At 35.7% G+C, this 72,089-nt stretch overlaps 4 protein-coding genes across 4 annotated transcripts; 2 read left to right on the top strand and 2 right to left on the bottom strand.

Annotated features, from left to right (window-relative positions):
- Window positions 1-7,456: 7,456 nt before the first annotated feature.
- Window positions 7,457-8,259, top strand: LOC108458852 (uncharacterized). The gene is made up of 2 exons (XM_017758249.1): window positions 7,457-7,513; window positions 7,615-8,259. The coding sequence occupies exons 1-2, from the start codon at window positions 7,457-7,459 to the stop codon at window positions 8,257-8,259; spliced, it is 702 nt and encodes a 233-aa protein (XP_017613738.1).
- A 528-nt stretch (window positions 8,260-8,787) lies between these two features.
- Window positions 8,788-13,258, bottom strand: LOC108458851 (probable peroxygenase 3). The gene is made up of 6 exons (XM_017758248.2): window positions 13,016-13,258; window positions 12,799-12,948; window positions 10,854-10,939; window positions 9,852-9,946; window positions 9,644-9,769; window positions 8,788-9,537 (listed from the first exon to the last, which is right to left on the bottom strand). The coding sequence occupies exons 1-6, from the start codon at window positions 13,113-13,115 to the stop codon at window positions 9,384-9,386; spliced, it is 711 nt and encodes a 236-aa protein (XP_017613737.2). The 5' UTR covers window positions 13,116-13,258; the 3' UTR covers window positions 8,788-9,383.
- Window positions 13,259-15,413: 2,155 nt separating this feature from the next.
- Window positions 15,414-18,581, top strand: LOC108458850 (probable peroxygenase 3). Its single transcript, XM_053020215.1, has 4 exons — window positions 15,414-15,743; window positions 15,819-15,968; window positions 17,493-17,578; window positions 18,257-18,581. Exons 1-4 carry the CDS (start codon window positions 15,644-15,646, stop codon window positions 18,401-18,403), a joined length of 483 nt encoding a protein of 160 aa, XP_052876175.1. The 5' UTR covers window positions 15,414-15,643; the 3' UTR covers window positions 18,404-18,581.
- Window positions 18,582-19,103: 522 nt separating this feature from the next.
- Window positions 19,104-20,907, bottom strand: LOC108460995 (60S ribosomal protein L23). Its single transcript, XM_017760739.2, has 4 exons — window positions 20,760-20,907; window positions 20,242-20,526; window positions 19,487-19,528; window positions 19,104-19,378 (listed from the first exon to the last, which is right to left on the bottom strand). The coding sequence occupies exons 1-4, from the start codon at window positions 20,770-20,772 to the stop codon at window positions 19,296-19,298; spliced, it is 423 nt and encodes a 140-aa protein (XP_017616228.1). The 5' UTR covers window positions 20,773-20,907; the 3' UTR covers window positions 19,104-19,295.
- Window positions 20,908-72,089: the final 51,182 nt, after the last annotated feature.

Raw genomic sequence — 72,089 nt, forward strand, 5'->3', positions numbered from 1 at the left:
TCATTCGTAGTGACTTAAACTAATATTCAACTCTTTCTAATAAATATACACTTCTCGTTCAAACTATTTACTCTTTTATACGTACAAAATGAAATTCTATTATCGACTTGGGAAAATAATCCGACATAATTGTCACATGAAATCTTTCAAATAAATAATTTACCATACCGACTAAAACTCGCGCTTTTATCACCTATGCCTTTACTGATGTCAAATCCTTAGACATAAATTAGAAAAAATCCCAATACTAAAATCACCACATTACCAAGATCAAATTAGAAGTATAGTCATATTTGACATGATTATCACGAGCTGAAGAACGTACTTCGAACATGAGTCGTAATTGACAAATTATGGAACAAAGATAACAAGAAAACCGAATAAAGAAATCCAAGATAGAGAAACCCAGAATAAAGAAATCCAGAATAAAGAGATCCAGGATAAAGAAACCCAAGATACGATACGATGCCGAGAATCGAAAACCAAATTCATAGAGAAAATACAGAATACCTCGATAATTCTTCAAAGAAAGAAAGTCCAAAAGAAAACATTATTTAATCCCATGAAATCAAATATAACAAGATCAATATATCTTCCCATACATATATATCGATGAAGCATCAAGTAGAAGAAAGAATCATAATATCATATGAATTCTCTCATCAATTCTTATCGATTTAAATGAAATAAAATACCCGATGAAATAGAGCAATATAAATTATAAACCAATCAGACTACCAATGCTTTCATCCAACACCAAATTAGAAGACATTCCCATATAACAAGAATTTCTTCGAAGATCAATAGCCATAGAAATATTTCGAGAACAGTGAACACATAGAACATCTCAAAAGAGATCGCTAAATCTATCCGGTCATAACTGTCACACTCAGATAATTCACATTTGAAATATCATTTCCCAACTAGTTCTCGCCACAAATTTCATATTAAATCATTCACTAAAGAATGTCGTTCGAATAAATTTCGATTTACCAAAGAGAATTCCTTCTCTAATCGGACAAGGTATAATTCCAATAATCTCTATATCAATCAGATACTTTCTGGCTTTGACTTTACTTATCAGCTCATTTTCAATCTCGGATCATACTTATAATTACTCTATCACTGAACTCTTTGGGTTTTCAACAGGAAACTTATTCAATACAAATCTCATGAAATTCCATTATAAGTACCACTTTGGTAAGGGGGAGGGGTTGTAGGACCTCTGACTCGACTTTCTTATACATACACATATGACACAACTTCCATCATCATAGTAACATCATCATAATCATGTCATTCATTCATGTTGGCTTACACCAATTTTCCTATTGTCCCATTTAGACAATATACTTATGCATACATTCTATGTTTTCTAGATGCTTTACTTATCCATTCAATTAATTAAATTAATTCATGCTCATGACATTATATAAGGCCAAACAAACATAGATATTTGCATCACAATCACAACTTTCATTTCGTGCATCATCATGTACATATCATTACAATCATATAATTCAGTCCAACAATTTAACATAGATAAGTTCATTTCATTATAATCCTTGATCTCATAAAAAAATTGTATATCATTAACATTCATCAACATTCGACATCCAATCAAGACAAGGACATTTTTCATTCGTATCATAATATTATGACCTTTATTCATACCTCTACTACTTTTTATTTATTCCGTTCATCTTATCAAGTAAGCTACATACACTACATCGTATGAGCATTAAGCAAATATAGATATTTATCACAACATGAACTTTCATCTCACATATTATCACATATGTATCATAAACCTTTATTCATACTTTTCTGAACCGAGACTTATCATAATCATAATTTTACTCAAATACCTTTACTTAACATTGAACATGGTTGGCAGCTCGGTTGGAGAGCACCCTATCTAAATAAGACGGTACTTATACGGCGTGGAAGACATCACACTATCACGGATCGCTGGCATGTATAGCTAAACTTTTACACATGCTAGGTTAGTCCGAGAACCGACTAAACCTGCTCGATACCACTAAATGTAACACCCTTGCACCGAGACCGTTGCGGAGACGAACACGAGGTGTTAACGGACTTAATTCATTAATTAAACATTTCATACAATTCATTTTAAAATTTCGGACATAAGTGGCTAATCGCATCACAGCCGCTTTAAAAATCATATCTCGAGTTACTGAAACTCAAAATCCAATTCGTAAATTTTTCCTGAAACTAACTCATATATATATCTACTAATTTTTTCTAGAATTTTGGTTGGGCCAATTAGTACAGCTTTATTAGTTAAAGTCTCCCTGTTTTAGGGTTCAACTACTCTGACCTCTGTGTATTACGAATCAGATATCTCCTGTACAGAGCTTCAATGACTATGACGTTTATCTCTAATAAAACTAGACTCAATAAGGAATCTGTACATATAAAGTGTGATTTCTAATTATCTTTGTAAAATTTATGGTGAATTTCCAAAGTCAGAACAGGGATCCAGAAATCGCTCTGGCCCTATTTCACAAAAATTTAAACATCTCATAAAATATAGCTCATATACCTGTTTCGCTTATTCCATATGAAAATAGACTCATCAAACTTCGATTCCATAACTTATTCATTATTTAATTCCATTTCTACTATTTTTAGTGATTTTTAAACTCACGTCACTGCTACTGTCTGAATCTATTTTATGGTAAATTTTACCTATTTCATGGTTTCCATGGATTAGCTAGCAATTTGACATACATAATACCAAATATGATCATGATTAGCCATTCCAATGGCTAATCATTACCAAGCATTTCTATTTCCATACCACTCAATAACCATATCATAAGACCATACATATAAAATGATTATAATGCTATACATGCCATACTCAAAATATACAAGCCATTATGCCAAGATGGTATACGGATAGTGTGAGCGTGCCTCCGACCGCTTCCGATTTCGAGTTGGCTTGTCAACACTACAAGGAATGAAAAGGAGGGAGTAAGCATAAATGCTTAGTAAGCTCACATGCAAATAGCAAGTAACATAACCATATAAGCAAACATAAAACATCATTTGCATAATCATCACCAAGACATTCATATCACCTTTTCATTTATCATCTTACCATATTGTTGTTATATTGAGTTTTCAACCCGAGGGTTAAGTACATACCTGTTCAAAGTATCCATTTCACAACACTTACCAATACGTCCCTTTCATCTTGAGTATTCCTCCATTTGAGTAGAACTTTACCCGTTGAACACATCGGAATATAATTGGATACATGGAAAGTTTGCACATAAGTGCCACATATGTAGCCAAGCTACCATGTAACCCGCCCATAAGTGAACTCGGACTCAACTCAACGAGCTCAGCGTTCGCATCCATAAGTGAACTCGGACTCAACTCAACAAGTTCGGATGCCTAGTTACATCTCACGAACTCGGACTCAACTCAACGAGTTGGACGCTCGCATCCATAAGTGAACTCGGACTCAACTCAATGAGTTCGGATGCCCAAATATCCCAGTGACATGTCACTTGTATCCTAATCCATTCCTGAGGTTCAACGGACCTTTTCCCAATCATGTGTCTCAACCATCTTCTACGGAATGCCGATACCGATACTCGGTAGTATTTCACATTTTCCAAGTATATCACATAATTTGACATATTATCAAACAATTATCACAAGTATAATATTTCATAATAATTATCATATCATTTAAAAAACATTAAAACATTTAAAATAATAACTATGTTACCAACATTTACATATGAACTTACCTCGTATGAAAATGGCTATTTTTACCATTTCGTCCACAACTTGGTATTTTCCCATTTTAGCCCGAATTTCAATTTTCCTTGCTCTATCATTTAAAATATAGTCTAATTAGGACTCAAATTATTCAAATTGACCCAAAATCATATTTTGGAAAAATTACAATTTTGCCCCTAAACTTTTGCATATTTACACTTTTGCCCCAAAGCTCGTAAATTAAAATTCAGCCTATTTTCTTATGTTTTATGACATGCTGATCATTTTTCCTTCTATGGCAACATCAAATTCTCACTCTAACATGTACTTATGACTATTAGGTATTTTTACCGATTAAGCCCTTTTGCTCGTTTTCACTTAAAACCGAGTAGCACAAGTTGTCTAACATAATTTAAAACCTCATATTCTATCATAAAACACCAAAATACACAAATTTCACCTATGGGTATTTTTCCAAATATAAACCCTAGGTTAAATTATTGCTAGCATAAGCTAAATCGAGCTAGGGACTCCAAAAACGTAAAAATCATTAAAAACGAGGCTAGAACGGACTTACAATCGAGCTTGGAAGCTTGAAAAACCCTAGCCATGGTTTCTCCTTGCTATATTCGCCCATGGGGTTGAAGATGAGCAAAATTGGCTTTTAATTTTGTATTTTAATTCATTTTACCCATAAATGACCAAAATGCCCTTACTACTAAACTTTCCAAAAATTCCATCCATGTCCAATTTTGTCCATAGACTTAGAAATTGGTAAAATTACTCTTTAAGGACCTCTAATTAATAATCTAATTCAATTTTATGCAAAATACTTCTAGAACACAAGTTTTGCAATTTATTCAATTTAGTCCCAAATTTCAAATTAAGCACTTTATGCATAAAATTTCTTCACGAAATTTTCACACAATCATGCAATCATATCATAGACCTTAAAATAATCATAAAATAATTATTTATATCTCGGATTTTGTGGTCACGAAACCACTATTCCGACTAGGCCCAAAATCAGGATATTACAACTTCTTCGTGTAGTCCTTACATCGTCCCTCCTGGTGCAGTCCCACATCAACTTACCTATAACATAACATACACAGATAAGTTCATAAGAACTTAGTAAGGAAAACATCATTTACCTGAGTCATATTTGCACATTGCAATTGATTTATATAAATGATTTAATCGTTCTTAACATTCAACTTTCACTTTGGCAAATGCTTCCTCAAGTGCTATCTCTTTATACGTGTCAATTATTATACCTTACTTTGAAACTATTTCCTTATCATTCAATGTCTTCGATACATCACTTACATCCTTCAAACTCTGAGCTAACACCTCATCATGATTCAAGAAGTAACACATATATTTCCTTCGAACATACTAAGTTCACATCCTTATTCAGTATACATTTTCAATACTAACCCATTACTTCTCTATATCCCTTCAATTTGTTATTTTTAATTGTGTTTTAGTCTTATGAAATACTTTACCATATAGTTCGTAGATAGATTTTGTCCTTATTGGTTTCACTGATTACGTTTAGGAGCTATACAGAACTCGCTACAAGGGTAATTCATTAAAATATGCCACGATGTCCTTATCATGATACGCCAAAAAGAATATCCTTTAAAGTTTTTCACCGAGAGTCCTATTAAGACACACCACAAGGGCATTCCATTCAAATTATACCATAAAGACTATCCTTGCAGGATTCGCCACAGAGGCTATCCCTTCATAATTCGCCACTAAGGTTATTCTTTCTTGACGTGCTTATGATATAAATTTGCCTAAACTAATGTTATATTAGGTTTGCCAACCATTGTCCTAGGACACGCGGAGAACTTCATTGGGAAATCACCATTCTTCGGTTCCTTCCGAAATGTGCCATTGTCATGGCCTAATATTCATGTAAGGTTACCAGTCAAAGCTAAACTTTTAAAACAACAACAGATTACCAATCCAAGCTAAATCAGTGTCACATGTATCTTCGAGTTCGCAAAATAGAGCTCAGTTTCAAAACATATTTACTTGCAGACACTTCGTACATCAAAACAAACTAAGCCCAATATTCTTAATCCACAATAAGCAACCAATATAACACATACATCTCATAACATATATTTTAAACATTCAGCTACAATCATGCTTCACCTTACATTACTCATGCATCATAAAACACATGCTTGAACTCATCAGACCTTCTACCAGATTTGGATATTATTCTCAACAATATTCACTCAATCATAAATATCCTTTAGAATTGTATCGACCCAAAAGTTAGTGGAGTCCAAAAATTATGGATTTGGAATTCTATTTTTCGATGATGGAGTCAGTGAATATTATTTATTAATAATTACGAGGGTATTATAGTATTATACTGAAGTTTAGTCTAATAATTTTGGTTATTTGGAAAGTCAGACAAGGTACAAGTGTATTAGTTCTAAAGTCAGTAGTTTTGAAAATTGAAGTATCAAGACCTCGTTTTTATAAATCAGACTTCTAAATATTTTTAATAAATATTTTAATAACTTATTTAATCATGAAATTATTCAATTCAACCCAAAAACACACTATGGTAAAAATTACATTTTTACCCCTAAACTTTTGACATTTTACATTTTTGTCCCTAGGCTCGCAAAATTATTTTCATTCGATTTCTTCATTACCAAAGCCTAGCTGAACCTTTTTCATGCTCATGAAAGCCCAAATTTTCCATTTATTCACACTTTACCACACATTTTACAACCTTTTACAAATAGGTCCCTTTTTTACATTTTCATCAAAAATCACTTTGTAAATGTTGTTTAACTAACAACAAACATGCATTTTCTACCATTAAATATCAAAATGCAAGCTTATTCAACATGGATAAAATTTTATACTTTGATTTTCTTTCAAATTAGTCCTTAAAATAGCTAGATCAAGTTACAACATTCACAAAAACATAAAAATCATTAAAAATAGGACAAAGACGGACTTACAATCGAGCTTGGAAGCTTGGCCAAACCTTATCTATGTCTTCTCTTGCAAATTTAGGCTATGGAGGACTAAATTGAAGAAGATGGACACTTTTATTTGTTAATTTTGTCTTTATTTACTAGATTACCAAAATACCCTTCACTTAAACTTTGAAATTTTTCCCTAATCATGTCCATTTTTGTCCATACTAAAGTATAATGGTCTAATTACCATTTAAGGACCTCTAATTTAGAATTTCATAACAATTTACTACCTTTAGCCTATAGAACTCAAAATTTGCACCTATTGCAATTTAGTCATTCTAGTCAAATTGAGTACTCAATCGATAAAATTTCTTAACGAAATTTTCACACGATTATTTTATCATGCTGTAGACATTAAAGAAATAGTAAAAAAATATTTCTACTTCAAATTTGTGGTCCCGAAACCACTGTTCCGATTTGACCCAAAAACGGGCTGTTACATGCAAAGTTGAGCAAGTGCGAATTCTAGCTAAGAGATGTGACATTCTTAGGCCATGTTGTATTGAAAGATGAAATTTGAGTGGATTTAGAAAAGTTTGAGGTAATTTTGGAATTAAAACCACCGAAAAGTGTTACCGAGGTTTAAAGTTCCTTGGTTTTGGCTAGTTATTATCATAGATTCATTGAAGGGTTTTCCATTATTGATGCACCATTAACGAAGCTACTACAGAAAAATGCAGTGTTTGAATGGGCGAATGAAAGATAGAAAACCTTTGAGCAGCTTAAGGCAGGTTGGATCAAAACACCTGTGTTGATTCAATAGGAGTCTGAGAAAGATTTTGTAGTTTATAGTTATGCTTCGTATATAGGACTCAGTTGTGTGTTGATGTAGGAGGGTAAGGTTGTGGCATATGCCTCAAGACAATTGAAGTTACATGAGTGTACTTACTCGACCCATGACTTGGAATTAGTTGTTGTGGTATTTGCACTTAAGATTTGGCATCATTATTTTTATGGTGAGAGATGTGTTATCTACACGAATCACAAGAGCCTTAAGTATCTCCTTACTCAGAAGGAGTTGAATTTAATGCAAAGGCGGTGGATTGAACTGCTAAAAGATTATGATTGTGTGATAAAATATCATTCCAATAAAGCGAATGTAGTCATAGATGCCTTGAGTAGAAAGTCGATGACTGAGTTGCGAGCTATGTTTGCACGTTTGAGAATAATCGGTAATGGTGGGTTATTGGATGAGCTTCAGGTGAAGCCGACTTTGTCACAACAAATTAAAGAGAAACAAATAATATATGAGAGTTCGGTAAAGATGATTCAACTGGTAGAGCAAGGTGTTAGGGGAGATTTTGATCTTAATGCAAATGGTATATTGAGTTTCCGAGGGAGACTTTGTGTGTTGAATGATGGAGATTTAAGGCATACAATTCTTACCGAGGCACATAGTAGCCCTTACACTATGCATCTCAGTAATAATAAGATGTGCAATGACCTCCGAAAGGGATGCATTGGTGGCTTGGTTTGAAACGTGATGTTACGGAATTTGTTTGAAAAACATTTTTTCAAAAACAGAAAATTAAAAATTTTGGTTTTTTTACTTGGATTAAAATCCTAGTTTAAAATTAGGGTTTGGTTTGAAAAGTCGTTTGTTTATAAAATTTCTTAACTTGAGATCAAGGTTTGAGTCGAAGCCTAAATCAGGAATCCACAACCATTTTTAATGACTTAATTTTATATATTCTAGGTTTTTATATTTATATTTTATAAAATTTAAAGTTTACATATGTTTAATAAAATAAATTTATATATTTTTATTAAAATTGCCACGTACTATTTTATTGGCTAAAATAATCGTCAATTTTTTTATGTTGGTTAAAAATTTGAATAAAATAAAAATAATTTAAGTACCTAAAAGATTTTAAATACTAAAATAAAAGAATAGTATATTTTAAAAATTAATTCATAAATTAAGCTTTTCTAAATGTGCTACATCTATAAACATAAAATATAAAAACAAAACAAACAAACATTTACATGGTACTATTTATTGTGTAACCTAATCTGTCATAATGTAAATGATTATGCCTTACATAAAAATACAAATGTTTTATTTTCATTACGAGAGTATAAACATATTTTATTTTAGCAACCGAAATCATTGATATTGGCATAATGACTTAGTTGATCCTCTAATATTATAAAAATTTATTTTAACTTTCCTTTTAATTTTTCATCTTTTTAATTTTTAAATTTGTGTTTTTATTAAATCACCTCAAAATGAATGAAAAATTGACATTTCTTAACATTGCATGAATTGCCATGTGAATGACACATCAACATTTAATTAATTTTTTAATTTAAAAAAATTTTAAAAATTATTTTAAAAATCATAAAAATCATTAAAAACCTGTAAAATTATAATACTTGTAAATTATTAAAATTTAATTAAATGTTGACATGCCACTCACATGGCTATCCATGTGTATACCACGCCAGCAAAGTTAACAAATATTAAATTTTCCATTCATTTTAGGGTAATGTGGCAAAAAAATACAAACTCTAAGGTTAAAAAAGCGAAAAAAAATAAATAAAGAGCTAAAATGATTATTTTATAAAGTTGAGGGGTCAAAAAAGTCATTATGCCTTATTTCATTTATGCTTTTTGTCACCACCCTTGTTCATTTTGGCATACTGCTCAAACAAGCTCCCTTCACAACACGTTCTAGCTGCTTCTTTAGATAGAAACCCCTCGTCATCCCTGGCAAGCGAATACAAAATCAACCATTCTGCCTTGGCCAAAATCCTGCAAATCCATTATCAAACAACAATTACTGAATCCTACGTTAAAAGGCTTAAGGACTCAAACGAAATAAAATCAAGAGTTTGGGGAAAAAAGCAAAAAACCGAACCATCCCAAGAAGTCAAAAGGCACCCGATTTTCCTCAGTCAATCGCAACACCTCGAAGAATGTTAACTTGCCGGGCTCTGTGCGAGCATACTTGGTGAACACGTTCTCCAGGTTCACTGGCATAAACCTGCATTCAACAACTCTGTAATTTTAGAGGGTATAAAAGAATTTTCAGCGGTTGAAATATATAACTGATCTCATATGCAAACCTTCCTTCAGTGTCAAATGTTGCTGAATCACTCCCATGCTTCGCTTTATGTATTCTGTCTATGTATATGGGTAATAAAATATTTGGTATCCACCCCTTCCAAATTTTCCAATCAAACCATATCAGCAATTTGTGGGATATATAAGGTATAATCGTTTATTTGACCTTCCAATTTTACAAATATATATATTTTAGTTTTTCATTTATTATTTCTCCAAGCACCTCAAAATGGATGAAAACGTTAATGTTTATTAACTTTGTTAACATACATCCACATGACACTTCACATGTATACTATATTAGCAATTAATTATTTTTTAAATCTTAAAATATATTTCTTTATAATTTTATACCTTTTAATATTTTTTAAATAATCTTCATAAATTTTTTGAATTTTTAAATATTTAATTAATTGCTTACATTCAGTCAATGTGGAAATTGACGTTTATGTCATGTCAGTAAAGTTGACAGGCATTAATTTTTCTATTCATTTTAAGGTGATTTGACAAACAATGCAAATTTAAAGGCTAAAAAAAATTAATGAATAGCTAAAATGATTTATTTTGTTAAGGTGAAGGGTCAAATAAGTCATTATAACTATATATAATATATGAGAAAGATCTAATTACAACCATTTATATTTTTATAACTTTTATGCGATTAATATTTTAATAATTCAACTATTGAATTTATTAATGTATTTGTATTTGTCACATAAAATTTTGAAAGAATTATTTATCATATCAATCCAGAATATTGCCTTTATCAATATATATTTAATGACATCAAGTATATAGTTTGATGTTTTAATTTACTCAAAACTCAACATGTAGCATTTACATAAATAGAACATGAAATATGATATTGGATTGTTAAAATCTTAATAATAGAAAAAAATATATATATATGTAAAACTACTTTAGTCCCCTTATATGTGTATTCATTCACATAGATTATATAGATTGAGATTTGAGTAAATTAAAAATGTTATAGTAAAACTTACAGGCAGAGTAGGATAACTCATTGCTCCATTGATTAGAACTCCTAAAATAAAAGAGGATATTGGACCGAAACCAATATCTCGCAAACCTAGATTACACAAAGTGAAGATAAATTTAGGTTAAATCATGATTTTAGTCCTTCTATTATGTTCAGATTTGAAATTTAGTTTATATATTTTAATTTGACATAATTTAGTTTGCTACTTTGACAATGCAATTAGTTAATTCAAATAGCTAATACCATTATACTTTTTTTCGTAAACCATTCTTTCTAATTCATCACACAATATTCATTTTAGTCCTTGGAATAAATATTCAAAAATAGGGTAAATTATGTTTGGTCTCCCAAACTTTAGGCTTTCTTTTTTGTTTGGCCTCAAATGTTTTTAATTTGTTTTTAAGTTGATAACATTTTCGGTTTAGAACACATCCATGTTATTAGCTCAATATCTCTATTACCTTTTTAATCAATTATGGTATTGATATTTTTCATTATATATTCATAAAAAAAAGAGTTTAAATCAATATAATATTTGATACAATTTTAGTATTATAAAATAATACTTTGTCTATTTTTATTATTTTATTTTAAAATAAAACTTTAATATTTGTGAAAACATTATACATGCAACTTCTTTGAATTATGATTATAATTTAACCTATAATTTATGTTAATAAATTTTAAAAGGGAGAAAAAGAAGGCTCATATTAATGTGGAAATTGGAGGAATAAATATGAAACAATCTCTTTAATTAATATAGTATTGTCAAAATCGAGCTGAATTGATTGATTAAATTGAGAATTGATGGTCCAATCAATTCGACATGTGTATATAATCAAAACTAGAATAACCAGTGTAAGTCAAAACTCAATAAATTAAATAGTAGCAAAAGTGGAAATTAACATGCGTAGAAAGTGTAATTTTAGATTTGATATAACATTTTAATATTCAAATTTTAACAATAACTATCATGTGTATTTTTCTATTTCATTAAAGATTGCATTTTTAGTTCATGTAATTAGTATTAATTTTATATTATTAAAATATGATATAAAAGTGTAATAATTTAAATAATAGTGAATTTGTAATTTAATACGGATCTTTTAATATTTCAAATTTAATATTAATTATAAAATATTATTTAAATTCTATAAAAGAATAAAATTTAAATTTTTATTTCAAAAGTTTTTCTATATATTCTATATTCTATAGATTATAGATTATGATGTATTTTATTTATTATAATTTAAAATTTGAATGTATCTCAATTTCAAAAAGTAAAAAGAATTTGACTGGACAACTCACTTTTACTGTTTAAATATTATAAAAATTTTATTATTTAATTTGCATTTAATCTGGTGCGAGGTTAAAATAATTTGCAGAAAACTTTTATTCATGGAGAATAAGTGCGCATAGTTAAGTTAAAATTGAAATAATTGTTGGATTAATTAGTTGGTCACTAAAATTAATTTAATCGCAATTGATTAATTTTTTAAAATTTGGATTATCAAACTAAATTAAAACCGAAATGGTATATGATAGTGAGCTGTGGACGAAAGCAAAAAAAAAAAAAAAAAATTAAAATATAAAAAAGAGAAAAATCCGAAAAATTAAAATTAACCCAAATTAGTTTGGTTTAATTAATTAATTTTATAAAAAAGTTTAGTTTAACTAAGGTTAAGCATTTTAAAATACTGGTTAATTTGATTTTTGGTTTGGTTAGTTTGTCAACTAAATCAAATATTTGAATAATTTTATTATTGAGAGATCTGGTATGTGTATATGTGTATGTATATATATCAAATATGGTTTGCTTATTTAAAATGTTAAAACGAATAGATTGAATATTTTTAAGGTGGTGAAAATAAAACTTTAAAAACAAAATATATATATATATATATATATATAAAAGTTTGATTAATTTCAAAAAAAAAAAAGTAAAATACCATTGTAAGTGTCCCAGGGATAAATAATTCCATCGTTATCTCGATCAAAGAAGGCAACATGCTGTTGAAGTACACTCATTCCATTGTTCACACGTCCTTCCGTTCCTTTTGGATGTTCCACGTCAGGTGCTACCAGTGCTCTTGCCAAATCTGTTTCAAATATGGGTTAATTATTTTTGCATGAAAACTGGAAAAATAAATAGAATTAGAAAATTACAGGGCTTTGGTAATTTTTCGTCCAAGTTATCTAGAATCTTTCTTTCACTAGTTACTGGTGCTTTGGGTGCTACAGTTGCCAACGATTCATCTTTCTCCATTTTCGATTTTTTCTTCTTTCGCCCTTCAAGTTGTGACCTTTTGGATCAAGAAGTTATTGTATTTATAAAAAAAAAAAAGAAAAAAGAAAAAAGAAATCCAATAATTGGTTGTGCCAAATAATAATTTGATTTTTTCAATTCTTAGACAACTCCATCTTTTCGTTAATATATATATTTTCATTCATGCATTAATATGTTAGGATTTAGTTAGGTTTTTATGTCATCTTTTTTCTGTGATTAACTGATCCCTTGAATTAAGGGATCATGTCTTCTGCGTTCCATTGACATCATTATCTATAATGTGAATTTTAACTTTTACTATTTATGTTTTTTTAATTTAGTTACTAAAATATAATTTTATGGAAATGTTGATTAAAATATATTTTCAAACCTTATTGATATGACAATTTACATGTACTCTACGCTAATATGGTACTTTTGTATTATACATAATTAATTTAAAAATTATAAAATATTCAAAAAATTCAAAAAACTACAAAAGTTAATAAAATTCATTAAAAATTAGTATGAAGTACATGTAGATTTCATGTTAGAAAATTTAATATTTTAGTCACTATTTCTATTGAAAAAACAACATTTCGACTCTTTTTGAAAGGATGATAGTAAAGTTTGTCACTTCTTAAATGGTTGAGGACCAAATTAATTCAAAAAAAGAATAAGGGTCAAAAAGACAAAAAAAAATTTGTAAACATTGAGGGCTAAATTTGGTATTATGCCTATCATTAATTTTAGGTTGATATACTAAAAAAGCCCTTAAACTACATTTTGTTTAAACAAGCTCTAATACTATTTTTTTAGTTAAATAAGCCCTTAATCTATGATTTTTACCCATGAAAACCCATGATTTTAATATTGAAGGACAATATTTTGAACTTTTGAACTAATTTGTATTGAATGCTTATATTAATTTGATGAGAATAGTTTATTAAATAAAAATAAAATAATATTTTTTAAAATTCAAAGTGCTTATATACATAACACACATAATCACTCTTTTGAAAATTCTAATTACTCTTTTAAATTCTTTTAGTAAATTGCAATAATAGAGTAAAGTCCAAACAATCAACGCGACTTAAACCCAGACCACACCTGGGACAATGAACACTCTTGACTACCCGACCATTACATGGGGTTCACTTTTTTAAATTTGATGTTGATATTAAAGTGCATATAATTTCTATTGCATAAAAATTAAGATATAAAAATTCTGAAATTCAAAAATTTTCACTTTACTTTATTTGAAACAATGCTAAAGAATCTTACCACTTTAAGTACAGAATCAAAACCTTATAACCATAAATTAAACTTTGATTATTAAATAAAAAGTAAAGGACTAAATTTTTAATATTAAAAGTGAAAGGGTACAATCTCAGATATATAAAATGTAGAAAGACTAAAGTATAATTAGACCTTTAAAATTTTAGTTACAATCTTGAGATATTAGCCAACCAGATCACATGATTCTTGTGATCAGTTAATCACACTAAAAACATGACATAAAACCCAAGTAAACTCTTAACGTATAATCAATGTTATCTATAAATTTTGGATTAGAGGATGAATCCATTGGCATTGGATAATCTTCGATTTTAAAAATTAAAAGGAATAAGTTCATAATAACAAAAACTGAATTAAAAACATAATTAAAATATAATGAAAATTTTAAAAATTAAAAATCATAAAATAATTTTTTTAAAATTAAGAATTTTCCACTTTCTAACTTATTTTTAGGTCGAAATGGTTATAGTTATTTCCAATTATAGTTTATATGGCATCGATTCGACATCCAATTCTCAATTCAACTAATTTAATCAATCAATCCTATCGATTAAGACAATATTGATGATAATTATTTATCATTTCAATGCAACAAAGTCTCTTTTAGAACATTAAGAAATTTTAAAAATTATTTAAAACATGATAAAAATAATCAAAATATAATGAAAACTTCAAAATAATTTAAAAATCATAAAATCATTTTTAAAAATTAAGATTTTCCAATTTTATTACTAATTTTTCAGTTTGAAATGGTTATAGTTATTTTCAATTATAATTTATATGGCATCGGTTGAACATTCAATTCTCGATTCAACTAATTCAATTAATCAAGCCGGTCTGGTTTAGACAATATTGATGATAATCATTTATCATTTCAATGCATTGAAGAAAGACTTTTTGTTTTAGAGAAAAACAAAGAAATGGTGAAATTAAAAAGATAGTTAAAAATAGAAAATCTAACCAACAAATGATTGGACATTGCACCCCTATAAGGAGAAGTTAGATTTGAATGTAGGAGATGATATTGTTGTAAAAGACAAGCCATGAACTCCAAACATGGACCATAAAATGGACATGAAGAATAAAAAAAAAATGGAAAAGCTAAAGTATTAATTAGTAGAAGCAAATAATTGTAATTGTGGAAAGTGTGCTTATAAATATGCATTCATTGTTTGTGCATAAGCTCATAACTTGAAAGAAGAAAAGAAAAGAAAAAGAAGAAGAAGAAAATGGAGGACGGTGAATGCATTGCAACAGAAGCACCCAAGGCACCGGTGACTAAGGAAAGAAAGATCGGAACGGACTTGGAAAAATATATAGCAAAGCCATGTAAATGTTTTATTTAGTGATGAAATAATATGTTAGTTTATGGAATTAAAATAGTAAAAATGATTGTGGTATCAGATGTGGCAAGAGCACTGCAAGCTGCAGATGTGGGAAATCCAGATGGGACAAAAGGATATCCGGATAATGGAATGACTGTTCTTCAACAACATGTTGCCTTTTTCGATCAAAACAACGATGGAGTTGTTTATCCTTGGGAGACTTTCAAAGGTATAATTATCCTTCTTTTTTCTTTCTTTCCCTTTTTACGACTTATAATAATAAAAAAAGTTATTTTAATACTCCTTTATTTAATTTTTCATATCTTTTAACTTTTAATTTTGTTATCCTCTAAAAAATAATAGAAGAGTTAACATTAACTTTGCCAACAATTAATTAATTTTAAAAAATTAAATATTTTTAAAAAGTATAAAAATTATAATTTTTAATATTTAAAATATAATTAAATGCTAACATGTTATACACATCAATTACCACATGAATGCCATGTTAGCAAAGTTAACAAATATGAACTTTTAGATTTATTTTAGATGATTTGACAAACAATATAAATTTAAATGCTAAAAGAGGTAAAAATTTAAATAGAAAGTATATATATTTTCTTTTGTAAAATTAGATTGCTAAATAAGTCATTATACTTAAAATAAATAGACGAGAGGTAAGGAGTAGAATGAGCGGTTTGAAAAATGGCCAATTTTTTTGGGGGTAATATTGGAATTTCATGTAATAGAGAATAATGTTTGGTTTAGTTTTAATGGTTTAATCAATTTGTTCATTTATTAAAATTTAAAATCAAATGGATCGAGCCAATTAAATGCACACCATAAGACCGAGGCGCTTCTTATTCCGTGTTTGCCAACCCTAACCTCCTTATTACTTTTCCAATAAGATATGATATCTATAATATATATATTAATATATATATATATATATATATATATATATATATATATATATATATATATATATATAACCACGAGTTTGAAAAACTTTTAAATTGACAATAATATGAAATTACCAATAAGTCATTCATTTTAAAAGCAACAAGCATTAATAAATATTATTTTGAGGGTACTGTCTTTTTATATTTGATAAATCTAAAAATATATACTCATGATGAGATTTGAGCTAAAAACTATTTAGGTATATGAATTTTATTATTGAATTTTACAAGTATTGAATTTTATATTAGAATACTGTTTGGTATATTAATAAAATTAAGTATTGAATTTAATTATGTTTTTTATAAAATTAATGTTTTTAATTATTTATTTCTTAAATTTAATCTTATTAATATTAATATTGTTTTATTTTATATAATTTTTAATAAAATTATATATAATAATTTGGACATCTTGCTTTTAACAAAAAAAAGGAAAGGAGAGAGAATTTATTTTAAAATAAAATTAAGTGATAAGTAATTGTCTATCTACTTATTTTATTCAACATTTTTTTGAAATTAAAAATATTAGTAAGATATTATTAAACACATTTATAACAGAATAAAATGTTAAAATTTTAATTTTCAAAAAATAAAAAATTAAATGATTTATTTTAATTTTACTATTTTAACATTTGATTTACATAGTAAATAATTATAATTTTATTATAAAATTTAATTTAGCGATTGTTTAATATTTAGGCCTAATTTTTCCAAATTTCAATCTTTCCCCTTGAATTTAGTTTCATTAGTATTCATTTGCATAAAATTTATGTTGACTTTGTGAAAATCAGGTATTCGAGATCTTGGGTTCGATCCATTTTCCTCTTTTGTCATAACTTTTGTAATTAATGCAGCATTTAGTTATCGCACTCTCCCGGTAAGTTCTTCTCACATTCATGCAAAGTTTTGATATTTTTTATTATATCAAACCACATTCTTGTATTTAATAATTAAAATTCTTTGTGTCAAACGTTTTCAATATGTTCAAATCTCCACAACTTTGAGATATAATAATCAAATTATTAAACTAAATGCTAAAAGAATTTGGTACTCAATCAATTTCAAATTTGAGAAAATAGTCCTTCTCTGTCCAATTTGAAAGTGAGCAATTAAAGACAATTAATCACAGTGTTAATATCTTTTGTCAATAGTATATAATTTTGATTGGAATAATAACAAATTTAGCCCTCGATGTTTACATATTTTGTTAATTTGGTCCCGTTTCTATAAAATTCAACAATTTTAGCATCTACATTTACACATTTATAAAAATATAACGGGCTAAATTTGTTAAATTATGACCAAATCGATAGAATATATAAATTATGAAAGCTAAAATTGTTATTATACTAGTCAAGTTTATATAAAATTGATGAAAAATATCAACACCGCGATTAATTATCTTTAGTTGCTCACTTTCGAAATTGATAAGAATTCAATTACTCCGTGTTTTTTAGAGAGACAGAATTTGCTAAGACTAGAGAGGTGTTTTTACCAAATTGGTGTATGAAACTAAATTAGTCATACATGGTGATACTGTTAATGCATTTCAAAGGGGTGGGTGCCAAATCCGTTACTTCCGATATACATAGAGAGAATACACAGAGATAAGCATGGGAGTGATTCAGCAACATATGATACTGAAGGAAGGTTTGCATATCAGATTCTTATATATTTCAACCACTGCAAACATATCTATTAAGATTCTTATAGGGAAAATGTTGAATGCAGGTTCATGCCAGTGAACCTGGAGAACATGTTCACCAAGTATGCACTCACAAAGCCCGACAATTTATCACTCAAGGAGTTGTGGCAGATGACTGAGGGAAATCGGGCCGCTTTCGACTATCTTGGATGGTCTCTTCAAACCACCATCCTTTCTCTTCAAACCTCCACCCTTTTTCTTTTCTGAAGCTCTTAACTGTGACTTTCCGGGTTTGCAGGTTGGCATCCAAGTTGGAATGGTTGTTGTTGTATTATGTAGCCAAGGACAAGCAGGGGTTTCTGTCCAAAGAAGCTGTTAGAGGGTGTTTTGATGGGAGCTTGTTCAAGAACATTTCCAAAATGTACAAGGACTCAGATAGAAAGAGTAAATAAAAACACTACCCATCACCTTTCATTTCCTACTTAGATCCCAAAATAAAGGATTTGTATTTCATACCATATTTATGCTTAAGTTCATACATTAAACTTTAACCAATACTGCGTAATTCATTGTTTCTATTTTTATATCCCCCAAATAAAAGTATGTATTTGATACCAACCCAACCCCTTACTCCAGACCGATAACCCAACCTATCCACGATCCAACCACAACCTATTCACGATCCAAACAGTCAACCGGCTGGTCGGGTTCGGAGAGTATGAACTGAGACTTGAGATAAATATAACCGACAGCAGGATTTAAAAAATGAAAACACCAGTAAACATTAAAAAAGCTCTCCACAAACTACAATTTATCTCCAAAATCAAGATCAAATCAAAAGATACCATCCAAATGATGTTCTGAAGGAAAAATAAAAATAAACAAAATCTTGATCCAGCAAACTATATTAGTCCCATGCAGAGAAACACAATGACTAAAATGTGAGTTCCTAAACAATGGCATTAGCCGCACTTGCAATTCTTGGCCATAGATCAGCACACTCTTTTCCAATTGGACCAGTTATAGCAGAACCTAGAAAACCAGAGAACAAAATGTCAATTGTAATATCATTTAATCTATAAAATTTAAAAAGACTGGATCCACTGAATGGTTGAACTGGCTTTGGGTTTGTCATTGTACCTTTCATTTCTCCCTTTGGGTTCACAATGACACCAGCATTATCTGCAATGAAACAAGATTCATTTTGACTTAGGAATTTAAAACAGGAAAACATGGATGTGAAACATTTGAAGATTCGTAAATGGACCACATGCAAGGCTCAATGGATAACAAAGGATTCTAGACTGGTTACCACCTGGTATTGGGGTAAGGCTGGTACGTCAATTTAGCTGGCTATGGAAGGTATAGAGAGACCCTGAACATATAAATTCTCCACACCACATCACCAACATATCAAACAACAACAAAAAAAGAGGCAAGAAATACAAAGGGAGACTCCATGGATGAGGAAACAATGTTTCAAACTGCAAAAAGGGAGATTCCAAACACAAGAAATCTCACTCAATAAAATAATTGAACGCTAAGATAATGTGCACATCACAACACCAGTTAACCAGTAAACAGGCATGACTTGCATACCTATAACATCAAACAATTACATCCACCCTAAACAAAATTATGGAGTATAAACAACCATAAATAGATCACCAAATTCAAGCCCCCTTGCAATGTAATGGAACTACATAAATATAACAACACTGGTTCACTAGTAAACTGCTTAAACATATTTTATGATTTGCAAACCAAGGGTACCTTCTACACACCCTAACTATGAAACATAAACAACTATCAATAGATTACTATATTCAAGTCCTTTTACAACGAAATGGAACTACAAACAATCTATAAATCAAGAAATCCACACGAAAATCTACCTTCAAAGTACATGTAAACACCATCCTTTCTGCGCCAGGGCTTGCGCTGTCTCACAATGACAGCAGGCAAGACCTTCTTCCTAAGATCAGGCTTCCCTTTCTTGACAGTAGCCATTACCATATCTCCAACACAAGCTGATGGCAATCGGTTAAGACGGCCCTTGATTCCCTTCACCGAAATGATGTATAAGTTCTTAGCGCCAGTGTTATCAGCACAGTTCACTGTAGCTGCCACTGGCAGACCCAGTGACATCCTAAACTTGTTACCAGCTGAACCTCCACGCCCTAATAAAAATATCACAACTTTATCAACTATCAAACAGCTTATGAGACATAAACAATACCCCAAACAAAGGGATTTCTGTAGGAAATAAAGAAAACAAAATGAATAAAATCTGGGTTTTGTTTATAGAATTATGAAAGAAAATATAAAAGGTGGATCTTGTCTTCATTTGGCTTGCTCTTTTTTTTTTTTTTTCTCGGGAAACAAACGGAAAGAGAGAAATATACAAACTAACCTCGCTTCGACATTTTCGACGGCTGAAGAGAAACAGAAAGCAAGGACTAGGGAGATTTGAGCTTTATATAGATGGTGTAGTTAGGGTTTCTTTGGGTTTTGCATTTCAGGTGACTGAACTGTTCCCGATGGGCATGAAATTGGGCCTACCCATAACCTTGGGCATCCACCTAATAGATTTGAGAAATTCAATTATATTTGATTAATAAATAGTAAAATCAATTTTAGAATGTCTTTGATAAATTATTAAAAATATATATTTTATTGAGAACATTTAATTTTTTAATGGTGATTAATAATAATAATATTAAAATTTTACTTAATATATAATTTTTAAAAACTGCTAATATGATAAATAAGTAGATAGATAACTATTTACAAATGTAACGTTGAAAATATTATGTTTAATTCTTTTATAATAAATCATGATCCTCATAATATTTATAGATAAAAATAATTAATTTTTAGTGCATTAATTTTAAATAAAAATAATTTTTAATATTTCCCAGTGTTCAAGAAAATACTAAAATATGATTGAATCATTGATCAAATTAATTCGTTTAGAAATATATATATACACAAAAAAATCAACTAAATATTCTAATTTTTAGTTTTGAAATTATAATAAAATTTAATGCCTCAACGGAAACACTACCACATTCCCTCAAATACATTGTCGATACTTTTTTCTTTTGTTTCTAAAAAGCAATTTTAATTTTCTCAGATCTAAATTAAAATTAGATATTAAATAGAGAATTAAAATAGCTAAAAATGGTAAGAATGCACCGAGCTACCCGCGTGTACCATCTAACCCGTTTCCCTGAAATGCAAACAAACAAAAAAAGTTAGAGAAGAAACTTAAAATTACAGGGCCTAAAGTGCGGTTTACCCCCAAAAAGGTTGATGGACTAATGCTGGAATTTCCTCTGTCTTCCCTTTTCTCGTGTAGAAACTGCCAAAAGTTTTTTCTTTAACAATTTTCCCTTTTTCTTTTTCCTTTTATTTTCTCTCTTCTTTTTTCTCCTTTTTCTTCTTCTAGTAGCCCTAGTTGCCGCCTTCACACCGCCTCACTACGGTTCTGTCACTAGCACACCATCGCACCAAAATGCTCCTCTCTATCTCCTCTCCTCAAGTTCCCTCTAATTTTCTAAAAGAACTTCTAAAAAAATCTCAAAATCAACCTAAAAGCTTTTTAATCTTCACGCTTTTCCAGCTCCATCATCCAACGAGCCACAATTTTTGGTATATTCTTCTCAACGACGCCTCCCCCCTTACCGTTCGGATTCACGAATGGAGTCCCCAAGTTATGGCTTCATTATTATTATTATTTTTAACTTTGATGTTGTTTGATAAACTGAAAAAATCAAATACTAAAAAATTTAGTGTTAAAAAATTAAATATAAAAAATATAAATATTAAATTTAAATTATAAAATTCGTTTTAATCAAATGGATGAACTAGTGATGGTAATAATGGAGTTGGGAACCCCAATAAATGATCTAAGAGAATGATGGTGAAAAAGGCCCAAACTTAGTTTTGATTTAAAATCAACTCCCTTTCAAAAGGTCCAAAAACAAGCCCATAATTGATTTTATAAAATGAATTCAGTTAAATCTAAATTTAATCAAACTTAAAAAAGAGTTTATTATTTGTGATCTTTTTCAAGTAAATTCATCAAATGTAATTAAGTCAATAAATTAAGGATTTTGTGGACTTTTAAAATTAACAATTAAACTTGAATTAAATCAGATTTAACGTTTTGGGCTCAAATATCTGTTATGCACACATCCAGAAAATATAAGAAATGTTCTTTATGCTTTTGCAATAGGAAGTCTCATGTATGTTATGTTATGCATACGTCCATATATCTATTTCGTAGTAGGGTTGATGAGTCGATATCAGACGAATCCCGGTCCAAGACACTAGTAAGCAATTAAGCATATACTCAAGTATTTATGGAGAATGAGGGATTATATGCTTGTGTATTTTGGAAGAGATCTTATTCCTATCGGATATACTGATTCTGTGTCTGTCACATGTGAATTTATATCTGCGAAATTTCTGTGATTTAATTTGTCTGTTTTTGTGCTTAATTATGAAAAAGGACTTAATCGAAGTGAATGCAAAAGTAGCTTTCTATTTGATTAAGTGCCTAATTGATTTGTCTTGTTAAATATGAGGTCTTTAAGATGCAATTAGACCATTGTTATATGATATGGACAATTATTGACATTAGTGGATGGAAATTAATGTTTTATTAACAATGTTAAAATGGTAAAAAGCGTATAAATGATATATTAAATAAAAACAAACATTTTTAATATAAACAAGAAATGTGTCCATAATAGGTTGTTCTTGCCAAAAATTAAAGGAAAAAAGAAAGAAATAAGCTTATTTAAGGTTCGGCCCTTGTTCATCTTGATTAAGGTATGAATTTTTGACCGTTTTTAATAATTTCTACATTTCTGTGATCGTTGTTTCGTGTTCTTCAAAGCCGATGTCTGAATTTCTGTTTCTGTTAAAGATTTCATGAAATGCCATTGTTGATATCATGAGTTTTGTGATGTTTTTGAATGAATCATAAAGGCTTGGTAGATGATTTATAAATTTTGTCTTTGAAATTTTGATGAAATAGAGCTATTTGGGTTAATTTGTGAAAATGAGGTTTTGAAATACTAAATTGTGAAGTAAATATGTTATTTGGGATTGTATGGAAGCCATGTATATTCGGCCAAGCTATAGTCTTGGCGAATTTTTGCATATTTGTGATTTTGTGAAAAATGGACTAAATTGTCAAAGTGTGAAAATGTAAGGGATAAAATGAAAAGTGCCCTAAATATGTGTTCATGGATTATTTTGAGTGAAATGAATGATTGAATGGTTGAATTTGAATTGTATTAGATCAAGAACAAAGAAAATCAGACTTAGATCGAGGGAAGTCCAAAATAGTTAAATAGTCGACTGCTCGTCCAAATGCATGCGAGGTAAGTCAAATTAGAATTACGTGTTAAACTGATTAAATTTTGCATATACAAACTTTGATTTATATTGGATGGCCTTGAGAGCTTGATGAATACCTTTTGAGTAAATTCTGTTAATATGTTGGTGTCTGAAAAGCTCTGATACTTCTAAAAGAACATTGACAACTATCTCGAGATATCGTAAGACCGTGTTTGGGACACAGGCCTCGATTGAGATTTACGTATAAGACCATGTTTGGGACATTGGCATCATGTCTAATTTTGTATAAGGCCCTATCTGGGACAGAGGCATCGATATTGAATTACATGTAACACCACGTCCGGGACGTTAGTGTTGTACTTGTTTACGAGTATCTGTATCGTTTCTAAACCGACTGATGAAAGAGTACAAAATATGAGAATGAGTTTATGAAATGTATAACCTATACAGGTACGTATGAATCGTACTAAAATTCTGAATATGAAAGACTCTATCTCTGTGAAATATGTATGGAATTTGGAAATGAAGCATGGCATAAATGCAAACAAAGGAGCACGATTAAGCTTATGAATTATTCTATGAAATGGCTATGAATCTTTATGATTGAATTGTACTTATATGCTTTAGTAGTTAAACCAATTGTATTTGGCTTATTAAGATCTTCGTAGCTTACTTTATGTGATTTTTGCCTGTTTTACAGTTATCGTAGCTACTGAAGGCTCAGGGATAGTCGAGGATCGTCACTGCACTATCGAACTTATTTTAGTACTTTTGAAAGTGTAAATATTTTAAAGTATGGCATGTATAGGCTAGAAGGTTTATGTATTAAGTTTTGAATTGTAAAAATAGGTTATGCAATAAAAGTTGGCTATCAAATGGTATGTTTGTGTTAAGTTTTGGTATGGTTTGAATGAGTTGTTGAATGATGATGAAATAGTTGTAATGAAGCATGTTTTGAGCATGAAATTGGGTGAATATTTTCGTAGGAATGTTGTTTAATTTGGCTTGTAGGAATGGCCCATAAAGGGGTGGCAAATTGGCTTAAACCAAGCTTGCATTGTGACATACGGCCATAGCACACGGGCGTGTTTGTTGGCTGTGGGCTTAAGTTAGTAGCTAGGTAAGTACCACACAGCCATGACATACGGTCGTGTCTGTTGGCCGTGTGAAAAAGTCAGTATAGGACCTCTTTTTAGCACGGTTGAATCATATGGGCGTGTTTAGTGCCCGTGTGTGTCACACGGCTTAGTCACAAGGGTGTGTGACTTTAACAGTTTTGAAAGATTTGGTTAAGTTCTGAAAATTTTGAATGTGTTCGTTTTAGTCCAGACCTTTCTTAAAAGTACATTTTAGGTCTCGTAGACCATCTTAAGAGATGATTGCTTATGAAATGAGGTTATACTATATCTGTGATTCTGAATTGGTGTGAAAGGTTTTGTTTGTCTGGTAATGCCCCTTACCTATTCCGGCGATGGATACGGAATAGGGGTGTTACATTTTATTGGTATCAGAGCTATGGTTTAATCGGTTCTAAGACTACCATAGTGTATGTGAGTCTAGCTATACATGCCATATATCTGAATCTGTGATAGTGTGAGGACTCCTGACATTGAAATGTGCTTTTATATATAGCAATGGATCCCAATAGAGCTGTAGCTGACGATGTTGAAAGCAATGCACCTGCCCCCACGCAAGGGACAGTGCAAGATGATTCACAACCAGCTATGAGTAGCCGTGATAGTAAGGCTAAACAAGTCTTTTATCAGATGATGAATGAATGGTTCACCCAATACATAGGAACCAATTCGATTATACAACAACCTCCACCTCGATTAATCTTTCTCAAGTTCCTGTCATGCCCTTTGTGAATCCTGTTCAGTCAAGTAAACCACCAATTGATAAGATTAGAAAGTATGGGGCTGAAGAGTTCTGAGCCACAACAAATGATGATGCTAAATGAGCTGAATTCTTGTTAGAGAATACAATACGAGTGTTTGATGAAATGTCTTTGAATCTTGAAGAATGTGTAAAGTATGCTGTTTCACTTCTGAGAGATACGGCGTATCATTGGTGGAAAACTTTGACGTCTGTGGTTCTGAGTGAACGAGTTACGTGGGATTTCTTCCAATCTGAATTCCGGAAGAAATATATCAGTTAGAGATTCATTGATCAGAAACGCAAAGAGTTTCTTGAGCTTAAACAAGGTCGTATGTCTGGTACTGAATACGAACGTGAATTTGTGAGATTGAGCTAGTATGCTCGTGAATGTGTATCGAATGAAGCAATAATGTGCAAAAGGTTTGAAGATGGACTAAAAGAAGATATCCATCTGTTAGTTTGGATTTTGGAAATTAAAGAAATGGTAGTGCTAGTTGAGCGAGCTTGTAAACCCGAAGAATTAAGTAAAGAAAAAAGAAAAGCTAATTTTGAAGCTAGAGATGTTAGAAAGAGATCTTCGGGTAGAGTATTTCAATCTGAGTCAAAGAAATTTCGAGATGATCGAAACTGTTCAAAGACTGATGTAAGATATTCGAACTGAGATCGAGCTAGATTGCACTCGAATTCCAGAGCTTCTGTTACTTTTGCTGTAAGTGTTGGAAATGTCCGATCTGAGAAACCTGAATGTAAACATTATGGTAAAAGACATCTGGGAAATTTTAGATTGAATGATCGAGCTTATTTTCGATGTGGATCTTTGGATCATTTTGTAAGAGATTATTCTGAACCTGTTGAGCAAGAGAATGTACAAAATTCGAGACCGAGTAACACCTCAGCTAGAGGTAGACCTTCCAGAAATTTGAGATACTACTGCTAGATCTGAGGCCAGAGCACCTGCCAGAGCCTATGCTATCCGAGCTCATGAGGAAGCTTCGTCACTAGACATGATTACTGGTACTTTTACTCTTTATGATACTTTTGTGATTGCATTGATAGACCCTGGATCAACGCATTTTTATATCTGTATGAATTTAGTACACAGTAAGACTTTGTCTGTAGAGTCTACTGAATTCGTAATTAGAGTATCAAACCCCTGATGCAAAAGTGTCCTGGTTGATAAAGTCTGCAAGAATTGCCAGTTAATGATTCGAGATGTTTGTTTTCCTGCTGATCTGATGCTTTTGCCTTTTGATGAATTTGATATAATTCTGGGAATGAATTGGTTAACCCTGTATGATGCTATTGTGAATTGTAAATGAAAAGTCATTGGTTTGAGGTGTAAGAATGATGAGATAATTCTAATTGAGTCTAGTGATCTTAATGGACTACCAATTGTGATATTTGCAATGAAAGAACGAAAATATGTGAAGAAAGGCTGTGAAGCCTACTTAGCTTATGTGTTAGATTCAAAAGTGAATGATAAGAAAGTTGAATAGTGCTTGTTGTTTGTGAATTCTCTGATGTGTTTCCTGAAGAACTACCTGGTTTGCTTCCGATTCGAGAAGTTGAGTTTGACATTGAATTTGTATCTGGTACTACTCCAATATTGATAGCTCCGTATAGAATGGCTCCGATCGAATTAAAGGAATTGAAATCTCAGTTACAAGAATTGATTGATCAAGGTTTTGCTAGACCGAGCTTTTCACCATGGGGTGCTCCAGTTTTATTTGTGAAAAAGAAAGGTGGCACAATGAGAATGTGTATTGATTACCGTCAACTTAATAAAGTGACTGTAAAGAACAAATACCCTCTGCCTAGAATTGATGATTTATTCGATCAGTTGAAAGGTGCTTCTATATTTTTTTAAGGTAGATCTGAGATCGGGTTACTACCAGTTGCGAGTAAAGGATTCTGATATTCCAAAAACTTCTTTTAGAACGAGGTACGGATATTATGAATTTTTAGTTATGCCTTTTGGATTAATGAATGCACCTGCTATTTTTATAGATTTGATGAATAGAATTTTTATATCGTATTTAGATCAATTTGTATTTGTATTCATTGATGATATATTGATTTATTTACGAGATGAATCTGAACATGCCAAGTATTTAAGAATAGTGCTACAGACTCTGCGAGATAAACAGTTATATGCAAAGTTCAGTAAATGTGAGTTCTGGTTGTGAGAAGTTGGTTTTTTGGTTCATATTGTATTAGCCTCCGGTATTTGAGTTGATCCGAGCAAAATTTCAGCTATTCTGGATTGGAAACCTCCGAGGAATGTTTCTGAAGTCTGCAGTTTTCTGGGACTTGCTGGTTACTACAGACGATTTGTAAAAGATTTCTCTGTGATAGCAACTCCATTGACAAAGTTACTTCAAAAAGATGTAAAATTTGAATGGTCAGAAAAGTGTCAGAAAAGTTTTGATCGGTTAAAAACTCTGTTAACTGAAGCTCCCGTACTTGTGCAACCTGAATCAGGTAAAGAATTCATTGTTTATAGTGATGCTTTGTTGAATGGACTCGGTTGTGTTTTAATGTAAGAAGGAAAAGTTATAGCATATGCCTCAAGACAACTAAAGCCGTATGAAAAGAATTATCCGACCCACGACCTTGAGTTAGCTGCCATTGTGTTTGCTTTGAAGATCTAACGTCACTATCTGTTTGATGAGAAATGTCACGTGTTTTCTGATCATAAAAATTTGAAGTATTTAATGACGCAAAAATATTTGAATCTGCGACAGAGAAGATGGTTAGAACTACTAAAAGACTACGAACTTGTGATTGATTATCACCCGGGAAAAGCAAATGTTGTTGCTGATGCTTTGAGTCAAAAATCGTTATTTGCTTTGAGTGCGATGAATGCTCATTTAGTTCTGTTTGATGATGGTTCAGTTTTAGCTGAATTAAAAACGAAACCTTTGTTCTCACAGCAAATCTGCGAGGCTCAGAAGAGGGATAATGAGATTATAGTTAAACGAACTCAGTGTAATTCTGATTTTGATTTTGAATTCCAAATAGATGTTGATGACTGTCTGAGATTCGGAAATAGACTTTGTGTTCCAAGAAATTCAGAGTTAATTCAAATGATTTTGAGTGAAGCTCACAGTAGTCATTTATCTGTACATCCGGGTAGTACAAAAATGTATAACGACTTGAAACAACATTATTGGTGGTCCAGAATGAAAATGGATATCTCTGAATTTGTTTCTAAATGTTTGATTTGTCAGCAAGTTAAAGCTGAACATCAGGTACCATCTGGGTTACTACAATCGATTATGATTCCAGAGTGGAAATGGGATCGAATGACCATGGATTTTATTTCGGGTTTACCCCTATCTCAGAAAAAGAAAGATTCGATCTGGGTTGTAGTTGACAGATTAACGAAGTTAGCTCATTTTATTCTAGTACCATCTGATTTCTCACTCAATAAATTGGCTGAGTTATATATCTCTGATATTGTGAGATTGCATGGTGTGCCATTGTCGATAGTGTTAGATAGAGACCCGAGATTTACATCGCGATTCTAGAAGAAATTGCAAGATGCTCTGGATACTAAATTGCAGTTTAGCATTGCTTTTCATCCACAAATAGATGGTCAATCTGAACGGATTATTCAGATACTCGAGGATATGTTGAGATGTTGCATTCTTGAGTTTGAAGGTGTGTGGGAACAATATCTACCTTTGATTGAATTTGCTTATAATAATAGCTTTCAATTGAGCATTAAAATGGCACCATACGAGGCCTTATATGGTAGAAAGTGTAGAACTTTGTTATATTGGACTGAACTCAGTGAGAATAAGATTTACGGTATTGATCTGATAAAAAAAAACAGAACAGAAAGTGAAAGTAATCCGAGATAGTTTGGAAGTTGCCTCTGATCGTCAGAAATCTTATGCGGATTTAAAACGAAAAGATATCGAATTTAAGATCGGTGATAAAGTGTTTCTAAAAGTATCTCTGTGGAAGAAACTGCTCCGATTTGGCAAAAAGGGCAAGTTGAGTCCGAGGTTCATCGGACCATATGAAATAATTGAACGACTTGGGCCGGTTGCTTATAGATTGAGGCTACCATCTGAGTTAGAAAAGATTCATAATGTGTTTCACGTATCAATGCTTCGACGATACAAATCTGATCCTTCGCATGTAATTTCACCGTCTGAGATTGAAATTCAGTTTGATATGATGTACGAAGAAAAGTCGATCCGTATTTTAACTCGTGAGGTTAAAGAGTTGTGAAACAAGAAAATTCTATTGGTTAAAGTGTTGTGGCATCGACACGGTGTTGAAGACGCCACATGGGAGTCTGAAGATGCTATGAAACAACAATATCCGAATCTGTTTAATGGTAAGATTTTCGGGGACAAAAATCTCTAAAGTGAGAGAATTGTAACAGTCTAATTTTGACCCTAGTCGAAATAATGGTTTCGGGCCACAAATTCGATTCCAAAAAATATTTTAATATTATTTTCTGTGTCTGTGACATGTGAATTTATATCTGCGAAATTTCTGTGATTTAATTTGTCTATCTCTGTGCTTAATTATGAAAAAGGACTTAATCGCAGTGAATGCAAAAGTAGCTTTCTATTTGATTAAGTGCCTAATTAATTTGTCTTGTTAAATATGAGGTCCTTAAGATGCAATTAGACCATTGTTATATGGTATGAACAATTATGGACATTAGTGGATGGAAATTAATGTTTTATTAACAAGGCTAAAATGGTAAAAAGAGTATAAATGATATATTAAATAAAATAAAACATGAAATGTGTCCATAATAGGTTGTTCTTGCCAAAAATCAAAGGAAAAAAAGAAAGAAATAAGCTTATTTAAGGTTCGACCCTTGTTCATCTTGATTAAGGTATGAATTTTCGACCGTTTTTGATAATTTCTACGTTTTTGTGATCGTTGTTTCGTGTTCTTCAAAGCCCATGTCTGAATTTCTGTTTCTTTTAAAGATTTCATGAAATGCCATTGTTGATATCATGAGTTTTGTGATGTTTTTGAATGAATCATAAAGGCTTGGTAGATGATTTATAAGTTTTGTCTTTAAAATTTTGATGAAATAGAGCTATTTGGGCTAATTTGTGAAAATGAGGTTTTGAAAGACTAAATTGTGAATTAAATATGTTATTTGGGCTTGTATGAAAGCCATGTATATTCGGCCAAGCTATAGTCTTGGTGAATTTTTGCATATTTGTGATTTTGTGAAAAATGGACTAAATTGTCAAAGTGTGAAAAGGTAAGGGCTAAAATGAAAAGTGCCCTAAATATGTGTTCATGGATTATTTTGAGTGAAATGAATGATTGAATGGTTGAATTTGAATTGTATTAGATCAAGAACAAAGAAAATCAGACTCAGATCGAGGGAAGTCCATGTGACAGCCCTAAAGTGACCCTAGTCGGAAAGCGGTTTCGGGACCGCTAAACCGAGTCACCAAATTATTTGAATATGATATTTATTGTCTAAAATATGTGATTATGAATGTGTGAAAGTTTTAAGCTTCGATTTAGTAAATTGCATGTGAATTTAGTCAATAGGACTTATGTGTGACACTTTTGAAATGTGATAGGTTAATCTATAAGGATCTATTAGTGCATGTAATCAAAGGGGTGGACTTGCATGTCAATTTCCCCCATTTGATTACTAGTGGCCGGCCATGACAAAGGGTGATGGGCAAAACATGTCATAAAACATGTTGTGTTAATGGTTTATGTTAGAAATGATAAAATAATAATGGTTAGTAGGATGATGAAAGAAAAAAAAAAAGAAAGAGGTCATCATCCATGTTTCTTCCTAGCCGATTCTAAAGAAAAAAAAAGAGAGAACAAGAGCATTCGGTGATGAAAACAAGTTGTGTTCTTTGATTATTCTTGGACGAATTGAAAGGAGGAAGAAAGGAGTGAAGCAATCGGTCATCTTAGGTCAATATTAAGGTAAGGAAGTTGATACTAGTTCTTGAAATCCTAGTTGATATTGAGTGAGATATCAAGTTATTGTTGGTAACCCATGTTGAAATTGTGACTTTGGAATAAGTAAGGTTTTCGGCTATGGAGATTAATAAGGGTGATGGTTGTGTTTCATGCTAAATCTAGATGAACAATGGTAGTTGCTTACATCTTGATATTTATGAGTTCCTTTCTTGGTTCTACCTTAGGTCCATAGGTATGATTTATGTTTGTTATGTTACTCATGGTTAAAATGATTCGGCTATGGTTCATGTAAAACTAAAATATACATGATTTGGTATTAAATGATATTAGGTTATATTCGAACATAGAAAGAGTTTATTTTGGTATGCTTATTACATGGTAGGTAAGATTTGTGTTTTGGGATATATGTTTATATTTGGTTAATGATTTGTTCTTGTGAAGTATAAATTTGTAACATGAATTGAGTTGGAAGTTATTATAATGTACTTGTGCATTCGGGTATATGATGAAAATATATGAGGTGGTTATAATCAACTTTGTGATTCGGCTCTTGCACATATATATATTTGCACATGATGTATTGGTATGACATATATATTATCTTAAGGTATATATTTATATATGATGGTGTTTCAGTTATGGAGTAAACGATAGATGCGTATTGAGTTATAATATGTAATGCATTAGTTAGTAAAATGTATGCCATTTATATGTGGTATTAAGTATATAATTGGCCTCAACATAGACTTGCATATTCGGCCACATGAGATGGATTGGTGTTGCATGTATTCGGCTAGAGGCAAGCATATTGATGCTTCTATCTTGGCTTAGATAATCGGCTAAAAGAGAGCGTGGGCTAATATGTTGAGTTTGATTCATGATTTCATACACATGCGACTCTAATGTCTAATGTATATATGGGTTAAGTACCTTGAGTTTCTCTTCTTGATGTTCAAGTGATTAAATCAATTTATTTGTTAAATTAAGCTCAAGAGCAAAGGGGAACTAAATCTGATAAAGGGAAGGAAAAAGTGGTCGAATAGCCATCGAAATCGCTCGACAACATCCAAGTAAGTTTTCGAGTAACGAGACTTAGTTTACGATTTGATTAAGTCATGACGTATGAGCATAACAAATATACGGTGATATGATGATTCTACTTGAATTATATGTTGAGTTAATTAGTCTATACGTATGACTGGTAGCCGTATGTGCATAGAGATCGTGTCATAAAGCAAACTAAACCATGTTGTTTGTATGTGGCTAGTGAGCCGAAAATGGGATTGCTTAATACGTGACTTGTGTTTGAATTCTATTTATGAAAATGAAATATAGATGTGTCATGATTTATTGATATGTGCATGAATATTTGGATGATAACCGGGCTAAGTCCCAAGGCATTTGTGCGAGTTACTATATCCGGCTAAACTCAAGGCATTTGTGCGAGTTACCATATCCGGCTAAGTCCCAAGGCATTTGTACGAGTTACCATATCCGGCTAAGTCCCAAGGCATTTGTGCGAGTTACTATATCCAAGCTACGTCCCAAGGCATTTGTGCGAGTTACTATATCCTGCTATGTCCCGAAGGTATTCGAGCGAGTAGCTATATCCGGTTAAATCCCGAAGGTACTTGGCTTGGGAATGAGCGACCTTGCTATAATAGTTTCAATTAATACGCTCATAAAATCCCAATGATGAGGTATGTTTCAGATATGCTTTGAATTAGTTGATCCCTTACAAATAGTATTCGCTCGATCGATAAATGAGCTACCCTCCGCTAAGTTAATCTTTTGTGTATGAATATAAGGGTTGGTAATGTGAAGTAAGTATGATATTGAGAATTTGTGCATATGAAATTATCCGTTTAGCCATATGAATGTTACACTTTAGTTGTGTCAAATTTTATGGCTCAAAACTTACTAAGCATTAAATGCTTACTCCGTTTCTTTGAATCTCTGTTTTATAGATTTTGGTTCGTCACCATCGGACTCGGGATTGTCAAGTCAAGTCGTCCACACTATCAAACCCCTTTTGGTACACTTTTGGTTGAACTTTGAAATGGCATGTATAGGACTACCCTTTTGTTGTGGGTCATGTACCCTTCTTGGTTTTGTATAAATTTGGATAGCCATGCGAAAATGGCTTATATATATTTTTGAGCATAATGTTATAATCATTTTGTATGTATATGGTTATTGAGAGGTGTGGATATGCTTGGCAATGATTGGCCATTGGAATGGTTAATCACGATCATACTTTGTGCTATATATGCTAAAGGGTTAGTTGAATCATGGAAACTGTGTAATAGGTAAAGTCTACCTTAAAGGCAGATGCTGACAGCAGCAGTGGTGTGAATTTGAAAAATCACTAAAAATAGTAGGAATGGAATTAAATAGTGAATAAATTATGAAATCGAACCTTGATGAATCTTCTTCCATATGGAAGAGACGAAACGGTCATATGAGTTCTATTTTAAGAGATATTCAAGTTTTCGTGGGACAGGGCTAGAGCAATTTCTGGATCCCCTGATCTTACTTTGGAAATTCATTATAAATTAACCAGAGATAATTAGAAGTCATTCCATATATGTATAGATTCATTTTTGAGTCTAGTTTCATTAGAAACAAATGGTATAAGTATTGAAGCCCTGTATAAGGAGTTATCTAAGTCGCAATGCAGGAAGGTCAGTGTAGTCGAACCCTGTAATAGGGGAGACTTTAACTAATAAACTTTACTAATTGGCTCAACAAAAATTCTAGAAAAAATTTGTGGATGGATATATGAGTCTAGTTTCAGGAAAAATTACGAAACTGATTTTCGAGTTTTGGAACTCAAGATATGATTTTTAAGGTGACAGTGACGCGAGTTAGTCACCGTCTGGAAATTTTAAAATGGACTGTGAAAATAAGTGAATTTAGTCTGTGAACCCTCGTGTCCGACTCCGTAATGGTCTCTGTGCGGGTGTTACAATTAAATTGGTATCGAGCTACGGTTTAGTCGATTCTAGGACTACCGTAATACGTTTGGGTCTAGCTATACATGCCATTATGTGATTATTTGATAGTGTGGTGATTTCGACATTTGCAAATGTGTTTACTTATAGTAATGGATCCCGATCCCGACCGAAGCGGTAGTGATGATCTTGAGAGTGTAGCGCTGCTCCCACAAGACAAGGGGGCAAGACGGACTCTCAACCTATTGCTAGTAATCCGAATGATGAAGCTAGACAAGCTTTTTATAGCGTGATGAATGATTGGTTCAACCAATACATTCGGACTAATACTACTGCTCCACAACATCCATTCCCGACAAACACAACCCTCAAGACCTATGATACCTCCGGTAGCTGACCAAATAAGGTCAAATAAGCCCCAGCTGATGAATCCAAAGCATGGGGCTATGAATTTAAAGCTACTGACAATGATGATGCCGAGCAAGCTGAATTTTGGTTGGACAACACTATTCGTACTCGACGAGCTATCTTGCACACCCGATGAGTGCCTAAAGTGTACTATCTCCTTGCTACATGATTCTGCCTACTATTGGTGGAATACGTTGACTTCTTTTGTGCCCAGAGAGCAAGTAACTTGGGAGTTTTTCCAAACCGAGTTTGAAAGAAGTATATCATCGAGATTCATTGACCAAAACGGAAGGAATTTCTTGAACTCAAACAAGGTTCCATGTCGCCATCGACTATGAACGAAAATTTGTGAGGCTTAGCCGGTACGCGCGAGAATGCATTTCTTCAGAAGCTGTGATGTGTAAACATTTTAAAGATGGACTGAATGATGATATAAAGCTGTATGTTGGCATTTTAGAAATTCGAGAATTTGTGGTACTTGTCGAGCGAGCTTGCAAAGTCGAGGAGCTCAGTAAGGAGAAAAGGAAAGCCGATGTGGGAGCAAAAGAGTTTCGTAAGAGATCTTCAGGAAAGCCCTTTCAACAGTCATCGAAGAAATTTAGAGATGACTTAGGCCGGTCTAGGGACACTTCGGGTTTTTCTAGACGAGATCGCGATCGACCCCCTGTGAGCACACGCGTCACTCGATCGCCGGTGTTGGAAATGATCGTCGAGACGAGCAGAGTGCGAGATATGGTAAATGGCATTCGGGGAGTTGTAGATTTCATGACCGCTCCTGTTACAAGTGCGGATCAGTTGACCACTTCATTAAAGATTGCCCGAGGTTGTCTGAACAGAATGTAAATCAGAGTGGGAAACCGGGTGCTACCACTGCTCGAGGTAGACCATCTAGAAATACGGGCAATGCTAGTGGTGGTCAGAGAGGATCTAGAGATGCTACGACCAGATCCGAGGCTCGTGCTCTGCTAGGGCTTATGCTATACTGGCACGCGAGGATGCTTCTCGCCAGATGTTATTACCAGTACTTTTACTCTCTTTGATACTAATGTGATTGCTTTGATTGACCCCGGTTCTACTCATTCTTATATATGTGAAACCTTAGCATCCAAAGAAGACTTTACCTATTGAGTCTACTGAGTTCGTAATTCGGGTGTCAAATCCCTTGGGTCGTTACGTGCTTATCGACAAAGTGTGTAAGAAATGTCCCCTAGTAATTCGAGGTTCCTGTTTTCCGGCGGACTTGATGCTTTTGCCGTTTAATGAATTTGATGTTATCCTCAGTTTAGATTGGTTGACCGTGCATGATGCGGTTGTGAATTGCAAAAGCAAGACTATTGATTTGAGGTATGCAAATAACGAGATAATCCGAGTTGAGTCTACGGACTTAAAGGGGTTGCCAGCTGTAATATCATCAATGTTGGCCCAGAAATATGTAAGAAAGGGGTGCTGTGACAGCCCAAAATAGACCCTAGCCGGAATGTGGTTTCGGGACCACAAAACCGAGGCATAACAATAATTTAAAATTTATTTCGATGCCTATAATATGTGAGTATTCATGTATGACATTTTTTGATGATTGATTTAGTGTTATAAAGGTGAATTTCACTAGAAAGGACTTGTGTGAGAAAATTTAGAATTGAGATAGGCAAATGTGGAAGTGGCCTATTGATGCACACTAGGAAATGTTGTCCTTGCATGTCAAATTCCCCAAATTTGACTATAGTGGCCGGCCATGGTGATGAATATGGGCAAAGAAAACATGTTTCAAACATGTTTTGCTAGTGGTGCATGTTAGAAATAATAAAATAAGAGTATGAAAAAAAAGGAAAAAAAAAGTGTTCATCTTTCACCATTGCTCTTGGCCGAATGTCCTAAGGAAAGAAAAGAAAATTTTGCTCATCCATTTTCACTTCTTGGCCGAAAATACTAAGGAAAAGGGGAGGATTTTTGCTTCATGCTTGGTTTGGAAGAGATCTAGAAGGAGATTTGGCTAAGTTTGCATCAAGATTAAGGTATGTATGAGGTTGTGTTAGGGGTTTCATGCATGTCTTGGTTGCTAACTTGATGTGCATGTTAGCCATGGCTCAAATCTTTGTTATGCCATGGAAATGGTATTTGGCCAAAGTTGTTATGGTGTTAATGCCATTGCATGCTAAATATCAAGCTTGATAATGATTCATGTGATGGTAGATTGAGGGTTCTTAGATTTTCTTTTAGCATTTTGAATGAGATACTAAGTTCTTTGTTTAACCATGACCAAATTGAAACGGTATGGTGTTGTGGTATTCGCCATGTTGTATCCATAAATATGATTCATGCATGTTGCATGGTGAGTAAGATTTAAGCTTTGGATATGTGTGTATATTTGGATATAAGCCACTTGAGAATTCGCCATTGCACCTACATGAATATATGTTTGCACATGATGAATTGGTATGACATGTATACTATTTTGAGGTGTCTATTTGCTTGTGATGTTGTTTGGTTATGAAATAAATGAGAGATGTGTATAGAACTACAATATGTAATGCGTTAATTAGGAAAATGTATGCTGTTTTTTTGTGTAGTATAAGGTGTAAAATTTGCCTCCACATAGACATGCATATTCGCCAAAGGAAGTAGATTGGTGTGCATGTATTCGGTTAGAGGCAACCATATTGAAGCCTTATCTTGGCTTAGATTGTTGACCAAATGGGTAATAAGTGAGGATGGTTGCGAATATACAAATATACATATGCATGTGTAATTGAACTATAAATGTATAGCAAGATGATTAAACTAGTTTATTTATCTATTAAGCCCGAGAAGTTAAAGAAGGAGAAACAAGCAAGGGCAAAGCCAAGGACATCGAGTAGCCGGGTCGAAACCGTTATACTCAACACAAGGTAAGTCCTAAGCACTTGTTGTGAGAACTCCTTGATAGATATTTTTGAGTGATTCTCCTATTTATTATTATGATTATATGTACAAATTGAATTTAGTAAGTTGCTTTACCATGATGAATTGACATAAGGCACAATGTGTGCAAAGACCATATGGCACTATGTGTGCGATTTACTATGGCACTATGTGTGCGATTCACTATGGCACTATGTGTGCGATTCACTATGGCACTATGTGTGCGATTTACTATGGCACTATGTGTGCGATTCACTATGGCACTATGTGTGCGATTCACTATGGCACTATGTGTGCGATTTACTATGGCACTATGTGTGCGATTTACTATGGCACTATGTGTGCGATTTGCTATAGCACTATGTGTGCGATTTGCTATAGTCACATTCGGTTGTGGAAATAAATTGTGCATGAACGAGGTAAGTGATTGAGTTACTAACTAAATATCGAATTGGGATTGTACGTGTACGCATAAAATTATCTAGTGCATTGTTGTTCCAACTTGAGGAAACGGATTCAAATCGATTGGGCTGACTTGTCGTTTGATTTGGTTGAAGGATTGGGCATGAGATCGAACCAAAATCTTAGAAATTGCAGTATAGTTTGATATGGCTGGAAACATCTATTTTGTATTATTTGATTATTCACTTATGATTGTTATTGTTGATGGTAGAGTAGTGCTTACGACTTCTTGAGTTATGTACTCATTTGGTGTGCTTATTTGTTGTTTATTTAGGTTCTTGATCCATTTTTGCGTGCTCGGGACTGTCATCGAAGTCATCACACCGTCTAGCGACTTTTTGGTATCTTCTTCTTAGATGGTTTAAGAAAACATTTCGGCATGTATAGGCTATTATGTTTTGTTTGAACTCGGTATGTAAAATATTGCCTAGCCATGCGAAAATGGCTTATGAATGTTTTGAGCATAATGTTATAATTATTTGGTATGTATATGCTCATTAAGAGGCATGGAAGTGTTTGGCAATGACCAGCCATTAGAATGGGTCATCATGCTTATATTTTGGACCATATATGAAAAAGGGTGGTTGAATCATAGAGACTATGTGTTAGAGAAAGTCTATCCTAGAATATGATGCTGGCAGCAACAGTGACGTGGATGTGAAAAATCACTAAAAATAGTAGGAATAGAATTAAATAGTGAATAAATTATGTAAATGAACCTTGATGAGTCTATTTTCATATGGAGGAAACGAAACGGTTATATGAGTTGTATGTTGAGAGATATTTGGGTTTTAGTGGAACGGGGCCAGAACGGTTTCTGGATTCCCTGCTCGGACTTTGAAAATTCATTATAAATTAACCAGAAATAATTAGGAGTCATACCATATATGTATGAATTCCTCTTTGAGTCTAGTTTCTATAGAAACAAACGGTACCAGTATTGAAGTCCTGCACAGGGAGTTATTTGAGTTGTAACGCATGAAGGTCAGTGTAGTCGGCCCCTGTAACACGGGTGACTTTAACTAATAAACTGTACCAATTGGCCCAACCAAAATTCTAGAAAAAATCTGTAGACGGAAATGTGAGTCTAGTTCCAGAAAAAATTACAAAACTGATTTTCGAGTTCTAAAACTCAAGTTATGATTTTTGAAGCGACTAGTACACAGATTGGCAGCTTGTCTGGAACTTTTCAATAAGTGGTTTGAAGTCCGTTAACACCTCGTGTTCGACTCCCGTGACGGTCTCGGTTCGGGTGTTACAATTTTATTGGTATCGAGCCATGGTTTAGTCGGTTCTAGGACTACCATGGCACGTATGAGTCTAGCTATACATGCCTTAATGTTAATGTTTAAACGTGTGATGACTTCGACGGTTAAAATGTTTTTTTTGTTTTGATTAGTAAATGGATCCCAAGTAGAGAGAACCTTGGCGGATGACGTCGAAAGTGTAGCGGCTGCTCCTCGCACAAGGGACGCGCGCTGTTGAACCTCGGTCATCTGCGAATAATCAAGGTGAGGGGCTAAACAAGCCTTCTTTACCATGATGAATGAGTGGGTCGCATAATATGCCCGAACCAATCCTACTGTCCAACAAATCCCAATTTGAATAATCCACCCAAAGAGCCCGTAATGCCATCGATTCATCGACCGTGAGGCTGAGTAAGCCACTGTAGATTTGATTAGGAAGCGCGGGCTGAAGAGTTCAGGTCGTAATTATCGATGATGCCGAAGGGCCGAAGTTTCGCTTGACAACACCATTCGGTGTTTGATGAACTATCATGCACACCGATGAATGTCTAAAGTGTGCTATATCCTTGTTGCGGGACTCACCTACTATTGGTGGAGGACCTTGATTTCCATAGTTCCAAACGAACGAGTTACTTGGGATTTCTTTCAAACGGAGTTTGAAAGAAATATATTAGTCAACGGTTCATTGATCAAAAGCGTAAGGAATTCACGGAACTCAAGCAAGGCCGCATGACAAGATCTCGAATCTGAACATGAGTTCGTAAGACTCGATCGGTATGCCCGGAGTGTGTGGCTGATGAGGTTGCTATGTGCAAGAGGTTTGAAGAAGGGTTGAATGAAGATCTAAGATTACTAGTGGGTATTTTGGAGATAAAAGAATTCGTAACACTAGTTGAACGAGCACGCAAGGCGGAGGAACTTGGAAAGGAGAAGAAGAAGGCTGAATTTGAAGCTAGAGACTATCGCAAAAGATCGACGGGTAAAGCTCCGTTTTCGTCTGTAAAGAAGTTCGTGGAGGACACCAATAGATCGAGGACGATCGGGATTTCCATTAGACCACGACCATTGACGGACTCCGAGCTACTTCGGTAGCTAGTGTGGGCAATAACCGTCAAGAGAAATCAATGCCCCAATGTGGGAGAAGACACATAGGTGAATGTTGGGGTAAGACTACCAATAAGGCTTGTTACGGATGCGGTTCAAGGACCACCTCATTAGAGATTGCACGGGCTCGATGAGAAGAATAGGATGCAAGGTGCGAGACCTAGTGGAATGACAACTAGAGGTAGACCACCAAGAATTTCGGGGAGGTAGGGTGGTAGTCGAGAGGGGCTACTAATCGACTGCTCGATCGAGACTCGCTCCTGCTAGAGCATATGCCATCCGCGCACGAGAGGAGGCATCCTCCCCGACGTTATCACCGGTACTTTCACTCTTTTCGATACTAATGTGATTGCTTTGATTGACCCGGTTCTACTCATTCTTATATATGCGAAACCTTAGCATCCAAGAAGACTTTGCCTATTGAGTCTCCGAGTTTGTAATTCGGTGTCAAACCCTTGGGTCATTACGTGCTTGTCAACAAAGTGTGTAAGAAAAGTCCCCTAGTGTTTCGAGGTTTTGTTTTTGGCGGACTTGATGCTTTTGCCGTTCGACGAATTTGACGTTATTCTTGGGTTGGATTGGTTGACCATGCACGATGCGGTTATAAATTGCAAAGGCAAGACTATCGATCCGAGGTGCGCTAATAACGAGATTGTTGGGTTGAGTCTACGGACTTAAAGGGGTTGCCAGCTGTAATATCAGCGATGTTGGCCCAGAAATATGTAAGAAAAGGGTGCGAAGCGTACCTTGCGTATGTGCTCGATGACAAGGAGTCGGAAGGGAAACCCGAATTTGTGCGATGGTTTGTGAATTCCGGATGTTTTCCTCAAGAATTGCCGGTTTACCACTGCTCGGAAATAGAATTTGGCATCGAATTGGTACCTGGTACCACTCCAATTTCGATAGCTCCGTATCGTATGGCACCAACGGAATTAAAGGAGTTGAAAGCTCAGTTGCAAGAATTGGTGGATAGAGGTTTTGCTCGCCCGAGTTTTTCGCCTTGGGGTGCGCCGGTGTTGTTCGTGAAGAAGAAGGATGGAACCATGCGACTGTGCATCGACTATCGTCGACAACAAAGCGACGATAAAGAACAAATATCCGTTGCCACGTATTGATGACTTGTTCGATCAATTGAAGGAGCCTCGGTGTTCTCGAAAATAGATTTGAGATCGGGCTACTATCAATTGCGAATCCGAGATTCAGACGTGCCCAAGACTGCTTTCAGAACGAGATATGGTCACTATGAGTTCCTAGTGATGCCGTTTGGGCTCACTAATGCCCCTGCGGTATTTATGGATTTAATGAATCGAATCTTTAGACCATATTTGGATCGATTCGTAGTCGTATTCATTGATGACATCTTGGTCTATTCAAGAAATGAGACCGAACATTTGAACACTGCGGTTAGTCTGCAAATTTTACGGGACAAGCAATTATATGCTAAGTTCAGCAAGTGTGAGTTCGGTTAAGAGAGGTTAGCTTCTTGGGTCATGTGGTATCTGACGGTATTCGAGTCGATTCGAATAAAATTTCAGCCATACTAAATTGGAAGCCTCAGAAATATTCTTGAGGTTCAAGCTTTTTGGGGCTTCAGGTTATTACCGACGATTTGTAAAAGGCTTCTCAACGATAGCCATGCCGATGACGAAGCTACTCCAAAAGGATGTTAAGTTCGAATGGACGGAGAAATGCCAAAAAGGTTTCGATCAACTGAAAACTTATTTGACTGAAGCCCCAATTCTAGTGCAACCCGAGTCCGGCAAGGAGTTTGTTATCTATAGCGACGCCTCTCTACTTGGGTTAGGTTGCGTATTAATGCAAGAAGGTCGAGTTGTGGCCTATGCGTCGAGGCAATTAAAGCCACATGAGAAAAATTATCCGACTCATGATCTCGAATTGGCCGCCATCGTATTCGCCTTAAAGATTTGGCGACATTACTTATTTGGTAAAAGGTGCCATGTATACTCGGATCACAAAAGTCTCAAGTATTTGATGACCCAAAGAGACTTAAATCTGCGACAAAGACGTTGGCTCGAGTGTTAAAGGATTATGAGCTGATCATTGACTATCACCCGGGAAAGGCGAATGTGGTTGCGGATGCCTTGAGTCGTAAATCGTTATTCACTTTACGAGCAATGAATGTGCACTTGTCTATCCGATCCGACAGTGTGTTAGTGGCTGAATTGAAAGCCAAACCATTATTGACACACCAAATTCGAGAAGCTCAGAAAGTCGATGACGAGTTGGTTGCAAAATGGGCTGCGTGTGTTCGAACAAGGACTCGGAGTTCCAAATCGACGATGACGATTGTTTGAGGTTCAAAAGTCGTCTGTGTGTCCCAAAGAATTCGGAACTCATTTCGATAATTCTGAATGAAGCCCATTGTAGCCGAATGGCAATCCACCCGGGGAGTACGAAGATGTACAATGATTTGAAACGTCGATTTTGGTGGCATGGTATGAAGCGAGACATCTCCGACTTTGTTTCGAGATGTTTAATATGTCAACAAGTGAAAGCGGAACATCAAGTGCCTTCAGGATTACTTCAGCCAATCACGATACCCGAGTGGAAATGGGATCGAGTCACAATGGACTTTGTATCCGGACTGCCATTGTCAGCAAGTAAGAAGGATGCGGTTTGGGTCGTGGTAGATCGATTGACTAAGTCGGCCCACTTTGTCCCCGTACGTACGGATTTTTCAATGGACAAATTAGCGGAATTGTACGTTGCTCAGATTGTGAGATTACACGGGGTGCCTATTTCTATCGTGTCAGATAGAGATCCGAGATTTACCTCGCGATTTTGGAAAAAGTTGCAAGAAGCTTTGGGTACCAAGTTGCATTTCAAAGACCGCCTTTCACCCCAAACCGATGGTCAATCCGGCGGATAATTCAGATACTTGAGGATATGTTAAGATGTTGCGTCCTCGAGTTTAGTGGTTCATGGGAGCGGTATTTGCCGTTGATTGAATTCGCCACAACAACAAACTTTCAATCAAGTATTAAGATGGCACCTACGAGGCCTTGTACGGTCGTAAATGCCGTGACGCCATTGTTTTGGACCGAGCTCGGTGAAAGCAAGATTTTCGGTGGATTTGATTAGGGATGCTGAATGAAAGTGAAGGTAATCCGTGAAAGTCGAAGATAGCCTCCGATCGTCGAAGTCGACGCGGATCCGAGGCGTAAGGATATCGAGTATCGTGGGTGATAAAGTGTTTCTCAAGGTATCGCCTTGGAAAAAGATACTCGTGTTCGTACCGTAAGGGCAAGTTGAGCCCGAGGTTCATTGGACCATATGAGATATCGAGCGAGTCGGTCCAGTGGCATATCGCTTGATTTTGCCCCCGAACTCAAAAGGTTCACGATGTCTTTCACGTTTCGATGCTTCGACGCTATAGATCCGATCCATCGCACGTGATTAGTCCATCAGAAATTGAAATTCAAGCTAATATGAGTTATGAGGAAGAACCGATTCGTATCCTATCGCGAGAAGTGAAAGAGTTGCGAAACAAGCGGGTTTCGCTAGTGAAAGTGTTATGGCTCAAGCACGGGATAGAAGAAGCTACTTGGGAGACCGAGAACTCTATGAAAGAACGATATCCAAACCTATTTACCGGTAAGATTTTCGGGGACGAAAATTCCTTAAGAGGGGGTTGTGACACCCAAAATAGACCCTAGCGGAATGTGGTTTGGGACCACAAAACCGAGGCATAACAATAATTTAAAATTTATTTCGATGCCTATAATATGTGAGTATTCATGTATGACATTTTTTGATGATTGATTTAGTGTTATAAAGGTGAATTTCACTAGAAAGGACTTGTGTGAGAAAATTTAGAATTGAGATAGGCAAATGTGGAAGTGGCCTATTGATGCACACTAGGAAATGTTGTCCTTGCATGTCAAATTCCCCAAATTTGACTATAGTGGCCGGCCATGGTGATGAATATGGGCAAAAGAAAACATGTTTCAAACATGTTTTGCTAGTGGTGCATGTTAGAAATAATAAAATAAGAGTATGAAAAAAAAAAGGAAAAAAAAAGTGTTCATCTTTCACCATTGCTCTTGGCCGAATGTCCTAAGGAAAGAAAAGAAAAATTTTGCTCATCCATTTTCACTTCTTGGCCGAAAATACTAAGGAAAAAGGGGGAGGATTTTTGCTTCATGCTTGGTTTGGAAGAGATCTAGAAGGAGATTTGGCTAAGTTTGCATCAAGATTAAGGTATGTATGAGGTTGTGTTAGGGGTTTCATGCATGTCTTGGTTGCTAACTTGATGTGCATGTTAGCCATGGCTCAAATCTTTGTTATGCCATGGAAATGGTATTTGGCCAAAGTTGTTATGGTGTTAATGCCATTGCATGCTAAATATCAAGCTTGATAATGATTCATGTGATGGTAGATTGAGGGTTCTTAGATTTTCTTTTAGCATTTTGAATGAGATACTAAGTTCTTTGTTTAACCATGACCAAATTGAAACGGTATGGTGTTGTGGTATTCGCCATGTTGTATCCATAAATATGATTCATGCATGTTGCATGGTGAGTAAGATTTAAGCTTTGGATATGTGTGTATATTTGGATATAAGCCACTTGAGAATTCGCCATTGCACCTACATGAATATATGTTTGCACATGATGAATTGGTATGACATGTATACTATTTTGAGGTGTCTATTTGCTTGTGATGTTGTTTGGTTATGAAATAAATGAGAGATGTGTATAGAACTACAATATGTAATGCGTTAATTAGGAAAATGTATGCTGTTTTTTTGTGTAGTATAAGGTGTAAAATTTGCCTCCACATAGACATGCATATTCGGCCAAAGGAAGTAGATTGGTGTGCATGTATTCGGTTAGAGGCAACCATATTGAAGCCTTATCTTGGCTTAGATTGTTGACCAAATGGGTAATAAGTGAGGATGGTTGCGAATATACAAATATACATATGCATGTGTAATTGAACTATAAATGTATAGCAAGATGATTAAACTAGTTTATTTATCTATTAAGCCCGAGAAGTTAAAGAAGGAGAAACAAGCAAGGGCAAAGCCAAGGACATCGAGTAGCCGGTCGAAACCGTTATACTCAACACAAGGTAAGTCCTTAAGCACTTGTTGTGAGAACTCCTTGGATAGATATTTTTGGAGTGATTCTCCTATTTATTATTATGATTATATGTACAAATTGAATTTAGTAAGTTGCTTTACCATGATGAATTGACATAAGGCACAATGTGTGCAAAGACCATATGGCACTATGTGTGCGATTTACTATGGCACTATGTGTGCGATTCACTATGGCACTATGTGTGCGATTCACTATGGCACTATGTGTGCGATTTACTATGGCACTATGTGTGCGATTCACTATGGCACTATGTGTGCGATTCACTATGGCACTATGTGTGCGATTTACTATGGCACTATGTGTGCGATTTACTATGGCACTATGTGTGCGATTTGCTATAGCACTATGTGTGCGATTTGCTATAGTCACATTCGGTTGTGGAAATAAATTGTGCATGAACGAGGTAAGTGATTGAGTTACTAACTAAATATCGAAATTGGGATTGTACGGTGTACGCATAAAATTATCTAGTGCATTGTTGTTCCAACTTGAGGAAACGGATTCAAATCGATTGGGCTGACTTGTCGTTTGATTTGGTTGAAGGATTGGGCATGAGATCGAACCAAAATCTTAGAAATTGCAGTATAGTTTGATATGGCTGGAAACATCTATTTTGTATTATTTGATTATTCACTTATGATTGTTATTGTTGATGGTAGAGTAGTGCTTACGACTTCATCGAGTTATGTACTCATTTGGTGTGCTTATTTGTTGTTTATTTAGGTTCTTGATCCATTTTGCGTGCTCGGGACTGTCATCGAAGTCATCACACCGTCTAGCGACTTTTTGGTATCTTCTTCTTAGATGGTTTAAGAAAACATTTGGCATGTATAGGCTATTATGTTTTGTTTGAACTCGGTATGTAAAATATTGCCTAGCCATGCGAAAATGGCTTATGAATGTTTTGAGCATAATGTTATAATTATTTGGTATGTATATGCTCATTAAGAGGCATGGAAGTGTTTGGCAATGACCAGCCATTAGAATGGGTCATCATGCTTATATTTTGGACCATATATGAAAAAGGGTGGTTGAATCATAGAGACTATGTGTTAGAGAAAGTCTATCCTAGAATATGATGCTGGCAGCAACAGTGACGTGGATGTGAAAAATCACTAAAAATAGTAGGAATAGAATTAAATAGTGAATAAATTATGTAAATGAACCTTGATGAGTCTATTTTCATATGGAGGAAACGAAACGGTTATATGAGTTGTATGTTGAGAGATATTTGGGTTTTAGTGGAACGGGGCCAGAACGGTTTCTGGATTCCCTGCTCGGACTTTGAAAATTCATTATAAATTAACCAGAAATAATTAGGAGTCATACCATATATGTATGAATTCCTCTTTGAGTCTAGTTTCTATAGAAACAAACGGTACCAGTATTGAAGTCCTGCACAGGGAGTTATTTGAGTTGTAACGCGTGAAGGTCAGTGTAGTCGGCCCCTGTAACACGGGTGACTTTAACTAATAAACTGTACCAATTGGCCCAACCAAAAATTCTAGAAAAAAATCTGTAGACGGAAATGTGAGTCTAGTTCCAGAAAAAAATTACAAAATTGATTTTCGAGTTCTAAAACTCAAGTTATGATTTTTGAAGCGACTAGTACACAGATTGGCAGCTTGTCTGGAACTTTTCAATAAGTGGTTTGAAGTCTGTTAACACCTCGTGTTCGACTCCGGCGACGGTCTCGGTTCGGGGTGTTATAGGTGCGAAGCATACCTTGCGTATGTACTTGATGACAAAGAGTTAGAAAAGAAACCCGAATCTGTGCCGGTGGTTTGTGAATACCCGGATGTTTTTCCCGAGGAATTACCGGGTTTACCACCTGTTCGGGAGGTAGAGTTTGGTATTGAGCTTGTACCTGGGACTACGCCGATTTCGATAGCTTCGTATCGTATGGCACCAACCGAGTTAAAAGAGTTGAAAGCTCAGTTGCAAGAATTAACGGATAGAGGTTTCGCTCGACCAAGTTTCTCACCTTGGGGTGCACCAGTATTGTTTGCGAAAAAGAAGGACGGAACCGTGAGGTTGTGCATCGACTATCGTTAGCTGAATAAAGTGACAATAAAGAATAAATATCCGTTACCGCGTATTGATGATTTGTTTGATCAACTAAAGGGAGCCTCAGTGTTTTCAAAGATAGATTTGAGATCGGGTTATTATCAGTTGCGAATACGAGATTCGGATATACCCAAAACTGCTTTCAGAACGAGATACGGTCACTATGAGTTCTTAGTGATGCCGTTTGGGCTCACTAATGCCCCTGCGGTATTTATGGATTTGATGAATTAGATCTTCAGACCGTATTTGGATCCGTTTGTAGTCGTGTTTATCGATGATATTTTGGTTTATTCGAGAAATGAAATGAAACCGGTCATGCTGAACACCTGGGATTAGTGTTGCAAATTTTACGGGATAAGCAGTTTTATGCTAAGTTCAGTAAGTGTGAGTTCTGGTTAAGAGAGGTTAGCTTTTTGGGTCATGTGGTATCCGATCGGTATTCGAGTTGATCCGAGCAAAATTTCAGCCATACTTAACTGGAAGCCTCAGAAATATTACGAGGTTCGAGCTTTTTGGGACTTGCTTACATTACCGACGGTTTGTAAAAGGTTCTCGATGATAGCCATACCAATGACGGCTACTTCAAAAGATATTAAGTTGAATGGACGGAAAATGTCGAAAAGTTTTGATCAACTAAAACTTATTTGATGAAGCCCCAATTCTAGTGCAACCCGAATCGTGCAAAGAGTTTGTCATTTATAATGATGCCTCCCTACTTGGGTTGGGTTGCGTATTGATGCAAGAAGGTCGAGTTGTGGCCTATCGCGCCGAGACAATTAAAGCCACATGAGAAAATTTATCCGACCCATGATCTCGAATTAGCTGCCATCGTATTCGCTTTGAAAATATGGCGACATTACTTATTTGGTGAGAAGTGCCATGTATTTTCAGATCACAAAAGTCTCAAATATTTGATGACTCAAATAGACTTAAATCTACGACAAAGACGTTGGCACGAGTTGTTAAAAGATTATGAGCTTGTCATTGACTATCACCCGGGAAAGGCTAATGTGGTTGCGGATGCCTTAAGTCGTAAATCACTGAGCGATGAATGTACACTTGTCTGTTCTATCTGACAATGTGTTAGTGGCGGAATTAAAGGCCAAACCATTGTTGATTCATCAAATTCGTGAAGCTCAGAAAGTCGATGATGAATTGGTTGCAAAACGGGTTGAATGTGTTCCGAATATGGAATCAGAGTTTCAAATTGATGATGACGATTGTTTGAGGTTCAGAAGTCGGTTGTGTGTTCCAAGAAATTCAGAACTCATTTCGATGATTCTGAATGAAGCTCATTGTAGCCGAATGTCAATTCACCCGGGGAGTACGAAAATGTACAACGATCTGAGACGTCAGTTTTGGTGGCATGGTATGAAACGAGACATTTCCAATTTTGTTTCGAAGTGTTTAATATGTCAGCAAGTGAAGGCGGAACATCAAGTTCCTACGGGTTTACTTCAGCCGATCATGATACCTGAATGGAAATGGGATAGAATCACGATGGATTTTGTGTCTGGGTTGCCATTGTCGACAAGTAAGAAAATGCGATTTGGGTTGTTGTTGATAGACTGACTAAGTCGGCTCATTTTATCCCCGTACGTACGAATTTTTCATTGGATAAACTAGCTGAATTGTATGTTTCTCAGATTGTGAGATTACACGGGGTACCGATTTCTATTGTGACGGATAGAGATCCGAGATTCACCTCGCGATTTTGGAAGAAATTGCAAGAAGCTTTGGGTACCAAGCTGCATTTTAGCACCGCTTTTCATCCACAAACCGATGGTTAATCCGAGCGGGTAATTCAGATACTTGAGGATATGTTGAGATGTTGTATCCTCGAGTTTAGTGGCTCATGGGAGCGGTATTTACCTTTGATTGAATTCGCTTACAACAATAGTTTTCAATCAAGTATTAAGATGGCACCTTACGAGGCTTTGTACGATCGTAAATGCCGTACACCATTGTTTTGGACTGAGCTCGGTGAAAGTAAAATTTTCGGAGTTGATTTGATTAAAGATGCTGAACAGAAAGTAAAAGTAATCTGTGAAAGTCTGAAGGCAGCCACAGATCGTCAGAAATCGTATGCGGATTTGAAACGAAAAGACATTGAATATCAGGTGGGAGATAAAGTGTTTCTTAAAGTTTCGCCTTGGAAAAAGATACTCAGATTTGGCCGTAAGGGCAAGTTGAGTCCGAGATTCATTGGGCCGTACGAAATCTCCGAACGAGTTGGTCCAGTTGCGTATAGATTGATTTTGCCCCCTGAACTTGAAAATATTCACGATGTCTTTCATGTTTCGATGCTTCGACGTTATAGATCTGATCCGTCACACGTAATTAATCCATCAGAGGTTGAAATTCAATCCGACATGAGTTATGAAGAAGAGCCGATTCGTATCCTAGCTCGTGAAGTGAAAGAGTTACGAAACAAAAAAGTTTCTTTACTAAAAGTGTTATGGCTCAAACACGGGATAGAAGAAGCTACTTGGGAACCCGAGAACTCTATGAAAGAGCGATACCCAAACCTATTTACCGGTAAGATTTTCGGGGATGAAAATTTCTTAAGTGGAGGAGAGTTGTGACAGCCCTAAAGTGACCCTAGTCGGAAAGCGGTTTCGGGACCGCTAAACTGAGTCACCAAATTATTTGAATATGATATTTATTGTCTAAAATATGTGATTATGAATGTGTGAAAGTTTTAAGCTTCGATTTAGTAAATTGCATGTGAATTTAGTCAATAGGACTTATGTGTGACACTTTTGAAATGTGATAGGTTAATCTATAAGGATCTATTAGTGCATGTAATCAAAGGGGTGGACTTGCATGTCAATTTCCCCCATTTGATTACTAGTGGCCGGCCATGACAAAGGGTGATGGGCAAAACATGTCATAAAACATGTTGTGTTAATGGTTTATGTTAGAAATGATAAAATAATAATGGTTAGTAGGATGATGAAAGAAAAAAAAAAGAAAAAGAAAGAGGTCATCATCCATGTTTCTTCCTAGCCGATTCTAAAGAAAAAAAAAGAGAGAACAAGAGCATTCGGTGATGAAAACAAGTTGTGTTCTTTGATTATTCTTGGTCGAATTGAAAGGAGGAAGAAAGGAGTGAAGCAATCGGTCATCTTAGGTCAATATTAAGGTAAGGAAGTTGATACTAGTTCTTGAAATCCTAGTTGATATTGAGTGAGATATCAAGTTGTTGTTGGTAACCCATGTTGAAATTGTGACTTTGGAATAAGTAAGGTTTTCGGCTATGGAGATTAATAAGGGTGATGGTTGTGTTTCATGCTAAATCTAGATGAACAATGGTAGTTGCTTACATCTTGATATTTATGAGTTCCTTTCTTGGTTCTACCTTAGGTCCATAGGTATGATTTATGTTTGTTATGTTACTCATGGTTAAAATGATTCGCTATGGTTCATGTAAAACTAAAATATACATGATTTGGTATTAAATGATATTAGGTTATATTCGAACATAGAAAGAGTTTATTTTGGTATGCTTATTACATGGTAGGTAAGATTTGTGTTTTGGGATATATGTTTATATTTGGTTAATGATTTGTTCTTGTGAAGTATAAATTTGTAACATGAATTGAGTTGGAAGTTATTATAATGTACTTGTGCATTCGGTATATGATGAAAATATATGAGGTGGTTATAATCAACTTTGTGATTCGACTCTTGCACATATATATATTTGCACATGATGTATTGGTATGACATATATATTATCTTAAGGTATATATTTATATATGATGGTGTTTCAGTTATGGAGTAAACGATGGATGCGTATTGAGTTATAATATGTAATGCATTAGTTAGTAAAATGTATGCCATTTATATGTGGTATTAAGTATATAATTGGCCTCAACATAGACTTGCATATTCGGCCACATGAGATGGATTGGTGTTGCATGTATTCGGCTAGAGGCAAGCATATTGATGCTTTTATCTTGGCTTAGATAATCGGCTAAAAGAGAGCGTGGGCTAAGATGTTGAGTTTGATTCATGATTTCAGACTCATGCGACTCTAATGTCTAATGTATATATGGGTTAAGTACCTTGAGTTTCTCTTCTTGATGTTCAAGTGATTAAATCAATTTATTTGTTAAATTAAGCTCAAGAGCAAAGGGGAACTAAATCCGATAAAGGGAAGGAAAAAGTGGTCGAATAGCCATCGAAATCGTTCGACAACATCCGAAGTAAGTTTTCGAGTAACGAGACTTAGTTTACGATTTGATTAAGTCATGACGTATGAGCATAACAAATATACGGTGATATGATGATTCTACTTGAATTATATGTTGAGTTAATTAGTCTATACGTATGACGGGTAGCCGTATGTGCATAGAGATCGTGTCATAAAGCAAACTAAACCATGCTATTTGTATGTGGCTAGTGAGCCGAAAATGGGATTGCTTAATACGTGACTTGTGTTTGAATTCTATTTATGAAAATGAAATATAGATGTGTCATGATTTATTGATATGTGCATGAATATTTGGATGATAACCGGGCTAAGTCCCGAAGGCATTTGTGCGAGTTACTATATCCGGGCTAAGTCCCGAAGGCATTTGTGTGAGTTACCATATCCGGCTAAGTCCCAAGGCATTTGTATGAGTTACCATATCCGGGCTAAGTCCCAAGGCATTTGTGCGAAGTTACTATATCCTGCTAAGTCCCAAGGCATTTGTGCAAGTTACTATATCCTGCTATGTCCCAAGGTATTCGAGCGAGTAGCTATATCCGGTTAAATCAAGGTACTTGGCTTGGGAATGAGTGACCTTGCTGTAATAGTTTCAATTAATATGCTCGTAAAATCCCAATGATGAGGTATGTTTCAGATATGCTTTGAATTAGTTGATCCCTTACAAATAGTATTCGCTCAATCGATAAATGAGCTACCGCCTTTGGCTAAGTTGATCTTTGTGTATGAATATAAGGGTTGGTAATGTGAAGTAAGTATGATATTGAGAATTTGTGCATATGAAATTATCCGCTTAGCCATATGAATGTTACACTTTAGTTGTGTCAAATTTTATGGCTCAAAACTTACTAAGCATTAAATGCTTACTCCGTTTCTTTGAATCTGTTTTATAGATTTTGGTTCGTCACCTATCGGACTCGGGATTGTCGAAGTCAAGTCGTCCACACTATCAAACCCTTTTGGTACACTTTTGGTTGAACTTTGAAATGGCATGTATAGGACTACCCTTTTTGTTGTGGGTCATGTACCCTTCGGTTTTGTATAAATTTAGATAGCCATGCGAAAATGGCTTATATATATTTTTGAGCATAATGTTATAATCATTTTGTATGTATATGGTTATTGAGAGGTGTGGATATGCTTGGAAATGATTGGCCATTGGAAAGGTTAATCACGATCATACTTTGTGCTATATATGCTAAAGGGTTAGTTGAATCATGGAAACTGTGTAATAGGTAAAGTCTACCTTAAAGGCAGATGCTGATAGTAGCAGTGGTGTGAATTTGAAAAATCACTAAAAATAGTAGGAACAGAATTAAATAGTAAATAAATTATGAAATCGAACCTTGATGAATCTACTTCCATATGGAAGAAACGAAACAGTCATATGAGTCGTATTTTAAGAGATATTCAAGTTTTCGTGGGACAGGGCCAGAGCAATTTCTGGATCCCCTGATCTTACTTTGGAAATTCATTATAAATTAACCAGAGATAATTAGAAGTCATGCCATATATGTATAGATTCCTTTTTGAGGCTAGTTTCATTAGAAACAAATGGCATAAGTATTGAAGCCCTGTATAAGGAGTTATCTAAGTCGCAATGCAGGAAGGTCAGTGTAGTCGAACCCTGTAACAGGGGAGACTTTAACTAATAAACTGTACTAATTGGCTCGACCAAAAATTCTAGAAAAATTTTTTTGGATGGATATATGAGTCTAATTTCAGGGAAAAATTATGAAACTGATTTTCGAGTTTTGGAACTCAATATATGATTTTTAAGGTGACAGTGACGCAGTTAGTCAGCTGTCTGGAAATTTTTAAAATGGACTGTGAAAATAAGTGAATTTAGTCTGTGAACCCCTCGTGTCCGACTCCGGTAACGGTCTCGGGTACGGGGTGTTACTGTCCAAAATAGTTAAATAGTCGACTCGTTCTGTCCGAAATCCGTACGAGGTAAGTCAAATTATAATTACGTGTTAAACTGATTAAATTTTGCATATACAAACTTTGATTTATATTGGATGGCCTTGAGAGCTTGATGAATACCTTTTGAGTAAATTCTGTTAATATGTTGGTGTCTGAAAAGCTCTGTATACTTCTAAAAGAACATTGACAACTATCTGAGATATCGTGTAAGACCGTGTTTGGGACACAGGCCTCGATTGAGATTTACGTATAAGACCATGTTTGGGACATTGGCATCGTGTCTGATTTTGTATAAGGCCCTATCTGGGACAGAGGCATCGATATTGAATTACATGTAACACCACGTCCGGGACGTCAGTGTTGTACTTGTTTACGAGTATCTGTATCGTTTCTGAACCGACTGATGAAAGAGTACAAAATATGAGAATGAGTTTATGAAATGTATAACCTATACAGGTACGTATGAATCGTACTAAAATTCTGAATATGAAAGACTCTATCTCTGTGAAATATGTATGGAATTTGGAAATGAAGCATGGCATAAATGCAAACAAAGGAGCACGATTAAGCTTATGAATTATTCTATGAAATGGCTATGAATCTTTATGATTGAATTGTACTTATATGCTTTAGTAGTTAAACCAATTGTATTTGGCTTATTAAGCTCTTCGTAGCTTACTTTATGTGATTTTTGCCTGTTTTACAGTTATCGTAGCTACTGAAGGCTCAGGGATAGTCGAGGATCGTCACTGCACTATCGAACTCATTTTAGTACTTTTGAAAGTGTAAATATTTTAAAGTATGGCATGTATAGGCTAGAAGGTTTATGTATTAAGTTTTGAATTGTAAAAATAGGTTATGCAATAAAAGTTGGCTATCAAATGGTATATTTGTGTTAAGTTTTGGTATGGTTTAATGAGTTGTTGAATGATGATGAAATAGTTGTAATGAAGCATGTTTTGAGCCTGAAATTGGCTAAATATTTTTGTAGGAATGTTGTTTAATTTGGCTTGTAAGAATGACCCATAAAGGGGTGGCAAATTGGCTTAAACCAAGCCTGCATTGTGCCACACGCCCATAGCACACAGGCGTGTTTGTTGGCCATGGGCTTAAGCCAGTAGCTAGCTAAGTACCACATGGCCATAACATACGGCCGTGTCTGTTGGCTGTGTGAAAAAGTCAGTATAGGACCTCTTTTTAGCACGGTTGGATCATATGGGCGTGTTTAGTGCCCGCGTGTGTCACACGGCTTAGTCACACGGGCTTGTGACTTTAACAGGTTTGAAAGATTTGGTTAAGTTCTGAAAATTCTGAATGTGTTCGTTTTAGTCCAGACCTTTCTTAAAAGTACATTTTAGGTCTCGTAGACCATCTTAAGAGATGATTGCTTATGAAATGAGGTTATACGATATCTGTGATTCTGAATTGGTGTGAAATGTTTTGTTTGTCTGGTAATGCCCCTTACGTATTCCGACGATAGATACGGGATAGGGGTGTTACATTCTGACTTCCAAACATTTCAGCATTAGAGGAAATCGGCATCGGGTTGTGTCTTTGTCGTAGGCGGTGGATTTATAATGTAGAGAAGTGTCATATATAGCTGTACTGTTGACTCTACTATAGAAGCTGAATATGTGGCTTTTTCTGAGGCTACAAAAAAAAGTAATATGATTTCAAAAGTTCTTTACGGATCTTGAAGTCATTCCTAGTATGAAAAAAAAAAAATATCACATTGTATTGTGATAACAATCTGACAATAGTTATACGAAGGAAACCATAAATCACAAGAGGACAAAACACATTGATAGAAAGTATCACATCATAAGGGAGGCAATCGCAGATGGAATCGTGGATGTAATGAAAGTTACGTCGGAGGACAACCTTGCTGACCCATTTACCAATACTCTACTAGCTAGGAGTTTTGAGAAACACGTGGATAGCATGAGAATGTGAAATATGACTCATTTGCTTCACTAGGGCGAGTGGGAGACTGTTGGATCTGGTGCCTTAAGTATAGTATATTCGTTCGTAAACTTGTATTTTTTTGAATAGATTAATTTAATAAAATTATTCATGAATTACATTAATACCATTGTATATTGTCCTCAATGGTTTTTGCATACAAATCAAAATAGAAACAAATATTAGCTCATTAGTTATCTAATATCTAATTAATACTAAGCAATATTATGTGGTTGGAACGTAATACGAAAATACAACTTATATTAGTAGATGAACCTAAACATGTCCTTAGTCTAATCGAAAATGAGCAAACTAATTGAAAGACTAATACGTCATCTATCAAGTCCAATTGGGGAGATGCTTTGTCTTGAGCATCAGAGTGGATGACTCCCAAAAGATAAAGATATAGAGGTGACTGATTAGACTGACAGTACATTGGACAAGACCCAAGTAGAATAGATCTTGAATTCATTTACTGATTTATTCATTTGTGAAATTCATAGTGTGTCATAACATAATCCTAAGTGGATGCGTGACTCGTATACTTTGATGTAAGTAAAAGACTGATTTCAAATAGAAAATGAATCGAAAGCTGTTGCGTTGGGTATACGACTTCTGCAGTATGCAGCATCATTCACAACAGTGAAATTCATAGATCAAGATATGAGTAAATGATATCCTCTTATTGGCATTACATGATATATGAAAAGTAAATGTGATCACGAGTTGTTTGTCTTTGTGTTGAATGACTTAATTACTATTCGATCGTAATTGACTTTTATGGAGGAAGATATAATGGTATCTATGAGATAAAATAAGATCATATTGGGAGAATTTATTTATCCCAAATAGATTAAGGATATCCTATGAGGGTAACACACTTATGACAAGGTCATTTAACGAGCACTGATCGAGTAGCTTTCATAATGGTGATCTTTAAAAGTAATAATTACTCGAGGTTGTGGAAATGGATTTTTAGAGTTTGGGAGGAAGTGAAGAGAGAACTTGTTTGGAATGTTAGAAATGGTGGTCGAGTTGATTTTTTGGAAGGATAGTTAGTTAGGGAAGGAATGATCGCCTATCAACCACTGTCATTTAACCGATACACTATTAAGTTTCCAAACTATGATATCCTCAATAGTAACAGCTAATGCTCAATGGGACTGGACCCAAATAGTTCATTTACTCTCGGGAGAGTTATGCTTTGATTTGGTTGTAGTTAAACCACCCTCGCTTAATGACATTGAAGACTTTTCGGGATGGATATGGGAAGCTAATCGGAAGTTTTCTGCTAGATCGATATATAAGACACTTGTTGGAATGAATGACAATGATAGTGACAAAAGGTGGCAATGGCTATAGTTTTGGAAATGAACTTTAAAGGATTAAAGTGTTTCTTTGGTTGTTTTGTAATGACAAGATGTTGAGAAATGTTGAATGGCTTCGACGATGCATGACGAACAATGGGGGACTGCCTCTTTTGTACAAGTATGATAGAGGATAATAAGTGAATATTTGACACTAACTTTCATGAATCCAAGAGTGTTTTGTAATAAAGTATCCGACTAAAAAAAATAAGTTTTTCGCTTATGAGGATGTCACTCTCCAATCTAGAACTAAAGCCTGGATATATTTGAATCGAAGTCCCTAGGTTACTTAATTTCCTTTTATTATTATTTATTTTTCCCTATGCAAATTATTTAGTATCAAGTTGTAAAGTTTTGGGTTGAAGCTGGTCTTAGAGTAATTTTAGAATATCTATGTGCCCGGTTGGGTAATAATTGGGGTAGAACCAAATGGTTGAGATGTAACAACACGATTTCTTAATGGGAGACATAATGATGAGGTTATAAAATTTTATAATATTTATTGAGTTCGAGATATCAGGGCAGGAGGAAGGGTATAAAAAGGGAAGAATCGGAGTTGTCTTTCCTTCAGATTCTCTTATTCTCACATTCACTATCTTTCATACATTTCTTCTTTGGTTTGTTTTGCAAGTGATAATAAAAGGAATAAGAGAATAGCATGCATGTTGGTAGAGGCATACTTTTTAGCTTAAGTAATTGAGATTTTGGCAAGTTGCTAATAAAGAAGGAGAAGTACCGAGTGACAAGGGAGAAACTAAGAAGGGGAAGATGGTATCGACTTCTAAGTATTCTTGTTAGTGAGTTCCTAAACTTAAATCTTCAGTGCTTGTGTTGCATGCTTTATACTGTTATGTTTAGGTTGTGTGTTATGCTTGTGAGGAAGTGCTACCTTGTCATGGAAAAGTTACCACAATCGCAGATATATGATACGAGAGAAAGTGCATGTTAGTTGTGAGCTCAAGTTATGTTATTGATGAATTGTATGTGTATAGTGTTATGGCGTATGATGACTTCTAAATTGTCTGCAAGTTACTTTGCATATTTGTTGTTTTGGTGATAGTTCTGCTGTAATGTTGATGCACATTAAGTTGGTGTGCAAAAAGTATGTCGATTGTAAGCATAAGCTTGTTGGATTGATAAGTTGTTATTGGGTAAAGTACTATAGATATGTTATATTGATGAATGCTTGATATGTGTTATTTGGGTAAAAATGAATGATATATAGAGTATGGAGGGAGGTAATGATGGATGAATGGATAAAGAGATGTCATGTTGTGCACTTTGTGCCACATGTTATTTGGCTTTGCAAAGGTTTGGTTGGATTGTATGTGGTTTATGCTTAAAAGTATCTGATGACCCTACGAGGGTTCTTCTCAAGTATGAGACTCTACGGAGTCTAAGGCTCTAAGCCTCATGTATGTATGCAAGTCCTATGGCCATGAGTATATGCAAGTTATGACGATCCACATGGATTATCTTTCAAGTAAGAGTCCATATAATCCTCCTCCCCAGCTGGATTAGAATGAGTGGTAGCGACATCCTTCGGTTATTTCTTTCTCTCACGGTCAGTTTCTTTAGTAGGAGCTAAGCTGGTCTCCTCTAGCTCATTGGGGAATAAGAGTTTGCTTGATTTCTTCCATTCCTTCTGGAACTTTTCCCATTTGTTGCTTGAGGGACAGAGAACATCGAAGCCAAGATCAACAGTAGTAAGCTTGTATATGCAATCAAAGACTATATGTTGTACATCGAAGGGCCCTATAGTAGTTTGGGTGTGTAGTAGGATGTTTGATTTCAGTTTAGACAGATAGTTCTTCATTTAAGTTGTGGTTTTTTCCTTATAGCTTTCTAAGGCCTCGTTGTTCTCTTTCTGCAGTTGATCCATTACAGTGCAATGTTTCTCTTCCTTGGCCCTCATCTGTTCCTCCTATGATGCTTTCTCAACTCCTAATGGTTGACCCTCTCCTCTAATTTCTTCTTTTTAGCCTCTCGTATTTTCCCTTTGGCCTCCGAGGCAAAGACATAATCAACAAACTTCTTTATTTTGGCGTTCAATTTCAGCATACAACTCGTGGAGTGTATTAAAGGCTTTTTCGCTTAAGTTCATTACTTTTTCAAACTATGCTCACTTGGCCTCATCCTCTTGGCAAGCTTCCTGAAGGCCCCAACCAAGGAGTTCACACTTCACCACCATAATTTTGAAGGTGCCCACCAATTCTTTTAGGGAAGGTTTTTTGACACTAGAGGAGGAAGATGAGGGGTAGGCACACTCCTTTAACTCTTGGGGCAAGTCTTTCTCCCACTTTTGCTTGATTGCATATGGGGAGAAAGGATATTGCCCTACACTAAGATGATCTCTCTAAGGGAAAAAGGTGTTTGCTTCGTTAAAAGGAGAAGTTAGACGTAATGAGCCAAAAGGGGAGGCATGCAGGATATTGCAGATAATACCAAAGCCTAGCTCTATGGGAGGAGATAGTGTTAGGGGCAAGTAGGTTCGTGAAAACTGTTGGAGACTCAGAAACTACAGGAATGGAGGATAGAATAATTTCTCCTATAGTTGCAGTTGTTTAATCTCTTTTTCTATAGTGGACCAGTTTTCCACTGCCACTATCCTTAGTACTTTGGGACATTTCTACCCGTGGCCTCATATGGCCGCTACTGCTAGCCCTTTCCTATTAGGCAACAACTTTCCTACTACCTCGCAGATTGTCCATCATTGAGTCCAAATCCATTATATGCCTTAGTATGCCTGATGACCTGGAATGCCAAAAGAGCTTGCATAATTAACAATGAAGTCATTAACACCACTATTTGCAGTAGTGCTAATTGACTTCTCCCTATCACCCGCAAGTAAAGAGGACCAACGATGAGGATGCAACTGATAGACAGTGTAGAAAAAGTTCCTAGGCTTCTTTTTTCTCCTTAGTAGAACTGAAGCTAAGCCACCAGGGGCCTTATATGACCAAGCAAATTCAGCGAGTAACACTTTACCTGGATGAGCAATGAGCCTAGAATCCTCTGCCCGGTAGCCATTTGAACTTTTCTCACCCATACAATAATGGAAAATATTTTTGACTGTCAAAAGGTCTTTCAATACTAAAGTAAGACCTTTGTACAACCTAATATATTGCTCAACGACGGTCGGGGAGTTAAGGACTTTTCGTTGGAGGCATGTGGTTTTACATGGAATAGACCATCTGATTGGAAAGTCAAAATCACCCTTAATTTTTCTCCTTACCTGATATACTTATCACGATTGAGATAGAGGTTCGTGGCCTAATTTCCAACAATGGTCCCGTGCCCTTTGCGGGTACTGAAGTGCACCATCCTTACTGAAACCCCTCGATAGTAGGCCTTTAGATGATATATGTGTTGAAAGACCCTAAGAAGTGGTGGTTCCCCACGAATGGAACAATTGATGAAGTAGGCCACGACGTCCACCAGGATATGTCGGTGAGTTTCCTTGGTGCAATTCCGTACTTATTGAGTATGAAGTAGAAAAATGGATGTAAAGAGAGATGGAAATCGACTTCTAATAAATAAAGAGGCATCAAGAAGACTCATTCGGTGACATTTAGTCGTCTCTCTCCCTTAACGACCTCAAAATCATAGGTAAATTTTGGCAAACAGATTCCCGAGCCACCAGCTGTCACATCATTTCATCTTCTGTTGCTTGGCCATCATAAATGAATGCTTCTATCAAAATGCTAACATTTTGATTCCTTTATTCATCACCACCTCCAAAGTTTGAATTAACTCTATGGCTTTGTGGATTTCAACCCTCACAACCCCTTACCCTCCCTCCTAGTACCCCTCTAATTCTAACTAAGGTTGAATGATATACCTGAAGTAAAGAGAATAGCAGATGGAGAATAGAAGTTTACCTTATGAGACTAATATAAGTTTGAAAGAAAGTGAGAAAGTCTCCCAGGTAGAGAAAAAGAAAAACAGTTGGAAAAGGCAAGAATGAGAAAAGGAAAATAGGGTTTTAAAGATTAACAAAAGACAATGCTATTGGGAAAAATAAAGATTTGATGAAGATAGTGTGATTCCATGTGACAGCCCAAAATTGACCCTAGTCGGAAGGTGGTCTCGGGACCACAAAACTGAGGCATAAAAATAATTAAAAATTTATTTTGATGCCTATAATATGTGTGTGCTCATGTATGACATTTTATGATGATTGATTTAGTGTTATAAGGGTGAATTCCACAAGAAAGGACTTAGTAATGAACTTTGAAAGTATGATAGGAAATGTGTGATGACTAATTAAAGCATGCATGCAAAATAATGGACTTGCATGTCAAATTCCCCTTTATAGGTGGTGGCGGCCATGACAAGGAGGATGGGCTAAACATGTCATGAAACATGTTTTGTTGGTGCATTAGGGTGAAATAATAAACAAAGGTGTATGGGTGATAAAAAATGAAAAAAAATGTGTGTGAGTGTGGTAATCCCCCATTGCCGTGAGTTGTAGAGAAGGAAAGAAAAATTTTGTTCATCCTTTCTTTGAGCCAAACTAAGGAAGAAGGAGGATTTTTGCTTCATGCTTGGTTTGGAAGAGATCTAGAAGGAGATTTGGCTAAGTTTGCATCAAGATTAAGGTATGTATGAGGTTGTGTTAGGAGTTTCATGCATGTTTTGGTTGCTAACTTGATGTGCATGTTAGCCATGGCTCAAATCTTTGTTAAGCCATGGAAATGGTATTTGGCCAAAGTTGTTATGGTGATAAAGCCATTGCATGCTAAGTGTGAAGCTTGATGATGATGCATGCAATGATGGATTGTCTACTCTTGAGTAAGATTTTGAGCTTTCTTTTGTTTTATCATGATTGAAGTTGAAAAGGAGCATGATTGTCATATTCGCCATGATGCATTCATGAGCATGGTTCATGCTTCTTGCATGTTAGTTAAAATTTGTGTTTTGGATGGCTATGGACACCTTGAAATTCGCCATGCTCATATATGTATATATATGTTTGCACATGATGTTTTGGTTATGAAGGAAGTGATGAATAAGTTTGTTTAAAGAAGAAGATGTTGAAGAATAATTGTGAAATTGCAAGCACAAATCGGCCTAGCACACATATAAGTGCTTGATGCTATATTATAAGTTTTGAGCCACAATATGCAAAGCATTAACTAGTAAAATGCATGCTGTTTTTGTGAGGTATTAAGTGCATAATTGGCCTCAACATGTACATGAATATTCGGCCTTGGGTAGCCTATTGAAGGCCTTAGCATTTCCTTGATGCTCAAATAAATTGTATTGAATTGCTTGATGTAGTATAAAATGTGCATGACCATTGTGTATTCAAGCTAAAGAGTGGCCATATCTCCATTTAAATTCCTTGTCATATTCGGCCATAAGCTAGCACAATGAGGTTTTAATAAATTGAATTTGTTTGAATTAGCTCAAGAGCTAAGAGGTCCACAATTGGACAAGGGGAAGGAAAAAGTGATCGAATAGCCGTAAAAGCCGTTCGACAACATCCGAGGTAAGTCCTCAAGAAGTGACCTTACTTGAATTATGTGAGATGAAATATGGATGTGTATGATTATTGATTATGTGTGTATGAGTATTTGAATTCCACCCGGGCTAAGTCCCGAAGGCGAATATGCTAATGATTATAATTGTGTTTGAGCCTTAGTAAGGAAAATGAAATATGTATGTCCAATGATTATTGATGTATGTGTGCATGAGAAATTGAATGATATCCGGGCTAAGCCCCGAAGACAATTATGCTGAAAATTATATCCGGGTTAAGACCCGAAGGCAATTGTGCTAGCAGCCATATCCGGGCTAAGACCCGAAGGCATTCGTGCAAGTTGTTAAATCCGGGCTAAGACCCGAAGGCATTTGTCCAAATCGTGATATCCGGGTTAAGTCCCGTAGGCCTTGGTGCGGGTTACCATAACCGGGCTATGTCCCGAAGGCGATTGAACGAGTAGCGACGTCCGGTTAAACTCCGAAGGTATGTGATTTGAAAATTATAAGCTTGCTGGAAAATTTCAGCTAATGCACTTGTGAAATTTCCCAATGACAAGGTAAGTGCGGTGTGTGCTTTGTGCGCTAGGAGTAAGAGCGTATGAATATCCGCTCCTATGATGGAGCGAGTTATCGGCCTTAATGAAGCCGTTATTTGTGTATGAACATAAGTGTTGGGATGGTGAAGTAAGTACGATTATGTGAATGTGCATTAATGAAATGATGCATTTGGTTATGTGAATGTATTGCTTTAATTAAAGCTGATTATATTCCTTGAGACTTACTAAGCATAAAATGCTTACCCGTTGCTTTGGCTCTCTGTTTTATAGATTTCGCTCGATAGCAAACGGATTCGGGATCAATAAAGTCGAAGTCATCCACACTATCCACGCCTCTATTTTGGTATAAATTTTGGTTGAACTTTGAAATGGCATGTATAGGACTACCCTTGTTGGTTTAAAAATGTGGCGATGTATATGTATACGGCCATGCGAAAATGGCTCGTAAAAGGAAGCATGAACTTAGACTATTTGTGGTTTGAATGTATATATATGGTGTCATGATGTGATTATGGATCGGAAATGGGAGTGTTGGTCACATGATCAGCCATTGGTATGGTTAAAATGATCATATGTGAACCTATGTATGGCAAGACTAGTTGGTTGATGGAGACTACAAAAATAGATAAGACCTACCTTAAAACAGATGCTGCCAGCTGCAGTGACGTGAATGTGAAAAATCACCAAAAATTGTAGGAATGGTATTAAATAGTGAATAAGCTATGTAAATGAACCTTAATGAGTCTATTTTCATATGGACGAAGCGAAATGATCATAGGAGTTACATGTTAAGAGATATTGAAGCTATTGTGAAACAGGGCCAGAATGGTTTCTGGGTCCCCTGTCGCAACTTTAAAAATTCACTGTAAATTATCCAGAAAGAATTAGGAGACATACCTTATATGTACAGATTCCATTTTGAGTCTAGTTTCATTAGAAACAAACGGCACCAGAATTAAATCCCTGTACAGAGAGATATTCAAGTTATACCGCGAGAAGGTCAGAGCAGTCGATCCCTGTAACATGGGTGACTTTAACTAATAAACTGTACCAATTGGCCTGACCAAAATTCTAGAAATAAATCCATGGATGGATATATGAGTCTAAATTCAGGAAAATTTACGAAACCAGTTTCGAGTTTTGAAACTCGAGATATGATTTTAAGGCGACGGTGATGCAGTCTTCCAGCCTGACTGGAAATGCCAAATTGGTGGGCAAAACATGTGAACTTGGCTTGTTAACCCTCGTGTCCGACACGGCAATGGTCTCGGGTTCGGGTGTTACAATTTTATTGGTATCGAGCCACGGTTTAGTCGATTCTAGGACTACCGTGATGTGTTTGGGGTCTAGCTATACATGCCATTAAATGATGAATCGATAGTGTGGTGATTTCGACAATTTGACTTTGTGTTTGTTATTAGAATGGATCCCGATCCCAACCGAAGCGATAGCTGATGGTGTGAGAGTGTGGCGCTGCTCCGCGCAAGGGACAAATACCGACGGACTCTCAACCTATGGCCAGCAATCCGAATGATGAGGCTAGGCAAGCCTTTTATAGTGTGATGAACGAATGGTTTAATCAATACATTCGAACTAACACGGCTGTTCCACAACCTCCATTCCCGAAAAATGCAACCCCCGCACCCACAATACCTCCGGTGACTGACCAAATAAGGTCAAGTAAGCCCCCAGTCGATAGGATTCGAAAACATGGGGCCACTGAATTTAAGGCTACGGATGATGATGATGCCGAGCGAGCTGAATTTTGGTTGGATAACACTATCCGGGTGCTCGATGAGCTATCCTGTACACCCGATGAGTGCTTAAAGTGTACCATCTCCTTGCTACGTGAGTCCGCCTACTATTGGTGGAGTACTCTGACTTCAGTGGTGCCTAGAGAGCAAGTGACTTGGGAATTCTTTCAAACCGAGTTCCGAAAAAAGTATATTAGTCAGAGATTCATCGACCAAAAGCGAAGGGAATTTCTTGATCTTAAGCAAGGTTCTATGTCCGTTACCGACTACGAACGAAAGTTTGTAAGGCTAAGCCGGTACGCGCGAGAATGCATTTCGTCCGAAGCTATTATGTGTAAACGCTTCGAGGATGGGCTGAATGATGATATAAGGATGTTCGTTGGCATTCTCGAGATACGAGAGTTCGTAGTACTTGTTGAGCGAGCTTGTAAAGCCGAAGAGCTTAGAAAGGAGAAACAAAAAGTTGATGTGGGAACTGGAGAATTCCAAAAGAGGTCCTCGGGAAAGTCTCTTCAACAAGCATCGAAGAGATTTCGAGATGATGTGAGCCGGTCTAGAGGCGTTTGGGCTTTTCTAGACGAGGACGCGATCGACCCCCGTGACCATCTGAGAGACTTCGATCGCCAGTGGTGGAAATGATCGCCGAGAGAGGGCGGAGTGTCCACATTGTGGCAAATGGCATTCGGGGAGCTGTTGGTTTCGTGATCGCTCCTGTTATAAGTGTGGAACGGCCGACCACTTTATGAAGGATTGCCCGAGGATGCTTGAACAGAATGTGAGTCAGAGTGGAAACTCGGGTGCTACCGCTGCTCGAGGTAGGCCACCTAGAAATATGGGCAATGTCAGTGGCGGTCAGAGAGGATCTAGAGATGCTACCATCAGATCTGAGGCTCGTGCTCCTGCGAGGACTTATGCCATACGCGCACGCGAGGATGCTGCCTCTCCAGATGTCATTACCGGTACTTTCACTCTTTTCAATACAAATGTGATTGCTTTGATTGACCCTGGTTCTACTCATTCATATATATGTGAAACCTTAGCATCGAAGAAGACTTGCCTATTGAGTCTCTCGAGTTTGTAATTCGGTATCAAACCCTTGGGTCATTACGTGCTTGTCAACAAAGTGTGCAAGAAAAGTCCCCTAGTGTTCCGAGGTTCTTGTTTTCGGCGGACTTGATGCTTTTGCCGTTCGATGAGATCGACGTTATTCTTGGTCCGGATTGGTTGACCATGCACGATGCGGTTGTAAATTGCAAGAGCAAGACTATCGATTTGAGGCGCGAATAACAAGATAATCTGGGTTGAGTCTACGGACTTAAAGGAGTTGCCATTTGTAATATCGCGATGTTGGCCCGAAATATGTAAGAAAAGGGTGCGAAGCGTACCTTGCGTCGTGCTTTCGATGACAAGGAATCGAAAAGAAACCCGAATCTGTGTCCGTGGTTTGTGAATACCGGATGTTTTCCCAGAAGAATTGTCAGCTTACCACTGTTTGGGAAGTAGAATTTGGCATCGAATTGGTACTGGTACCACTCCAATTTCGATAGCTCCGTATCGTATGGCATTAACGGAGTTAAAGGAATTGAAGGTCCAATTGCAAGAATTGACGGATAGAGGTTTCGCTCGACCGAGTTTTTCTCCATGGGCGCACAAAGTATTGTTTGTGAAAAGAAGGACGGAAGCATGAGGTTTTGCATCGACTATCGTCAACTCAATAAAGTGACGATAAAGAATAAATATCTATTGCCACGAATTGACGATTTGTTTGATCAATTAAAGGGAGCCTTGGTGTTTTCAAAGATAGATTTAAGGTCGGGGTACTATCAGTTGAGGGTCCGAGAATCGGACATACCCAAAACCGCTTTTAGAACGAGGTACGGTCACTACGAATTCTTGGTGATGCCGTTTGGGCTCACTAATGCCCCTGCAGTGTTTATGGATTTAATAAATAGAATTTTCAGGCCATACTTGGATCGGTTCGTAGTTGTATTTATCGATGACATTTAGGTCAATTCGAGAGATGAAACCGAACATCTTGAACACCGAGGCTAGTGTTGCAAATCTTACGAGATAAGCGTTATATCGCAAAGTTCGGTAAATGTGAATTTTGGTGAAAGAGGTTAGCTTTTTTGGGGCACGTGGTGTCCGTGATCGGTGTCGGTGGACTGAACAAAATTTCGGCCATAGTCAATTGGAAACCTCCAAGGAATGTTACCGAAGTTAGGAGCTTTTTGGGGCTTGCCGGATACTATCAACGATTTGTGAAAGGTTTTTCGATGATAGCTGCGCCGATGACGAAACTACTCCAAAAGATGTTGAGTTCGAGTGGTCGAACATTTGTCAAGAAAGTTTCGATCGACTAAAAACTTGTTTAACCGAGGCCCCAGTGCTAGTACAGCCGGAGTCTGGTAAAGAGTTTGTCATATACAGTGACGCATCCTTGCTTGGATTAGGTTGTGTGTTATGCAAGAAGGTCGAGTTGTGGCTTACGCGTCGAGACAACTAAAGCCGCATGAGAGAAACTATCCGACCCATGACCTTGAACTAGCAGCCATAGTGTTCGCCTTGAAGATATGGCGGCATTACTTGTTTGGAGAAAGGTGTCATATTTATTCGGACCACAAGAGTCTAAAATATTTGATGACTCAGAAAGATTTAAACCTGCGACAAAGACGTTGGCTTGAGTTGTTGAAAGACTATGAACTCATCATTGATTATCACCGGGAAAGGCCAACGTGGTGGCCGATGCTTTAAGTCGCAAGGCACTGCTCTGCTTTGAGAGCGATGGATGCTCATTTATCCGTTTCACCCAGGAGGTGCTAGTAGTCGAATTAGAGGCCAAACCGTTATTGATTCATCAAATACTTGAATCTCGAAGGTCGACGCTGAATTGGTCGCTAAGCGAGCGAATGTGTTTCGGATGAAGAATCGGAATTTCAGATTGACGACAATGACTGCTTGACGTTCAAGGGTCGATTATGTATTCCAAGGAATTCGGAACTTGTTTCGATGATTTTGAGCGAGGCTCACAGTAGTCGAATGTCAATCCACCCGGGTAGTACTAAAATGTACAATGACCAAACGCCAATTTTGGTGGCGGTATGAAATGAGACATTTCAATTTGTTTCAAGGTGTCGATATGTCAACAAGTGAAAGCGGAACATCAAGTGCCATCGGGATTACTTGACCAATCATGATACGAATAGAAATGGGATCGAGTGACAATGGATTTTATATCCGGATTACCGTGTCGGCAAGTAAGAAAGATGCGATTTGGGTCATTGTTGATAGGTGACCAAGTCTGCTCATTTTATCCTGTCGCACGGATTTTTCGCTCGATAAATTGGCGAATTATCGTCTCCCAAATTATTCGATTGCATGGGGTGCCTATTTCTATCGTGTCGGATAGAGACCCAAGATTACATCGCGATTTTGGAAGAAATTGCAAGAGGCTTTGGGTACCAAGTTGCATTTCAGACCGCCTTTCACCCCCAAACCGATGGTCAATCCGAGCGGATAATTCGAGATACTTGAGGATATGTTAAGATGTTGCGTCCTCGAGTTTAGTGGTTCATGGGAACGGTATTTGCCGTTGATTGAATTCGCTTACAACAACGACTTTCAATCAAGTATTAAGATGGCACCCTACGAGGCCTTGTACGGCCGTAAATGCCGTACACCATTGTTTTGGACCGAGCTTGGTGAAAGCAAGATTTTCGGTGGATTTGATTAGAGATCTTTGAGCAGAAAGTGAAAGTAATCCGTGAAAGTCTCGAAGATAGCCTCCGATCATCGAAGTCGACGCTGGCCTGAAGCGTAAGGATATCGAGTATCGTGGGTGATAAAGTGTTTCTCAAGGTATCGCCTTGGAAAAAGATACTCGATTCACCGTAAGGGCAAGTTGAGCCCGAGGTTCATTGGGCCATCGAGATATCCGAGCGAGTCGATCCAGTGGCATATTGTTTGATTTTGCCCCCGAACTCGAAAAGGTTCACGATGTCTTTCATGTTTCGATGCTTGACGCTATAGATCCGATCCATCGCACGTGATTAGTCCATCGAAATTGAAATTCAAGCTAATATGAGTTATGAGGAAGAACCGATTCGTATCCTATCACGAGAAGTGAAAGAGTTGCGAAACAAGCGGGTTCCGCTAGTAAAAGTGTTATGGCTCAAGCACGGGATAGAAGAAGCTACTTGGGAGACCGAGAACTCTATGAAAGAGCGATATCCAAACCTATTTACGGTAAGATTTTCGGGACGAAAATTTCTTAAGTGGGGAGAGTTGTGACACCCAAAATTGACCCTAGTCGGAAGGTGGTCTCGGGACCACAAAAGCGAGGCATAAAAATAATTAAAATTTATTTTGATGCCTATAATATGTGTGTGCTCATGTATGACATTTTATGATGATTGATTTAGTGTTATAAGGGTGAATTCCACAAGAAAGGACTTAGTAATGAACTTTGAAAGTATGATAGGAAATGTGTGATGACTAATTAAAGCATGCATGCAAAATAATGGACTTGCATGTCAAATTCCCCTTTATAGGTGGTGGCGGCCATGACAAGGAGGATGGGCTAAACATGTCATGAAACATGTTTTGTTGGTGCATTAGGGTGAAATAATAAACAAAGGTGTATGGGTGATAAAAAATGAAAAAAATGTGTGTGAGTGTGGTAATCCCCCATTGCCGTGAGTTGTAGAGAAGGAAAGAAAAATTTTGTTCATCCTTTCTTTGAGCCAAAACTAAGGAAGAAGGAGGATTTTGCTTCATGCTTGGTTTGGAAGAGATCTAGAAGGAGATTTGGCTAAGTTTGCATCAAGATTAAGGTATGTATGAGGTTGTGTTAGGAGTTTCATGCATGTTTTGGTTGCTAACTTGATGTGCATGTTAGCCATGGCTCAAATCTTTGTTAAGCCATGGAAATGGTATTTGGCCAAAGTTGTTATGGTGATAAAGCCATTGCATGCTAAGTGTGAAGCTTGATGATGATGCATGCAATGATGGATTGTCTACTCTTGAGTAAGATTTTGAGCTTTCTTTTGTTTTATCATGATTGAAGTTGAAAAGGAGCATGATTGTCATATTCGCCATGATGCATTCATGAGCATGGTTCATGCTTCTTGCATGTTAGTTAAAATTTGTGTTTTGGATGGCTATGGACACCTTGAAATTCGCCATGCTCATATATGTATATATATGTTTGCACATGATGTTTTGGTTATGAAGGAAGTGATGAATAAGTTTGTTTAAAGAAGAAGATGTTGAAGAATAATTGTGAAATTGCAAGCACAAATCGGCCTAGCACACATATAAGTGCTTGATGCTATATTATAAGTTTTGAGCCACAATATGCAAAGCATTAACTAGTAAAATGCATGCTGTTTTTGTGAGGTATTAAGTGCATAATTGGCCTCAACATGTACATGAATATTCGGCCTTGGGTAGCCTATTGAAGGCCTTAGCATTTCCTTGATGCTCAAATAAATTGTATTGAATTGCTTGATGTAGTATAAAATGTGCATGACCATTGTGTATTCAAGCTAAAGAGTGGCCATATCACCATTTAAATTCCTTGTCATATTCGCCATAAGCTAGCACAATGAGGTTTTAATAAATTGAATTTGTTTGAATTAGCTCAAGAGCTAAGAGGTCCACAATTGGACAAGGGGAAGGAAAAAGTGATCGAATAGCCGTAAAAGCCGTTCGACAACATCCGAGGTAAGTCCTCAAGAAGTGACCTTACTTGAATTATGTGAGATGAAATATGGATGTGTATGATTATTGATTATGTGTGTATGAGTATTTGAATTCCACCCGGGCTAAGTCCCGAAGGCGAATATGCTAATGATTATAATTGTGTTTGAGCCTTAGTAAGGAAAATGAAATATGTATGTCCAATGATTATTGATGTATGTGTGCATGAGAAATTGAATGATATCCGGGCTAAGCCCCGAAGACAATTATGCTGAAAATTATATCCGGGTTAAGACCCGAAGGCAATTGTGCTAGCAGCCATATCCGGGCTAAGACCCGAAGGCATTCGTGCAAGTTGTTAAATCCGGGCTAAGACCCGAAGGCATTTGTCCAAATCGTGATATCCGGGTTAAGTCCCGTAGGCCTTGGTGCGGGTTACCATAACCGGGCTATGTCCCGAAGGCGATTGAACGAGTAGCGACGTCCGGTTAAACTCCGAAGGTATGTGATTTGAAAATTATAAGCTTGCTGGAAAATTTCAGCTAATGCACTTGTGAAATTTCCCAATGACAAGGTAAGTGCGGTGTGTGCTTTGCGCGCTAGGAGTAAGAGCGTATGAATATCCGCTCCTATGATAGAGCGAGTTATCGGCCTTAATGAAGCCGTTATTTGTGTATGAACATAAGTGTTGGGATGGTGAAGTAAGTACGATTATGTGAATGTGCATTAATGAAATGATGCATTTGGTTATGTGAATGTATTGCTTTAATTAAAGCTGATTATATTCCTTGAGACTTACTAAGCATAAAAATGCTTACCCCGTTGCTTTGGCTCTCTGTTTTATAGATTTCGCTCGATAGCAAACGGATTCGGGATCAATAAAGTCGAAGTCATCCACACTATCCACGCCTCTATTTTGGTATAAATTTTGGTTGAACTTTGAAATGGCATGTATAGGACTACCCCTTGTTGGTTTAAAAATGTGGCGATGTATATGTATACTGACCATGCGAAAATGGCTCGTAAAAGGAAGCATGAACTTAGACTATTTGTGGTTTGAATGTATATATATGGTGTCATGATGTGATTATGGATCGGAAATGGGAGTGTTGGTCACATGATCAGCCATTGGTATGGTTAAAATGATCATATGTGAACCTATGTATGGCAAGACTAGTTGGTTGATGGAGACTACAAAAATAGATAAGACCTACCTTAAAACAGATGCTGCCAGCTGCAGTGACGTGAATGTGAAAAATCACCAAAATTGTAGGAATGGTATTAAATAGTGAATAAGCTATGTAAATGAACCTTAATGAG

Source organism: Gossypium arboreum, chromosome 10 (assembly GCF_025698485.1).
Source record: "Gossypium arboreum isolate Shixiya-1 chromosome 10, ASM2569848v2, whole genome shotgun sequence".
In the NCBI taxonomy this organism is placed as follows: domain Eukaryota; kingdom Viridiplantae; phylum Streptophyta; class Magnoliopsida; order Malvales; family Malvaceae; genus Gossypium; species Gossypium arboreum.

Excerpts from the sequence above, each read along its gene's own strand:
- LOC108458852 (XM_017758249.1), top strand. The coding sequence starts at position 7,457 with ATGCAGTGTTTGAATGGGCGAATGAAAGATAGAAAACCTTTGAGCAGC. Across the intron at positions 7,514-7,614 it reads CTTTGAGCAGCTTAAGGCAG|GAGGGTAAGGTTGTGGCATA; the intron begins GTTGGATCAAAA and ends GTGTTGATGTAG.
- LOC108458851 (XM_017758248.2), bottom strand. The coding sequence starts at position 13,115 with ATGGAGAAAGATGAATCGTTGGCAACTGTAGCACCCAAAGCACCAGTA. Across the intron at positions 9,947-10,853 it reads TGAGTTATCCTACTCTGCCT|GGGTGGATACCAAATATTTT; the intron begins GTAAGTTTTACT and ends AAAATTTGGAAG. Across the intron at positions 9,770-9,851 it reads ACATTTGACACTGAAGGAAG|GTTTATGCCAGTGAACCTGG; the intron begins GTTTGCATATGA and ends TGTTGAATGCAG.
- LOC108458850 (XM_053020215.1), top strand. The coding sequence starts at position 15,644 with ATGGAGGACGGTGAATGCATTGCAACAGAAGCACCCAAGGCACCGGTG. Across the intron at positions 15,744-15,818 it reads AAAATATATAGCAAAGCCAT|ATGTGGCAAGAGCACTGCAA; the intron begins GTAAATGTTTTA and ends TTGTGGTATCAG. Across the intron at positions 17,579-18,256 it reads TTAGTTATCGCACTCTCCCG|GGGTGGGTGCCAAATCCGTT; the intron begins GTAAGTTCTTCT and ends TGCATTTCAAAG.
- LOC108460995 (XM_017760739.2), bottom strand. Across the intron at positions 19,529-20,241 it reads TGTTTACATGTACTTTGAAG|ATAATGCTGGTGTCATTGTG; the intron begins GTAGATTTTCGT and ends GTTTCATTGCAG. Across the intron at positions 19,379-19,486 it reads CCCAAAGGGAGAAATGAAAG|GTTCTGCTATAACTGGTCCA; the intron begins GTACAATGACAA and ends CTGGTTTTCTAG.